Raw genomic sequence first — 65,655 nt, forward strand, 5'->3', positions numbered from 1 at the left:
AAATCACCAAATCTTCCACAAAATAACATTTTTAGCTACCACAAGTCATTAATAAGTCATTATTAGGAACAAACAATGAATTCCTACACAACATACCTTGACACCTTAAGAAAGGTAGTAGCTTAGGTTTCTTTCTTCCAAAACAACTCCACCAACTTCTATAATCCTACCTCGTAAAGGATAGTTATGGAGTGATTTCAAAGTTTGATGGTTGAATCACAAGATTTGTGCAAGAAATGGAAGAAGTAGTTAAAGCTTTCTCTTCTTTTCTTTCCTTAAGAGTTTCGGCCAAGATGCTAAGAATGAAGATGATTTTGGGTCAATTTTGGTTATTTATTAAAGTTGAGGTAAGATGGTCAAAGTCCAAGGTTGAATAAGAAAGTGACACTTGTCACCTTTTAGACTTAAAGCTATCCTTTTGTCTCTCCAATGTTAATCCATCTAGGTAACCTCTAATTACCTCTTAACACCTAGTAATTTAATCCATTTATGCAAAACTTAACCTAATTGGCCGAATAATTTGCACTTAACGCACTAACGGGTCCCACGTCCAATGTATACTTCTAAAATTTCATGAACTAACTTATACTAGAAAAATGATTTAAAAACAGTATTCACTCATAAAAATTATCTAGAAAATTTTCCTAATAAAGAAAATAGAGAATAGGCGTGCAAATAAAATAAAATAAATCCTAGAAAATAAGAAAATTTTGGGTTCTCACACCCATTTTGGTTCATTTGTGAAACCAAGGTCCAAGAAACCATTCATAAACAATTCGTAGTTGGTTGACATCAAAATTTCAAAATGAAACATCTCTCAAACAACCAAACCAGTCGGCCAGCCCAAAAGAAGGGTTTTCCACTTTTGTCACAGTTTGGAAATTGAACCATATCTCACTCCATACAACTTGGAATCGAGAATGGTTTGTGGCGTTGGAAACTAGAATCATAAGGTTACATTTCATCAGAACAAATCATTTTCAAAATCAATTCATGAGTGAGAGAAAATAGAGCCACCAAATGCAGCTTCTACCTTTCTCTCGGATAGGCCAACAGAACAGGACAGCAACTTTGCTGACTCACTACGGCTCACTCATTTCGAACTAGAAAGTGAATTTTATACCATTGGAAAGCTACAAATGTCTAGTTTTAAATGCAGCAAAAGGCACTCGATTTTGACATCTGTACAAAGAGATATGTTTGTTCAAAGAGACACTGTTCAAGCTGCCAAAACACATTTCCAGATTTCTTTACATTTCGAAATTTCAAGTTTTACTCAACCAATTCAAATGATTTTTGGTAGAAAATTTCTACACACCATATGCAACATATATATATCAGTTTCACAGTCATTTGATCATAAAAAATTTGAAGTAAAGGCACAGCAATAACAGGACAGATTTCGGCCAGCATTCCTATGCAATTTCCTTCGATCTTTCCTTCAATTTCTAACCTTAACACTCATCACTAACACACATTAAAACATCATGGCAGTCCTAAATAACCAAGGTGGGAGTTCATAGATCCCACTTCAACCAATCCAATCCAAATACCAACAACAACAAGGAAGCTACGAGCTTCATAGCCAAGAATGAAACTCTTTAGAACCAAAGAAATGAAAGATTGGATGAGTTGAGGTGTATACCTCTTGAACTTTTGAAGAACCAGAAATTTTGATCACAAAAGCTCCAAGATTAAGCCTTTTACCAAACTAGAGTTTCTCTCCAAGTGATATATGAGTTGTTTGGAAAATTTAAGGTGAAATGGAAGCAAAAATGGTAGTGAAATGGAAAGAGCTCTTCTTCTTCTTCCTTGGAGTGTTTGGCTGGCTATGGAAGGTAAAGAGAGAGAGTGTGGCTAATGGATGAAGCTTCCTTTGGAAACTTTGTGGTAACAATTTGTACAAAAGTCAACCATGAGTAGTGTTTGCGCACGTGCGTTTCGTATCCGTTTTCTCTCGGGTTTGTTTCACTTGTGCACTAAACCTCTAATGTAATTCTTTTAACATTATAATTATTCACCCTTAGTAGTCTAGAATAAATTTCTTAAATCTCCATTGGGTCTATTTGATGCGAAAAAATGCGAACTTCCGATTCGCGCGCGATAAAGTGGAACTTAAAAGAAATTTGTGACAGCCCCACCTCCCTTAAGGCGAACCAAAGGGTTCGGAGGACCGCCTGCCCAGCTCTCGCCGGGACTCAGTCGTTCACTTCAACCCTCAAACAAAACCAGAATAAACCCACAAGAATAAATATAACGACGATCCAAAACTTAAAGCAAAACTTGTGTACATTACTATCTCAAAAAGGAGTACAAACATCGAATATACAAAGGTTCTCAATTCACCACACATCTAGCCCGTGCCAAGCACTAGGGCGAGAACCATTACAAAATCAAAGAACTAGACTAGGCTAGTCTATACAGAGCTCTCGTCCCGCTCGCCGTCCCCTGTTAAGGAAAACAAAACTAAAGGAATGAGCTAAAAGCTCAGTGAGGTTCCGAACACATAATCAAACAATCAATCCAATACGTTAATCACAGAGTATCAATAGTTCGAGAAACATTTACAATGGAAAGCGATAATAACACATTCATTAAAAGGATACGGGCTCACAGGGAGCTATTCGTTCGTTCGTTCGTTGATTCTCCTGTCATTCCCTTTATTCCTCCAATCAGATAAGTAAAACCCTCGTTCGTTCATTTATTTCATCCACCCCCTCCTGGATGTTGGCCAGGCTTCACCCGACAACAAGGTAATACTCGAGTATACCAAATATTCACCCAGGGTCACCATATCACCTGATCGAGTCTGCTTCTGGCTCGAGTCGATCGGTAACGAAAGGCAGGGCCCAATTCAGCCAAAAGGCTTACATCCATGCACATGTAACGTTTCAATCATTAAATCATTAAAAATTTCACATTTCATTTAGGTCGAGCGCGATAGAGTACACACTCGCCTAGAAAACTCGTTTTGGAAATCCTTGAAAGCACTTAACACATTGTCAAACAATAACACAAGCCATGAAGTCAAGGAAAATATAACAAACAAGGAACACTCACCTATTTACGCAAAATAACGTCCAAAATATCCTTCCGGATAACACCCTCAATCATCAAGAAATCCTAATATAATCAAAAGAACACATTATGCTTCAACCATCAAAGATGTAAGTGATTCAAAGAAAATTTGAATACGTACTAGTACAAAGTATAAATATGGTTTTGGTAGTGAAAAGAGTACATTTAAACCAAAGGACATAAGTAAAATATTTGTAATACTTATACTCACGTGTAAAACTTTAAAATCGCTATTTGAGTCGAAGTGGCAAAGAAAACGTAAATAGCCTAGATGGCTCACGTGGTATTCGCTCTCGAGCCTTACTCAAGTCGCAAGTATATCGATCTAGTTCTCGAGCGTAAATTTGGGCAGCACGCCCTTTGTATATACCTATTTTCCAGCCATTTACGACTTCATTCTTTTCCTCAATCAAACCCAAAGTCATATACAAAATCATTTCATTTCAATAGCCATTCCATAGGCTCCAAGTCATACAAGTACAAAATCAAGCTAGGAGCATGTGCGGAAATGAAGTTTAGCAAAAGATAGATTTGACGTTGTTTTGCGTAACGGACACAACCGAAGCTACGCTTATCGGACTGGGGTGAAATTTATACCGTTTCGAAGCTAAGATAAATTCCTACCACTTTAATGAAGATGACTCAGTCTAGTTTGTAGTGTATCTAAGCCAAAATGTCAAATTACAGAACCAAAATCTCATACTCGGGCTAGTTAACCGCACTATGCGTAAACAACCATAACTCAGGCTACCGAAGTCCCCAGGGGCGTTGGAAAGCTAAGACATAGCACTACAATTTTCATGTTTTGGCTAAATACTAGTTCAGTATGTATCAAGGTGAAAAGACACGATCAGATTGATGAAATGTCAAAACTGTCCACTGGACTAAACCTATGGTAGTTAGGGGTATTTCAGTCGTTTCACAGGCTACGTTGCTGTGATTGAGCTGAAATTTTGTAGGCAACTATAAAACATCATTCTATACAACTTTTATGTTTTATGATAAGCCTAATTCGTCCTCTAGCATAGGGAACTAGAACCAGGCAGGACTGAAGCTTCAATTTCCAGAAATCTGGGATTTTGCTACATCAAGCTATAATTCACATTTTTACCTTAAAACCACCACTACTTTCTCCTTTACAAGATTATATACCATATATATACACCATATAACACCTAACCAACAAGAATTATAAGTGAATAAATAAAAACTCTATCTCAAAATTCATCCCTCCAATCATCAAAACCATTTCAAACAAGCATCACAAGCACAATTCTAACATTAATACCCAACTCAATCATGATTAATGGAAAAGAATGGGTGATCAGCAATTATACCTCAAGACAAGGCCTTGCAAGAGTGATCCTCCACTACTCCTTGAAATTTTTGGTTCCTTAATCTTCCCAAGCTCTCAAACTATTGATTAATCGGTTTAGATTTCTTGTTTTCTCACTTAAGTGGATCAAACTCAAGATGGATTATGGTTTCTTTCTCTTGGCTTTTCCCTCTCTTTCTCATGGTTCATATGGCAGAAATGGAGGCTGAAATAAAGTGCAATTGAAACTTCAAGAAGGTTAAAAGGATAGGAATTGATTTGGGTCAAAGTTGACAAGTGTCACCTTGTGATTGGAAGTCAATTTTTTTTCTTTTCTCTTGTTTTCTTGGTCAAATATTGTGGCTGATGTATGAGATATTTTGAGAGTTAATTAGCTGAAATAAAATGAGAAGATTAAGGTAATAAAGTGTGGGTCAAGTGCTGTGTTTACCCGGTAACAAACGGTACCCGTCGGTTCAACCCGTTTTTTCTTAAATCACGTATACTAGGGTTTTATCTTATAATTCCCTAACTTATTATTATCACTTCTAATCACACACTTAATATCATCTAAAACTCACTCTTAATCACCACATTTATCGCACTAGCGGGGCCCACATCGATAATGCATTCCAAATTTAACGTACACTAACTCATACTAGGAAAATGAATTTAAAACTGTACTTGCTTGTAAAAATACATAGAAATTTTAATATTTCCAAGGAAAATATAAAATGTAGGCAAAGAAATAAAATAATCCTAGTTCAATTGTCGCACTCAACCGTACTTCCAACACATACACGTATATACATATCGTTCACCCAAATACACGTAATATCAAAACCTTCCTTTGTTGAAAACAAATGATTGACACATTTTCACTTAACAAGGGAAAGTGAGAATAAACAAAAGAATAAGAAAATGTGACAAATTGAGGGTTATCACACTCTCTCCCCCTTAAAGAAATTTCGTCCTCGAAATTTTCCTATCACAATCTAAAATAACCAATGGCTTTTACCTTCTACGTCTCGGAAGAAACGAGGATCTTCATTCCAGTCCCTTCTCTATTTGACGGACCAGGGTCGGTCTCGGTTGGTTGCTGGGTTCCTTTCTTTTCACGCAATTGAACCGGGCAATTAACAATCCGATGCTTGGCGCTCCCACAGCGCAGACATCTTCCCCCCTTTTTCCAACAACCTACCTCCAGATGGTTGGCTTTTCTGCAATAGCCACAAAATGGGAAAGGGATTGAGGTTTGATCTCCTTGTGAGACACCTCTCAGTGATCCTTCTCCACTTGGGTTTCCTCCCGGAGTATCCTCCCTAAGCGTCTCCAAAATTTTCACACCACCCACTCCACGACCCATCTTAGCGAATGGCCTACCCCGTTCACCCTGTTCTGGCCTTTGACGTTTACGAGGTACACCCCTTTTCGTTGCAGGAAAGAGCATCACTTGTGGCTTGGCAATTTCTGTCTTTTGAGCTTCCTCTGGAACCTCCATAGGAGTAATACTTTGTGCCCTTGCTAAGGCCTCCTCAGAAATCCCTTCGTATTTCCGTTTTAGCTCTAAGTTCTTGTGTAAGAGCTCAATTTTCTTCAAATACTCGTGCTTCCACCGCCCTTCCCAGTACTCGGCTAATCTCCTTTGGACCTCTATTTCGTCTCGAAGAACCGCGATTTCCTTATACATATCAACCCAATGTGCCATCTCACGGAGTCGCTGGAACTCAGATAATAGCCTGCCGGGTAAAACAATGAGTCATAATAAATTCCTAAGTACAACTGGCACTCTCGGTCCTTGTCTTCGTTCAGCTGTTGTTTCCCTTTCTTCTCTTGGCTCTTGGGCTCGCTTACTCCCCCGGCCACGACTACGTCTTCCCTCCATATTATTTTCCCCCCTCTCTCTTTTCTCTTTTTTTTTCAAAAGGTACTTTAATAAGCAAACGAAGTAAATTGACTAAAATAGCAAGATCTAACGTACCAAATACACAGAGAAACATATACACAAAGAGACATATCACTTTAGACAGGTAGTCAAAGCAGGCAGATAGTCAAAAGCAGTCAACATTACACGTGTGCATATTAACATACCACAAACAAAGTCATGGAATGACAATACAAGGGCAAATCAAAAGAAAAGGTGATATCGTCCCGGTCTCAATTAAAAAATCCCGTCCGGTCTTTCCCGTCGCTTACCATCCAAACTAAATGTCCATTGATCTCTTGTACTAATTCTGGCCAAACAAAGCCTATTCATGTTCCCAAAATGCAAATCTCACATACTTAGCATCGCCTCAACTCTAGAGTACTCGGGCACGAGAATCCGAAATAAAACAATTCACATCTCGAGCTGGCCAGTCCCAAGAGTAAACCATCTACAATCGAAATTCCTACCTGACGTACCTATCTACGGTCCTCAAATATCGGGAGAAAGATTTAAAGCCTATAACATTCACAATTCATAGCTTATGCTCGAACGAGCACTGAGTCCTTCATACATATTCACCACTTAGTTCAGGCTCACTCCGCGCAGAGACCACGCGAAGCAGGCTCTGATACCAACTGTGACAACCCCATCTCCCCCTAAGGCGAACCAAAGTGTTCGGCAGACCGCCTGCCCAACTCTCGCCGCGACTCAGTCGTTCACTTCAACCCTCAAACAAAACCAGAATAAACCCACAAGAATAAATATAACGACGATCCAAAACTTAAAGCAAAACTTATGTACATTACTATCTCAAAAGGGAGTACAAACATCGAACATACAAAGGTTCTCAATTCACCACACATCCAACCCGTGCCAAGCACTAGGGCGAGAACCATTACAAAATCAAAGAACTAGACTAGGCTAGTATATACAGAGCTCTCGTCCCGCTCGCCGTCCCCTGTTAAGGAAAACAAAACTAAAGGAATGAGCTAAAAGCTCAGTGAGGTTCCGAACACATAATCAAACAATCAATCCAATACGTTAATCACAGAGTATCAATAGTTCGAGAAACATTTACAATGGAAAGCGATAATAACACATTCATTAAAAGGATACGGGCTCACAGGGAGCTATTCGTTCGTTCGTTCGTTGATTCTCCTGTCATTCCCTTTATTCATCCAATCATTTTTCAAATGCATTTCAATAAGTAAAACCCTCGTTCGTTCATTTATTTTATCCACCCCCTCCTGGATGTTGGCCAGGCTTCACCCGACAACAAGGTAATACTCGAGTATACCAAATATTCACCCAGGGTCACCATATCGCCTGATCGAGTCCGCTTCTGGTTCGAGTCGATCGGTAACGAAGGGCAGGGCCCAATTCAGCCAAAAGGCTTACATCCATGCACATGTAACGTTTCAATCATTAAATCATTAAAAATTTCACATTTCATTTAGGTCGAGTGCGATAAAATACACACTCGCCTAGAAAACTCGTTTTGGAAATCCTTGAAAGCACTTAACACATTGTCAAACAATAACACAAGCCATGAAGTCAAGGAAAATATAACAAACAAGGAACACTCACCTATTTACGCAAAATAACGTCCAAAATATCCTTCCGGATAACATCCTCAATCATCAAGAAATCCTAATATAATCAAAAGAACACATTATGCTTCAACCATCAAAGATGTAAGTGATTCAAAGAAAATTCGAATACGTACTAGTACAAAGTATAAATATGGTTTTGGTAGTGAAAAGAGTACATTTAAATCAAAGGACATAAGTAAAATATTTGTAATACTTATACTCACATGTAAAACTTTAAAATCGCTATTTGAGTCGAAGTGGTAAAGAAAACGTAAATACCCTTGATGGTTCACGTGGTATTCGCTCTCGAGCCTTACTCAAGTCGCAAATATATCGACCTAGTTCTCGAGCGTAAATTTGGTCAGCACGCCCTTTGTATTTACCTATTTTCCAGCCATTTATGGCTTCATTCTTTTCCTCGATCAAACCCAAAGTCATATACAAAATCATCTCATTTCAATAGCCATTCCATAGGCTCCAAGTCATACAAGTACAAAATCAAGCTAGGAGCATGTGCGGAAATGAAGTTTAGCAAAAGACAGATTTGACGTTATTTTGCGTAACGGACACAACCGAAGCTATGCTTATCGGATTGGGGTGAAATTTATACCTTTTCGAAGCTAAGATAAATTCCTACAACTTTGATGAAGATGATTCAGTCCAGTTTGTAGTGTATCTAAGTCAAAATATCAAATTACAGAACCAGAATCTCACACTCGGGCTAGTTAACCGCACTATGCGTAAACAACCATAACTCAGGCTACCGAAGTCCCCTGGGGCGTTGGAAAGCTAAGACATAGCACTACAACTTTCGTGTTTTGGCTAAACGCTAGTTCAGTATGTATCAAGGTGAAAAGACACGATCAGATTGATGAAATGTCAAAACTGTCCATTGGACTAAACCTATGGTAGTCAGGGGTATTTCGGTCGTTTCATAGGCTACATTGCTCCGATTGAACTGAAATTTTGGAGGAAACTATAAAAATCATTCTCTACAACTTTCATGTTTTATACTAAGTCTAATTCGGCCTCTAGCATAGGGAACTAGAACCGGGCAGAACTGAAGCTTCAATTTCCAGAAATCTGGGATTTTGCTACATCAAGCTATAATTCACATTTTTACCTTAAAACCACCACTACTTTCTCCTTTACAAGATTATACCATATATATACACCATATAACACCTAACCAACAAGAATTATAAGTGAATAAATCAAACCCTATCTAAAAATTCATCCCTCCAATCATCAAAATCATTTCAAACAAGCATCACAAGCACAATTCTAACATTAATACCCAACTCAATCATGATTAATGGAAAAGAATGGGTGATCAGCCACTATACCTCAAGACAAGGCCTTGCAAGAGTGATCCTCCACTACTCCTTGAAATTTTTGGTTCCTTAAGCTTCCCAAGCTCTCAAACTATTGATTAATTGGTTTAGATTTCTTGTTTTCTCACTTAAGTGGATCAAACTCAAGATGGATTATGGTTTCTTTCTCTTGGCTTTTCCCTCCCTTACTCACGGTTCATATGGCAGAAATGGAGGCTGAAATAAAGTGCAATTGAAGCTTCAAGAAGGTTAAAAGGATAGGAATTGATTTGGGTCAAAGGTGACAAGTGTCACCTTGTGATTGGAAGTTAATTTTTTTTTCTTTTCTCTTGTTTTCTTGGTCAAATATTGTAGCTGATGTATGAGATATTTTGAGAGTTAATTAGCTGAAATAAAATGAGAAGATTAAGGTAATAAAGTATGGGTCAAGTGGTGTGTTTACCCGATAACAAACGGTACCCGTCAGTTCAACCTGTTTTTTCTTAAATCGCGTATACTAGGGTTTTATCTTACAATTCCCTAACTTATTATCATCACTTCTAATCACACACTTAATATCATCTAAAACTCACTCTTAATCACCACATTTATCGCACTAGCGGGCCCCACATCGATAATGCATTCCAAATTTAACGTACACTAACTCATACTAGGAAAATGAATTTAAAACTGTACTTGCTTGTAAAAATGCATAGAAATTTTAATATTTCCAAGGAAAGTATAAAATATCGGCAAAGAAATAAAATAATCCTAATTCAATTGCCGCGCTCAACCGTACTTCCAACACATACACGTATATACATATCGTTCAACCAAATACACGTAATATCAAAACCTTCCTTTGTTGAAAACAAATGGTTAACACATTTTCACTTAACAAGGGAAAGTGAGAATAAACAAAAGGCTAAGAAAATGTGACAATTTTAGGGTTCTCACAAAATTCTTGTAACGATAATATAAATAACTAATACTAGGGTAATTAATCATAAAAATAACTATTTTAGAAATAAAAATATGAGTCCTCACACGAGTCTAGTATTAATTCCTCAAATCTCTAATTAATTTGTATCGGCGCGTCTTTCGGAAAACTATCGACGCACGAGCGGTATAAGCTTAATTTTAACTCACTCACATCTAATCTCTCAATTAACTTTTCTTAGTCTACTATTGATCATTCTTAATTCTCTAAGATTATTGCACTCTCGAATCGAATTTTGCCTCGAAAAATATATACTCGTTATTCCTTACTAAACGAGCCTCCGGAAAAAAAAATTGCTAACGAAACGTCTTAAAAATATGTGTAGGGCATTGTTCCATTTAAATAGATGTAAAATGGCTGAATTAAATTATTCGGAGAAAAATGGGTGAATAAATAATTAAATAAACCAGTAAAATAAAAAAAAATTTGGGTCCTTACATCCTTCCCTTCTTAAAAAGAATTTCATCCTCGAAATTCACACTCAGGACAACGTCATTCCCTTAATGGTTAAGCCTATCAGATCAATCACTAACTTACGTTTTCCAACCGATACATTGTAATTTCTATTCATCCAACTAGCAATTAAATCTTAATTTGTCCCCCAGTAGGTGTTTTAACTTCCAAGTTATAGAGCAACTTAATCAGCCTCATGTCTACCCCCATATAGGTAATGTCTCTACTTCTTTAATGCAAATATCGCAGCCGCTAAGTCCAAATCATGAGTTGAATAATTTCTCTCGTGATATTTTAACTTTCTAGAAGCATATACAATCACCTTATCATGTAGTATTAATATACATTCTAAACCATCCTCTGAAGCATCTGTATGAATCATAAAACTACCTTCTCCGCTCGGTAAGGCTAACACAAGTGCATCGGTTAAGCACTTTTCACTTTTAAAATTTTTCCTCACATTTGGAGTTCCAAATAACTTACCAAGTCTTGCAATCTTAGAAAAGTCCTTGATAAACCTAAGGTAATATTCGGCTAACTCTAAGAACTCCGAATTTCAGTAGGATTTTCTGGTCGTTTCCTCTTAAACAACTTCGACTTTAGTTGAGTCTATAACAATTCCTTCCTTAGATATTGTATAACCTAGAAAGGCTACTTCCTCCAACCGAACTCACATTTATTTAACTTAACGAAAGTTGGCTCTCTCTCGGGGTTTGTAAAACTATCATCAGGTGTCTTCATGATCTTCTCAAACCTTAGAGTATACCAATATACCATTAATAGATGTCACCACAGATAAATCCAAGTACGGTTCAAAACTCCGATGCATTAGATCCATAATTGCTGCTAGTGCATTACTCAACCTAAAGGACGTCACTAAAAATTCAAAGTACCCATATCTTGAATTGAAAGTGGTCTTAGGCACATCAGTTTCTAGGATCTTCAACTAGTAATGGCTCTCTTTAAATTCAACTTGGATAGTACCACGGCTCCTTACAGTTGATCGAATTCTTGTCCATGTAAGGCAAAAATGGTAGTTGTTCTTAATGGTCACATTGTTCAGTCTCGATAGTCTATATATAGTCCCCAACTTCCATTCCAAATATTATATCCGGTCCCTTAATCGTTAGGCTCATTAAATCTATCAAATATTTCATTTCACCAACTCAAATCTCACAATTTTAATATATCAAGTTGGCAATCAAGCATTGGGTCCCAGCTTTAACCCTAAGTTCTCGATTTTTGGTCCACCGTCGATTCCTGGTTGTCTCCAAGACCTCAAGTTTCCCTACGCTCTCAAGTACAATCTCGACTACATCTACTATTGTTCATGTCTTATCACCAAACTAAAAGTGTGGGACAAAGTTTAAATATACCTATAAGCCATGAAATCAATTAAAAGCAAGTAAATTGTCATATGTTGTAAAAGATCATAATAGCTACATCAAGTTGAAATAAGTTTATCAAATCATTTCAAAAGGAGAAGGGAAATGACAAGGTCATAACGGAACGTGCTGAGTTGTCAAGATACAAAACAACAAAAGGACTTTTTCTTTTTTACAAAAGATTACAACCACAAAAGGCCAGTCTAGACTAGGTAAAACTATAACCCCTATTTCTCGAGTGGAGTCAAATCCATCCCCACTCGTATTACTTCCATTACTTGGATCTCTTCTCATAGCCATTAGCATTAATCACCCCTTCTGGCCCCCGACTGCTTTGCAGTGGATCTAGCAGACTGCCGAGTATTTCCTCTTTTTTTAGAAGCTTTAAGACAATTCGAAAACTTATGCTCAATATTGCCACACCTCAGACATTTTCCTTCTTTTCTCCAGCACTCAGCCTCAGCGTGGTTAATCTTGCCACAATATCCACAAGTTACGTGAGAAGTCACGGCTTGATCAGTTTGAGAATTTCCTTTGTATTTCTTCTCCAGTTCCACATTCTTGTGTAGTAACTCAATTTTCTCTGTATATTCTTGTTTCCACCGTACTTCCCAGTAGTCAGCCAATTTCTTTTGAAATTCTATCTTATTTCAAAGAATGTCCATTTCCTTATGCATTTCTTCCAAATTTGTCATCTTACCAATTGGCTTAAGTCAACTGCTAGCCTGCCAGGCAAATCAAAGGATCAAAATGAGTAACTATTCATAATGGAAGCTTTGGCCATATTACTCTTTCATTCTTCTACTTATAGGTTACCCCAGAATATAAATCTTAACTATTCTCTGCTTAATATGGACGAGCTCTTGAGTCTCCACAAGATTACTATCATTACTTACAAACATAACAAGATACGCAGACCTTATTCCCTAATATAAAGATTCCATGTCCTACTTCACTCTTCAATACTTATCTATAAAGTTGCTTGAGAAGAAACCCTAACCTCTTATTTTCACCAGTGCCTTATTTCATCTCCTCAAACCAATCTACTATTTTGAGGTTAGACCCTCCGTGAAACTTAGATGGGCGAACTTCAAGAATCACTCAATTCTCACGCCTCTCTTGATTCCTAGGTTGGTTGATTGGTTGAGGGTTTTGATGCTCAGCTAACCGTGCTAAGATATCAATCATATGGTTAATAGTAGGAGCTACTCGGTTATCCCCTTCATTCCTAAAGTTTTGGTTTGGTCCAATAGTCGTTCCCTAATCATCCCCTTGAGCTCGGTGTTGCCTAACTTCTCGCTCTCGGCTCCTTTCACTTCTTTGGCAGTCCATAAATCTAACATTTATAAAGGTATGACATAAAATAAGTGCACATAAATGAAGTTTAGAAATGACACTTTGATCATGAAAAACAAAAATAATAAAGGGAACACCGAAATTGAGACGACCCCACCTCCCCCTAAGGCGAACCAAAGGGTTTGGCGGACCGCCTGCCCAACTCTCGCCGGGACTCAGTCGTTCACTTCAGTTCTCACTTAAAATCGGAATAAAACCACAGGAATAAATATATCAACAATCCAAAACTTAAAGCGAAACTTATATACATTTCTACCTCAAAAGGGAGTACAAACACCGAATATATAAAGGTTTTCAATCCTTTATACATCTAGCCCGTGCCGAAAGGTAGGGCGAGAACCATTACAAAAATCTGAAACTAGTCTAGGCTAGTCTATACCAAGCTCTCGTCCTTGCTCGCCTTCCCCTATTATGGAAAACAAAACTAAAGGGATGAGCTAAAAGCTCAGTGAGGTTCCGAACACATAATCAAACAATAAGTTCAATGCATTAACCATAAATAACCAATAATTCAAGAAACATTGACAATGGAAAGAGATAATAACATATTCATTAAAAGGATACGTGCTCACAGATAGCCATTCATTCATTCGTTCATTCATTCTCCTTTCATTCCCTTATTCCTCCAATCATTTGAAAATGTATTTTTGCAAATAAAACCCCTCATTTGCATTGACATTCGTTCATTCATTTCATTCACCCCCTCCTGGACGTTGGCCAAATGTTCACCTAGGATCACTAAATTGCCCGACCGAGTCCGCTTCTGGCTCGAGTCGATCAGTAACGAAGGGCAGGGTCCAGTTCAGCCAAGAGGCTTACATTCATGCATATATAATCATTCAATCATTGAAAATTTCACATTCATTTAGGCCGAGTGCGAAAAAGTACACACTCGCCTAGAAAGCCCATTTTAAGCAATCAGTGAAAACATTTAACATGTTATCATCATTCATAACAAGTCCTATAATCAAGAACATGCCACATAGTCAATGAAAATATAGCCAACAAGGAATACTCACCTATTTACGTAAAATAACGTCCAAAGTGTTCTTCCGGTTATTACCCTTAATCACCAAGGAATCCTAATATAATCAAAAGAACACATTATGCTTCAACCATCAAAGATGTAAGTGATTCAAAGAAAATTCGAATACGTACTAGTACAAAGTATAAATAAGGTTTTGGTAGTGAAAAGAGTACATTTAAACCAAAGGACATAAGTAAAATATTTGTAAAACTTATGTTCACTTGTAAAACTTTAAAATCGCTATTTGAGTCGAAGGAGCAAAGAAAACATAAATACCCTAGATGGTTCACGTGGTAGTCGCTCTCAAACCTTACTCAAGTCGTAAGTATATCGATCTAGTTCTCGAGCGTAAATTTGGGCAGCACGCCCTTTGTATTTACCTATTTTCCAGCCATTTATGGCTTCATTCTTTTTCCTCAATCAATCCCAAAGTCATACACCAAATCATCTCATTTCAATAGCCATTCCATAGGCTCTAAGTCATACAAGTACAAAATCAAGCTAGGAGCATGTGCGGAAATGAAGGTCGAGTCAAGAAACAAAAGACAGATTTGACGTTGTTTTGCGTAACAGACACAACCGAGGCTATGCTTATCGGATTGAGGTGTAATTTATACCGTTTTGAAGCTAAGACAAAGGGTCACAATTTTTATGAAGACCACTCAGTCCAGTTTGCAATGTATCCAGGTCAAAATTTCAAATGACAGAACCAGAATCTCAAATTCGGGCTAGTTAACCGCACAATGTTTAAACGACAATAACTCAGGCTACCAAAGTCCAATCGAGGTGATTCCAAGGGCATTGGAAATATAAGACATAGAAATACAACTTCTATGTTTTGGTCAAAGGCCAATTCAGTACATATCATGGTGGAAATGACACAACCAAATTGGTGAAATATTCAAAACTGATCACTGGATTCACCTAGGGCAGTCAGGGTATTTCGGTCTTTTCACAGGCTACATTGCTCCGATTGGGCTGAAATTTTACAGACAACTATAAAACATCATTCTATACAACTTTCATGTTTTATGCTAAGCATAATTCAGCCTCTAACATGGTGAACTGAAACCGGGCAGAACAGGGTACATACTAACTTCAATTCTGGAAATTTGCTACAATCAAGATATAAATCTCATTTTTAGCTTGAAACCATCACTACCACATCTTATACCAACATATATACATCATACACCATCCATACAAGAAGTATGAGAAAGGTATCATTCAAACCCTAACTCAATTGCATCATTCCAATCATCCAAAATCACTTGATATAAGCATTATTATAACAACAAATACAAGCTACTAAGCAACTCCAACATGATTAAAGGACAAAGAAAAGTGTGGGCAGCCATATTACCTCAAAACAAAGCTTGCTAGAGTTATCCTCCACTTCCCCTTGAAATTTTTGGTTCCTTAAGCTTCCCAAGCTCCCAAACTAGTGATTAATCGGTTTAGTTTTTCTTGTTTTCACTCAAAATGGTTCAACTCAAGATGGATTGAAGTTGTTTCTCTTGCTCTCTCTCTCTCCCTTAAGCTCGGCCAAACCAGGGAAAAATGGTGAAGAAATGGAGCCAATGTGACGATAAGAAGCAAAGAAAATTGGCTTGGTCAATGGTCTTGGATTGGTGCCACTTGTCACCACCAATTTCCATCTCAAATTATTTTCTTTTCTCTTGTTTTTGAGTCAATAATTTCGACTGCCATAAGGGATATTTTGGGGCTAATATTAATCACTTAATAGCAAGGAGATTAAGGTAATAAAGTAGTGCTCAAGTGGTGCACTCACTCGGTAACAAACGGTACCCGTTGGTTCAACCCGTTTTTTCTTAAATCGCGTATACTAGGGTTTTATCTTATAATTCCCTAACTTATTATTATCACTTCTAGTCACACACTTAATATCATCTAAAACTCACCCTTAATCACCACATTTATCGCACTAACAGGTCCCACATCGATAATGCGCTCCAAATTTAACGTACACTAACTCATACTAGGAAAATGAATTTAAAACTGTACTTGCTTTTAAAAATGCATAGAAATTTTAATATTTCCAAGGAAAGTATAAAATGTAGGCAAAGAAATAAAATAATGCTGAGAAAATGTGAAAATTTTTGGGTTCTCACACTCTCTCCCCCTTAAGAAATTTCGTCCTCGAAATTTTTACCTTCTATTGCCTCAAATGACCCCGAAACTTGTTGCTGGTCTACGGCATAAACCTGTGCTGATACTTTTGTTCGATTTCCTCTTTCATTAGTTTGTTTCAGTTTGGTTGTTGAGTACTACCCTCTCGTGGCTGTTTCTTTGGGCATTTGCTAAGTTGATGATTGCTACTCCCACAAATCGAAAATTTTCCCCCTTTCCGCCAGCAATTATTCTCAATGTGATTTGCCTTTCCACAGTATCCACAGGCCAATCGAGGAGCTACTGTTTGACCTTCTAAAGAAATTTCCTTTGATTCGATTTGACTTTCTTTCGTAGACCTTTCATCTAATGCTCTTAATGTCCAAGGTGGGCGAGGTGAATGGTTCACTTTTTGTACTTTGGAGAGCATTATCTTTTCTCCGGATTCCTCAGGTATGCTGCTGGATGTACCTCTTTTCCACGTTTCAAAGACTTTTACTTGGGCTTTCGCATCCTCAATTCTTTGAGCCTTCTCAAGAGCCTCTGTAAACGTATTAACTTGAACCGCCGCTAATGCCTCATGGATTTCCAAATTTAGTCCTTGTATAAATCGTCTTATTCTCCTTCGCTCCGTAACCACCAATTCGGAAGCGAATTTAGACAGTCTAGTAAATTTGGTCTCATATTCGGCCACACTCAGGGTTCCCTGACGCAACCCAATAAATTCGTCCTTTCTCCTTTCTTGGACCAAAGGTGGGAGATACTTTTCGTTAAATTCCCTTACAAAGTTCACCCATGTCGATACCGTCTGTTCTCTTTCCCACTTCGCCTTAATTACATTCCACCACGCTCGGGTTGGTCCTTCGAATTGAAATACAGTAAAATTTACTTGTCTTTGCTCCGTGTAAATCAAAGCCGCGAAGATATTAATCATTGCCTCCAACCACTGTTCAGCGATATCCGGATCAGGCCCTCCTTGAAATTTCGGAGGTAGAAACTTTTGGAACCTCTCAAGAGCCCTATCCTCTCCTATCTCAGGATTTTGGGGTTGATTCACTGGCATTTGACCTTGTTGATCTACCAGTCGTGCTAGGATATTTGTCATTTGTTGCATTGCTGTCGCCATTTGATCTCCGGCCTCAACCCTCGGTCCATATTCTTGCTCAGCCACTATTTCTCTTTCTTTTCTCGGTTCTTGAGCTTGCCTAGCCCCACGGCCACGACTAGCTCCACGTCCACGACTACGTCACCCCTCCATTCCCTTTTTCTCTCTTTTGTTTTTCAAAAGGTGATTTAGTATGTAACAAAGTAAATTAACTAGAACGGCAAAATTTAACACACCAAGTTCACAAAGAAACATATCAAGTAGACAAGATCAAATGCAACAAGTACTATACATGTGGATATTAACATGCCACAAGCCAAATACACACGGTAGCAATACAAAGACAAAGCAAGAAGATAACGCAACAAGCCGTTTCACACTTGGTTAAAATAATCCCGTCCAATCTCTCACTTCCCTTTCTATTTGAACCAAACGTCCGTTGACCTCTTGTACTCATTCTTGTCAAACAAAGCCTGTTAATGTTCCCAAACTGCAAGTCTTAAGCACTTAGTACCGCTTCAACTCTGGAGTACTCGGGCACGAGAATCCGAAATAAGATAATTCACATATCGAGTTAGCCAGTCCCAAGAGTAAGCTACCTACAATCGAGATTCCTACCTGATGTACCTATCAATTGTCCTCAAATACCGGGAGAAAGATTTAAGGCCTATAACAATTCATGACTCCATAGCTTAAGCTCAACGAGCACTTAATCCTTCATACTTATTCACCACTTAGCCCAAACTCACTCCGCGTAGAGACCACGAGAAGCAGGTTCTGATACCAACTGTGACGACCCCACCTCCCCCTAAGGCGAACCAAAGGGTTTGGCGGACCCCCAGCCCAGCTCTCGCCGGGACTCAGTCATTCATTTCAGTCCTCACTTAAAATCGGAATAAAACCACAGGAATAAATATATCAACAATCTAAAACTTAAAGCGAAACTTATATACATTTCTATCTCAAAAGGGAGTACAAACACCGAATATATAAAGGTTTTCAATCCTTCATACATCCAGCCCGTGCCGAAAGGTAGGGCGAGAACCATTACAAAAATCTGAAACTAGTCTAGGCTAGTCTATACCGAGCTGTCGTCCTTGCTCGTCTTTCCCTGTTAAGGAAAACAAAACTAAAGGGATGAGCTAAAAGCTCAGTGAGGTTCCGAACACATAATCAAACAATAAGTTCAATGCATTAACCATAAATAACCAATAATTCAAGAAACATTGACAATGGAAAGCGATAATAACACATTCATTAAAAGGATACGTGTTCACAGGGAACCATTCATTCATTCGTTCATTCATTCTCCTTTCATTCCCTTATTCCTCCAATTATTTGAAAATGCATTTTTGTAAGTAAAACCCCTCATTTGCATTGACATTCGTTCATTCATTTCATTCACCCCCTCCCGGACGTTGGACAGGCTCCACCATATGACAGCCCCACCTCACCCTAAGGCGAACCAAAGGGTTCAGCGGACCGCCTGCCCAGCTCTCGCCAGGACTACGGAGTCGAATCACACAAATCCTATATAGTACGCGCGAGAACTCAACGAAAACGTACAATTGGAGACCACCAAGGGTTACACAGAGCTTACCAAACCATACGGAAGTACGGGACGTCAATTAAACACTTATACATATATTTACATCGGAGTCTTGAACCAATGAACCAAAATACAAGCCAGAGTATTCACGCTACACAAAATACAATTAGGGTTTCAGTTACAGAGGAGCATAAACAAAAGAAGTCCTACAACTGGCTCAACTCTTTTCTTCCAAAAATCTTGGTTTCAAAACATGGAACCCTGTAAGGTAAACAAAGGTAACAGAAAGGGGTGAGTTTGAGCTCAATGAGGTACCAAACATATAGCAGTAAAATCATGGCATTTCACATTTAACAAATCAGGTACACATGCCAGATGTAAAGTAAAGTAGTTAGACACAATGATTCAAATAGGAAGGATACAGGTGGCTCTCAGGAGCCAAATTCCCATTTGCTTCACCGAAGCTTGATCGAAATAATAGTTGACACTCCGTCAACGCTAAAGGAGTAACCAATACCGTAGACTCCACTTTCTCCGATTCCTTCCACCTCACATACCCTACCGGGCCCGAAATCCAATCAGTTCAGAAATGGTAATACTCGAGTGTACCGGAATCAAGGGTCTCAATACCCAAAGATCCCAAAACAGACTACCGTGGTTCGTTATCTAATCGACCAGGCCCTTGCCGGCCCGACTTGAGTAACTAGCCACAGGTGTTGAGTTCAGATGTCACAGAAAGGTCGTTGGATACCAGCCTCCAAACGACGTCCGAACGGATTCAGATACAGTTAACAGATTATTCACAGTAAATAAGCATATGGACAGACAAGAGAGCGAGTGTGATAAAGTACACCCTCGTCTCAAACAGAATAAACAGATAGTACAGTCATTCAGATCACAGATTGCAAGTACAGAAATCAAGTTAAGTAACAAATAAGGGGAGTGGTACACTCACCGGTTTCAGTACAGATACTTCAAAAGTTTTGCCCAAAATAGAGCTTTAATCACCAAGAAACCCTAAAATAACCAAGGTGAAACAATTATGGTTCCCACTTTCACGAATCCAGTACACGAAATGCATAAATAAGACTCAACTATAAGTCGTGTGCCTGATCAAATTAGTTACCAGTGCAAAGAAATAACAATGTGATTTTGGAGTAAAAGGTAGCGGTTGGTATCAAAGACACGAACAACCCTAAAACCCTTCGCTCAAGTCACAAGTAAATCCAACTAGTCTTCAAGTAAAATTTCGGGCAGCATATCCCTTGTGTTTACCTATTTTCCAGCCACTTATGGCTTCATTATTTTCCTCAACCAATCCCAAAGTCTTACACAATATAAATTCATCACCACAGCTGTTCAATAGGCTCAAAGTCATTCAAGTACAAAATTTAACTAGGAAAAGGACTGGAAATGCAAGTTAAGCTCTAAAATATTCAAATAAGCACAATAAGACTCGATTACAAGTCATAAACCAATTCCACATACTACCAAAATAGGGTTCCATAAGAATGTATAAGCACTAGAGTAAACCAGGGAAATCCGGAAATGGAATTAAGCTCTAATCCAAAAAAAATAGTTTTTGACATCATTTTGCGGTTTTGGCACCATTGGCACTACGATTATCGGATGGAGGTGCAAGATAGACCGTTTCGAAGCTAAGATATAGGGCTACAATGTTGAAGAAGGATACTCTGTCCAGTTCCGAGTGTAACCAGGTCACAATTTCAATATACTACACCAGAACCGCAAAAACAGGTTCACAAACCGCATTCTGGATCAAACATCATAAGTCAGGCTACCTAAGTCCAAATCAAGTGATTCGAAAGCCATCGAAAGCTAAGATACAAAGATACAATTCATCAGAAGACAACAACAACCAAATCAGAAGCATTCCCTATCAAATTAACCAATTACCAGAACTGATTACCAAGTTCGGGTAGAAACAGGGCAGCAGGGGTATTTCAGTCTTTTCACAAGCTACGTTGCTCCGATTGACCTGAAATTTTGCAGGCATCTCTAAAATATCATTCCCTAAAACTTTCATGTTTTAACCCAAGGCAAATTCGGCCTCTAACTATGAGTTACAGTGCCGGGCAGAATGTAAGAAAATGAAACCCTATCTTCCAAAATTTCTTTCCAAAACAGAAATTTCCTGCAATTAACCACCACATACACCTTCTAGCTTCATTCTAGCTCAATTCCCATCATCATACAAAGCCATAACATATGAATCATATTAAATCAGAAAAATCATGATTAAATGGAAAATATCATCAATCTCAACCAAAATCATGAAGTAACACTTAATTTCATCCCTTAGGCTACCACAAGTCATGAATTAACCATCATTAGATAGAGGAGAGGGGTTCCTTCACTACTCACCTTAGTAACCAAAGGAAAGAAACCACTTAGCACCTTAAGCTTCCAAATAACTCCACTAATCACCTCACAACCACTCACTTAAGGATTTTTATGGAGTAAATGCAAGATTAAATGGTGGGTTTGTTGGATTTGAGCAAGATTGACTCAAGAATTTGGAGAGCTTTTCTTTCTTTCTTCCTTGGAGAGAGCCGGCTTCAAGAGCTTGGAAATAAGGGTGAATTTTGGTAATTTTTTTTTTGTTGGTTTATTTGGTCAAATGGTAAAAGAATGAATAGTAGTCATAACTTAAGACTTAATCTTATGGTGACACTTGTCACCCTATTTAATGCATCTCTATCTCTTTGTTCCTCTCACACCAATCCACTTGGTAATCTCTAATTATCTCTTAACACCCGGTAAATTAAATCCAGTATCCAAAACTTAACCTAACTGGCCGAATTTTTTCGAACTTTTCGCACTAGCGGGTCCCACGTCCGATATACGCTCTTAATTTCTCAAAAACTAACCGATACTAGAAAAATCATTTAAAAACTATATTTACTGTCGCGCCCCACTTTTTGATGTGTGGTGTGTGGTGTGAAAGTAGTGTGTATGTGAACATGTGTGAAAAATGAAGAATAAAAGGCCGTGGGACTTGAAAATGCGACGATTTGGCCAAATAGAGTTCAAAAAGGGTTATTTTTGCATGAAAAATGGAGTCGCCACTTGGTATGGAGTTAGGGTGTACCAAGTCACCCAAAAATGATTTTGTTTTTGAAAAAGCAAAGTAAACAAACCCCTTTTTAAGAACTCTTAGGTCTACGTAACCAGAAAAAGGGATCGGGGGTCACATTTGATAAGGGAGAAGGCAAAGGCAAAGCCTAAGGCACTCCCTCACCCTAGCCAAAGCTAGTTGCGTGACTTAGCCCCACTTTTCCTAATTTTTCTACCCAAGGTATGTATCGCGTGTTGGATATGACTATATGAATGCAGAAACCTAGGCCTAGGGGGACATGGGGGAAATTTCTCTTCAAAGGTTGAGTGGTGCCAATCACATTGATTGTGAAGCCCAATAATGATCCTTTGGAGAGGTCACACATAATCCTAAATGACGTAAAAATGAGTGGAATGCATGCCATGTGAAAATGTGAGTTTGTGTAAAGTGAGAAAAGTGATAAAAATGATAGGATGTAAGTGGAGATGTGCAAATGTATTTACAAGGTAAGGTGAGTAAAGAATGATAATGTGAAAATAACGTAAAGTGCATGTGTGCGAGTGATATGGTATAAAGTGTGAGTAGTTAAGTGAAAACGTCCAAAAGTAGTGTGAAGTGAGAATGTGGAAAAAGAGATAGAATATAAAGTAGGCGTATGTGGCAGTGAATGAATAAAATGCATGAATCCTATAGGAATGCATCAAGACGGGAACGGGGAGTCCTAACTTTGTGACTTTGATCTTCCCTTTGATTAGAAGGGGGAACTAGCGTGCTAAGGCTATTTGTGGAGCTACACTCGCTCGTTTCCCTTGTCGAAAGGGGACTCTTCAGGCAAATGTACCCTATAACTAGCATGAGGTGCAAAAATCTTAAAATGAGGGGAAAAGGGGTTCGAGGAGCATGCCAAATGATAAAAACTAAGAAAAATGCATGAAATGTAGTGAACATGCAAATATGCACTAACGAAAGGGGGACGGCCTATTGGGTCTAGCGTTGGACTAGCCCTTTCTAAGAATTTCCTACTAGCGTTGGACTAGTGGAAAACTGGACAATGAACCACAACTAGTGTTGGACTAGTGTGGTGACCAGAAAGGGGGCCACAACTAGCATTGGACTAGTGTGGTGACGTCCATTCATCCATCACATTCATTTATGACTATAAAAAGCGAGTAGACATGCGAATCACTTATAAACACGTAGCACATAACACTTAGCATGCTCGACTAGATGCAGGGCCTAATAAAGCAAATCAACACGTAGCAACAAAAGCAAGCAATGAACCTATTACACTTGCTAACTAAAATAAAAGGGGAAAGGGAAAATGGACCAAAACGCTCGCCAAGCCCTATCTATTACAAGCCAAGAGGTGTACACATACCCCATTAAGAATAACTTAACAAAAAGCAAGAGTAAATGAAATAAATGAAAGGAATTAAGGAAAGGCAAGGAAAGCGAAGTAAACATGCAATTTTCACTTAGCACGTTGGATCACGTAGGAGAGCCAAAAAAAGGGAAAAGAAATTATACCTCCCTTGCGTTGATGCCTTAAATGGAGTGAAATCACTTATTTATCCTCCAAAATAAAAGAAATGGTCAAGGTACCAATTTATTTGGAAAAATTAAAGAACATAGGCAAACACAAGCTCACTTGGTCATAAAGCCCCTAAAGTCATGACTTAAGTGCAATTGAAACAAAGCATAGTAATTATTTGAAACAAACAAGCAATGAAGTTGTAAAAAATCAAAGCTGCGAGGGATCAAATTGATGAAAATATTCAATTAATTGGGTCGTAGTAGAGCAAGGGGAGACTTGGGGGCCAAAGTGTAAATTTTCAGAATTATTTCATGCAAGCTACGAAAACTGAAGCAGCCTTTCTTACTTCTGCAAAACTCTCGGCAGTTGCTAAGAAATTTCTGCAACAAACTAGCTACCGGCTTCCATTTTTCAAGCAAGGATTTTAGCCTCAAAACACAACTTCGAACAGAAATAAATTCAACCCAACATCACAACTTTGATCTAAGCAAAGAACCTACTAGAGTTTAGCACCTAAACATGCAAGCAAGAGCTCAGCATTGCGGGTTGCCTTGAGGAAGACAAAGGCGAAGAGAATCATCAAAGGACAAAACATGATCAAACTGTGGAACAAGCTCAGCAAACCAGCGGTGAAAAGGTTCATGAGTTCATGCCAAGTAATATGAAACAAACTTCTGCAACTATTTTCTATTAAGCTTCAATCAACCAATAATGAAATTGCTGCACTTTGCTTGCAAACTGACCCAGATTTTCTCGTTCAAATACACAACTTCGACTAGGATTAAGCAACTAACAACTTTAGATTAAGCAACCATGATCCAAGCGAACAAGCAACTCAGAAAAATATCATACTCAGTTCTGAAAAAACATGCATGCAATCCACACAAGGGATAAGAAAACGGTTATTGCAGCTACGGTAGCGATTACCTGGGATCCAGACAATGAAACACGAGTCATACCCTCAGAATCTGAAGCTTATTCGAGAAGGCGATGGCAACCCAATCAGGCTGGGAAGAGGACCACTGTGGCTGCTCAATTTCGGCACCGGCAGTTTAAGCGATAATGGGGTCCAATCCGCCCTCAATGGGCTGGCCCATGGAAGAGAGATCCCAAATGAGGGCCTGGGAGTCATCGCCAGCAGTGCAGATGTGGCACGAGCTGTGGGAAGACCAGGCGATGGCGTTGACACTGGCCTGGTGCCGCTGCAGCTCCACGACTGGAAGCATGGGGAAGCGGATGTCCAGGACGACTACCTTGGCGCTGTCCATAATGATAGTGGCCGTGTATTGGGGGTCCTGTTCGTTCCAACCAAGGCGGACGAGCGGCGTATCGGGCTCGGAGCTCTCGTAGATAATGGCGGAGTGCTCCTTGTCGCGGAGGTCGAAAACCCTAACGGAGCCGTCAGCGGAAACGGAGGCAAAGGCGCCGACGCCGCCCCAAGCGATGTCATAGACCTCCTTGTCGTGGGCGATGAGCTGGGTGTCGACGGTCTCGCGGTCGATGTCCCAGACGGTGCAGGTGGTGTCGTTGCTGGAGGCGCCGATGTGCTTGGGCTCGGCCTCGTTCCAGTCGAAGGAGGTGAGGGGGTCGGAGAACTCACTGTTGCGGTTGTTGTTGAGGAGGCTCTTCATGTCGACGCGGGTTCCATCGTCGGCTACCCTCCAGACCCGGAGGTAGTCACTGGAGGTGGCGAGGAGGTCGGGCTTCTGGCACTCCTTGTCAGGGATGAAGATAACCTTGGTAGGGGGATAGGGGTGCTCAAAGCAGAGGTTGGGGTCGGAGCGAATCTCGCCGTTAGTATCGTCGAGCTGGACGATTTCCAGGCGGTTGGGATACTGCTCCATGAGACTGGCGATGGCTAACCGGTATTTTTTTGTCCCTGCGGACGCTCCAGTTCATGGCGTATATGTGCCACGACGCCTCGTAGGTGTAGATCTCCGACCTTCGCTGCTGTTCGTCAGACCCATCTTGGAGGGATCGCTGCTAGCCCCCCAAACTCTCCCTGCTCTCTCCAGTTTTTTTTGCCGTTCTCTCCTCTCAGTTTTCCTTTCTTTTTGCCGTCCCAGAAACTCTCCCCCCAAAACTCCTCCTTGCGGCCGTTTCTTCTCAGCTTCTTATATCAACTTATCAACCCTAAAACCCTGCTCTCAATGGCCAGCGATCAAGCTCCTCTCAAAGCCTTTTTCTTGGCCATCCGATGGGCGTGCATCCGTTGCTTGCATGTTTTTTTTTTTTTTTTGGAATAATAATTAAACAAAATTAATAATAAAGCTAAGTAAACAAAACAATCATTTGAGTAATATCACATCAAAATATACAAACTAAAAACAACAAAGTTGCCATTTTTCAATCTTTTTTCATTTTTCACTTTCCATTGTTTTTTATTTTTTTTTTCATTTCCAAATGAACTAAACGATTAACAAAATAAATTAAGTAAAGATTGACTAAAATAGAAAAATAAAACAAAAATGCTAATTAGTAATAATTCCCTTTTTTCCTTTTTTTTTCAATCGAATTAGTAGATCAAATAAATGCTTGTAAACTAATTAAAATACAATAAGAGACACGAAACAAGAATCAACCAAAATAAATCTAAAATTGAAACAAATAAATCCAAAAATTAATTAAAAAATAAAATCAAATTCGAAACCAAAAATTTGGTGTCTACATTTACTAATAAAAATTATGTTTTAAACTTTATTCGATAAAGAAAATGTGGAAAAAAAACGTGCAAGTCAAAGAAAATAAAACCTAGAAATTAAGAAAATTACGGGTCCTCACACACCAGACTACAAGGTAATACTCGAGTATACCAAATGTTCACTCAAGGTCACTAAATCGCCTGATCGAGTCCGCTTCTGGCTCGAGTCGATCAGTAACGAAGGGCAGGGCCCAGTTCAGCCAAGAGGCTTACATTCATGCATATATAATCATTCAATCATTGAAAATTTCACATTCATTTAGGTCGAGTGCTATAAAGTACACACTCGCCTAGAAAGCCCATTTTAAGCAATCAGTGAAAACATTTAACATGTTATCATCATTCATAACAAGTCCTATAATCAAGAACAAGCCACATAGTCAATGAAAATATAGCCAACAAGGAACACTCACCTATTTACGTAAAATAACGTCCAAAGTGTTCTTCCGGTTATTACCCTTAATCACCAAAGAATCCTAATATAATCAAAAGAACACATTATGCCTCAACTATCAAAGATGTAAGTGATTCAAAGAAAATTTGAATACGTACTAGTACAAAGTATAAATATGGTTTTGGTAGTGAAAAGAGTACATTTAAACCAAAGGACATAAGTAAAATATTTGTAAAACTTATGCTTACTTGTAAAACTTTAAAATCGCTATTTGAGTCGAAGTGGCAAAGAAAACATAAATACCCTAGATGGTTCACGTGGTAGTCGTTCTCCAGCCTTACTCAAATCCCAAGGTCATCGATCTAGTTCTCGAGCGTAAATTTGGGCAGTACGCCCTTTGTATTTACCTATTTTCCAGTCATTTATGGCTTCATTCTTTTTCCTGAATCAATCCCAAAGTCATACACCAAATCATCTCATTTCAATAGCCATTCCATAGGCTCCAAGTCATACAAGTACAAAATCAAGCTAGGAGCATGTGCGGAAATGAAGGTTGAGTCAAGAAACAAAAGACAGATTTGACGTTGTTTTCCGTAACGGACACAACCGAGACTACGCTTATCGGATTGAGGTACAATTTATACCATTTTGAATCTAAGACAGAGGGCTACAATTTTGATGAAGGCCACTCAGTCCAGTTTGCAATATTTCCAGGTCAAAATTTCAAATGACAGAACCATAATCTGAAATTCGGGCTAGTTAACCGCACTATGCTTAAACGACAATAACTCAGGCTACCAAAGTCCAATCGAGGTGATTCTAGGGGCGTTGGAAATCTAAGACATAGCACTAAAACTTCTATGTTTTGGTCAAATGTTAATTTAGTACATATCATGGTGGAAAAGACACAACCAAATTGGTGAAATATTCAAAACTGATCACTGGATTCACCTAGGGCAGTCAGGGTATTTCGGTCTTTTCACAGGCTACATTGCTCCGATTGGGCTGTAATTTTACAGACAACTATTAAACATCATTCTATACAACTTTCATGTTTTATGCTAAGCATAATTCAGCCTCTAACATGGTGAACTGAAACCGGGCAGAACAGGGTACATACTAACTTCAATTCTGGAAATTTGCTACAATCAAGATATAAATCTCATTTTTAGCTTGAAACCATCACTACCACATCTTATACCAACATATATACATCATACACCATCCATACAAGAAGTATGAGGAAGGTATCATTCAAACCCTAACTCAATTGCATCATTCCAATCATCCAAAATCACTTGATATAAGCATTATTATAACAACAAATACAAGCTACTAAGCAACTCCAACATGATTAAAGGACAAAGAAAAGTGTGGGCAGCCATATTACCTCAAAACAAAGCTTGCTAGAGTTATCCTCCACTTCCCCTTGAAATTTTTGGTTCCTTAAGCTTCCCAATCTCCCAAACTAGTGATTAATCGGTTTAGTTTTTCTTGTTTTCACTCAAAATGGTTCAACTCGAGATGGATTGAAGTTGTTTCTCTTGCCCTCTCTCTCTCCCTTAAGCTCGGCCAAACCAGGGAAAAATGGTGAAGAAATGGAGCCAATGTGAAGATAAGAAGCAAAGAAAATTGGCTTGGTCAAAGGTCTTGGATTGGTGCCACTTGTCACCACCAATTTCCATCTCAAATTTCTTTTCTCTTGTTTTTGAGTCAATAATTTCGGCTGCCATAAGGGATATTTTGGGGCTGATATTAATCACTTAATAGCAAGGAAATTAAGGTAATAAAGTAGTGCTCAAGTGGTGCACTCACTCGGTAACAAACGGTACTCGTCGGTTCAACCCATTTTTTCTTAAATCGCGTATACTAGGGTTTTATCTTATAATTCACTAACTTATTATTATCATTTCTAATCACACCCTTAATCACCACATTTATCGCACTAGCGGGTCCCACATCGATAATGCACTCCAAATTTAACGTACACTAACTCATACTAGGAAAATGAATTTAAAACTGTACTTGCTTGTAAAAATGTATAGAAATTTTAATATTTTCAAGGAAAGTATAAAATGTAGGCAAAGAAATAAAATAATGCTGAGAAAATGTGAAAATTTTTGGGTTCTCACAGAAATAATTGCAAATGTGTACAACCCATAGCATAGATTTGAAATCATAAAACGATAAAGTCAAGCACTTCATAAGCAACATTCAATTGCTTCAAAAGGTAGGAAGCATAGTGAAACAAAATACAAAATGCATTGACCTTTGAACAAGCACCACCCCGACTATCCTTGACGAAAACTATTAATGTAAACTAATTCACTAGCTTAGTGATTAGCAGAGCCAGAAGTCTCTGCTACTTCAGTAAGATCATTTTCATTTTCAGCACTAGGAGTTTCAACCTCACGTCCCTCATTGAGTATCCTGTCATTTACTACTTGTTCGACCAAGGTAACACACCCAACCATCGACTTATCCGTCCGGTCTCTTATTTCGTGTACTACCCTAGCAAGTCGGTTCTTAGCTTTTGAAGTTGCTCACAAGGAGCCTTTGTCTTATCCTTACTCCTCAATTACCTCCGTCTCCACTTCAGGAATTCTAGTAGTCTGGGCATCCACAATTGCCCTCAGTCCTCGATTATCCTCTCGAGCTACCCTAGTTTCCTCGGATAACCGCCTCCGGTCATCGATTACCGCTAACTCCACGTTATTTGGGTACAAGTAAGTCTTTTGGGAACCACAGGGAGTCCTAGTTCAGTGAATTGGGTATATTTCCAATGAGTTTCCTCTAAGCCTTTCTCGATAACGGATCACCGGAATGTGTCCCCGAGACAGCTCAATAATTGTTACCTTCCATAACTTACAATTAAAGTTAAAAGCTTAGATGGATCCAAGTATACTGAATAAACTAGATTTGATCATTTCGTACTATCGCACATATATCTCACAAGACCAAAACTCCTAATTATCCACTAATTCAAACCTAGGCTCTAATTTTCATCCCTACAAGCGGTCACTTAACTTTCAAACCAATCCCACAGTCCAGCATCCTAAACTTCAAGTCTAGGATACACTACAAAGATCTGAAGCCTAAGCTCTGATACCAACTGTGACGCCCCCATTTCTCCCTAAGGCGAGCCAAAGGGTATCGGCGGGACGCCTGCCGAGCTCTCGACAGGACTCAGTACAATTGCAGTTCAAACTTAAAGTACAATACTAATGATAAAATCGGAATAAAGGCACGAAGTCATTTCCATACACAAATATTCAATCTTATATCACAAGTTCAAGATACACCCCCTTTCCAAAATATACAACTTCCCAAAAGGATGTCTAGACAAAATACATTCCAAAATTCAAGTCCAAAGAGCTATCAAGTAGGCTTTTCCATAACTCCTTCCATTTCGGTTCCTGTTAAGAAAAACAAATCTAACGAGTTGAGCGGATGCTCGTGAGGCCAAGAAAACATGCAAAACACGTAGTTCAGGTAGCAATGGAATTTAAGCAAGAATAAAAGTTGTAACATTCAACCAGTTCACAATTTTCAATTAAACACATTCAATGAGGATACAAGAGCTCTCAGGACCTCAGTTCCACTTGCTTTGCCAACCCTCGATCGAATACCTTCTGGCGATGACACTCCGTCAACCAGGTCGGCATTTAAGTTCGTAGAACTCCACTTACTTCACAGTTCCGTCCACCATACATCGCACCGGACCCGCACTTCAATAAAAGGCACTACTACTTGAGTAGGCCAAGCGAGATCTCTCAATAGATCAAGCTTACCGTTATCTCATGGTTCACCAAGCTCCTCGACCAAGCCCTTGCTGGCTCGAGTCGCAAGGTTGGCCAATTGAGATTTGGGCGTCCCCACAGTTCAGTTCAGTTCAGTTATGGGTCAAGAAGATTCACTCCAACGACATTCAGTCAATCAATTACAGTTCAGTCATGAACAATTCAGTATTTCATTCAGTTAAAAGAGTATGAGTGCGATAAAGTACACACTCGACTCAACAATTATCAATCATTCAATCCATAAGATGCAATTCACATTATTGCAACAAGTCATGCACTTGACACTCACCAATCAAAAAAGTAAGGGAGTAGTGCTCAATCAAGTGTTTAGGCGTCCGCTGTGAGATCCTCTTGAAGGTCCCCTTGAGTGACTGAGCAAATAATAATCGGCTATCACACACTATCACTTATAAATCCGTTGTTAACAAGGAAGCTTGTACACTTGTACAATCCAAGAAAATATCATGAAAGGGAGCCTTAATTACTCGTAAATCGAGACTCAAGAGTGGAGTTTTTAATAACATAAGGAAAACTGATTTCCTTCATGAAATCAAGTTTAAAACATTCAATCAATATCAAAGGATAGGGAAGAGTTTCCAAAAACTCATTTCCCTTTGAGTGGAAAAATTTCAGTTTTGTACGTCAAACTTAGAAAAACCAGAACTTGCACTCAGAAGGTCCAAAATTGGAAAAGTTTATACCGTTGGAATCTAGTTCAAAGTACTAAAAGTTTCAAGAAGACACTTTTCCAAGATTCTAAACGAAGACATTCAAATTTCAGCTCAAAGTGGCTGATTTGAGCATATAAGATAGTTTTGGTCATATTTTTCGGTAAACTTTGGAAATTCAGCAAAATTCACAAAAAGTGAACTAGCCTCTGAAATTTGTATCACAATGAGAATTTCAATCAAGGTTTCAAACACTATAAATGGAACTAAATTCGAAGTTTTGAGCGTCAAGATATAGCAACTCAAAGTTGGCCAAAAAATCGAAGACAGTTCAGTAAATTTTCCAGGTTTGAAGAACAACTTTGGCACATCATTTGTATATCGAAATGGTTTTAAAATGACACCAAATTTGGTAAAATTAAGCTCCCATATGAGGGCTATTCCTCTATCAAATTTCATGTAAAAACTCGTACGGGAAGGTAGTTAACAAAACTAACAAAGTTCAAGAAATTTTCAAGACAAATCTGTCTTCTGGTTTTCTTTCCCTTTTTCAAACACTTTGCACCATGAAATTAGTCCCATTTTGGTTCATTTGTGAAACCAAGGTCCAAGAAACCATTCATAAACAATTCGTAGTTGGTTGACATCAAAATTTCAAAATAAAACATCTCTCAAACAACCAAACCAGTCGGCCAGCCCAAAAGAAGGGTTTTCCAGTTTTGTCGCAGTTTGGAAATGGAACCATATCTCACTCCATACAACTTGGAATCGAGAATGGTTTGTGGCGTTGGAAACTAGAATCATAAGGCTACATTTCATCAGAACAAATTGTTTTCAAAATCAATTCATGAGTGAGAGAACATAGAGCCACAAAATTCAGCTTCTACCTTTCTCTCGGATAAGCCAACAGAACAGGGCAGCAACTTTGCCGACTCACTACGGCTCACTCATTTCGAACTAGAAAGTGAATTTTATACCATTGGAAAGCTACAAATGTCTAGCTTCAAATGCAGCAAAAGGCACTCAATTTTGATATCTGTACAAAGAGATATGTTCGTTCAAAGAGATTACTGTTCAAGCTGCCAGAGTACATTTCCTGATTTCTTTACATTTTTAAATTTCAAGTTTTACTCAACCAATTCAAATGATTTTTGGTAGAAACTTTCTACACACCATATGCAACATATATATATATATCAGTTTCACAGTCATTTGATCATCAAAAATTTGAAGTAAAGGCACGGCAATAACAGGACAGATTTCGGCCAGCATTCCTACGCAATTTCCTTCGATCTTTCCTTCAATTTCTAACCTTAACACTCGTCACCAACACACATTAAAACATCATGGCAGTCCTATATAACCAAGGTGGGAGTTCATAGAGCCCACTTCAACCAATCCAATCCAAATAACAACAACAACAAGGAAGCTACGAGCTTCATAGCCAAGAATGAAACTCTTTAGAACAAAAGAAATGAAAGATTGGATGAGTTGAGGTGTATACCTCTTGAACTCTTGAAGAATCAGAAATTTTGATCACAAAAGCTCCAAGAAAACCACCAAGATTAAGCCTTTCACCAAGCTAGAGTTGCTCTCCAAGTGATATGTGAGTTGTGTGGAAAATTTAAGGTGAAATGGAAGCAAAAATGGTAGTGAAATGGAAAGAGCTCTTCTTCTTCTTCCTTGGAGTGATTGGCCGGCTATGGAAGGTAAAGAGAGATAGTGTGGCTAATGGATGAAGCTTCCTTTGGAAGCTTAAGGGTTTTGTGGTTACAATTTGTACAAAAGTCAACCATGAGTAGTGTTCGCACGCGCGCGTTTCGTATCCGTTTTCTCTCGGGTTTATTTCATTTGTGCACTAAATCTCAAATGTAATTCCTTTAGCACTATAATTATTCACCCTTAGTAGTCTAGAATAAATTTCTTAAATCTCCATTGGGCCTATTTGACGCGAAAAAACGTGAACTTCCGATTCGCGTGAGATAAAGCGGAACTTAAAAGAAATTCTTGTAACGATAATATAAGTAACTAATACTAGGGTAAATAATCATAAAAATAACTATTTTAGAAATAAAAACCTGAGTCCTCACACGAGTCTAGTATTAATTCCTCAAATCTCCAATTAATTTGTATCGGCGCGTGTTTTGGAAAACTATCGACGCGCGAGCGGTATAAGCTTAATTTTAACTCACTCACATCTAATCTCTCAATTAACTTTTCTTAGTCTACTATTGATCATTCTTAATTTTTCAAGATTATTGCACTCTCGAATCGAATTTTGCCTCGAATAATGTGTACTTGTTATTCCTTACTAAACGAGCCTCCGAAAAATAAATTTTGCTAACGATACATTTTAAAAATATGAGTAGGGCATTGTTCCATGTAAATGGATGTAAAATGGCTGAATTAAATTATTCGGAGAAAATGGGTGAATAAATAATTAAATAATCCAGTAAACTAAGATAAAATAAGAAAATTTTCGGGTCCTTACAAAATGAATTTTTAAAGAAAAAGTAGAAAAAAACCCTTTTTAAACGACTTTAAGTCTTCGAAAATCAGAGAAAAGTGCTCGGGAGTCACGTTTGAATAAAGGGAATGCAAGGATAAAATCCAAGGCACCCTTTCAACCTAGCCTAGAGCTAGTTGCGTGATTTAGTAAAAAATTTTCTTATTTTAACCTAAAAATTTATCACATTTGGATGTCACTATATGAATGCAAACCTAAAGCTAATGGTTATCAGATGGGTCAATATGTCTCTTCAAATTTTAATTGGTGCAAATCGCATTAATTGCGACGCCCAAACGCGATTTTTTGAAGGGCGTCGCAAATAATGCGAGGTCACGAATGTGCAAAATATGAGACTCGAAGGAAAGTAAAAGAAAAGAGAAGAAAATAATGATGACCTAAAGGAATGCATCATAACGGGTACGGGAAGCTAATACTCGTGATTTCAATTTTCCCTTTAATAGAAGGAATACGAGCGTGCTAAGGCTAGAAAGCCATACTCGTCCATGTCCCATATTCGAGGGGCATTTCTCCTATCTAATCAAGCAAATGATCTAACTTTAGTTCTAATTTTCTTAAATGGAATGCAAGTCTACATGTCATCTTTCACACATAGGGGTAAGGAATATACATATATAGGGAAAATATGGGATAAGAGATATACATATAAGGGAAATGTTGTGCAAAATGAAGAAACCCTAAAAAGTAGAAAATATGCATAAAAATGTAGTGATTATTATACAAACATGATCTGACGCTTGGATGGTCCCAAAGGGTCTAGCGTTGGACTAGCCATGTCTATCAGTTTTTACTAGCATTTGACTAGTGAGAAATTGGAAAGGAGAGGCACAACTAGCGTTGGACTAGTGTGGAATCGGAAAAATGGGCCATAACTAGCGTTGGACTAGTGTGGTGATGACATGCATTTATTACAATCAAATAAATCATGTAAAACATAATAAAGTAAATAAACACATAAATCACATATAGCACATAGCACATAAGCATGATATCTAGATGCAAGATTCTAAGAAAGCGAGTAACACGTAAATACACAAGCATGCAAAACACACAAAGTAAAGAAAGCAAACAAAGTCCTAACTATTACATTTGGGGCCCTAACTACAATCTAAAGGGGTAATGAATAAAATAAATACCTAACTATTACATCTTGGCATTTAAATGCCTCCCAAATAACCAAAAATTAAATTAAATAAATATACAAAATTAAAATAAATAAAGTTAATAAAGAAATAAATGAAATAATAAAACATTCAGAAAAGCATGCAATTTCACACATAAAGTCATATAGTAGCACATAAGATCAAGTAAGATCAAAATAAAGGAGTAGAGTATACCTCCCTTAAATTAGTGACCTAATGAAATGAAACTTTTCCTTATTTATCCTCCAAAACAAAGAAAAAGGTCAAGACATCACTTTAATTAATAAATAATCATAAAAGATGGAAATAAACATGAAATTGAATTCATCAAATCCTTCAAATAAAAATAAACAACCCATATTTAATAAATTAAAATAAACAAGGACCCAATTGAAACAATTAAAGAAGTTTTGAAGGGTCAAATTATTATTATTACAAATATTAGGGGTCTAAATTAAAATAAATTAAAATTAATGGCTTAAGATGAAACCCACCAAAACTAAACTAAAATTCACAAAAAAAATATATAAATGAAAAACCATTTGTTACAATTAAACAACAAAATACCCAAAATCTCACTAAAAAATCCAAATCAAAATGATAAATCTCTCAAAAACTATTAAACCTCAAAATTCATCCTAAAATTTACAAATAATCTACTCAAAAATCATATTAAATCATATCAAAGAAGATTAACATTTCAAAGGGACAAAATTGATTAGATTTTCTAATTTTCTGGGCCATATCAGAATTGTTCAAAAGTGTAATTTTGGCAAGTTCCCATGCAAGTAATCACAGCTTTCTTCCTCATTGTTCTGCAATTATGGAGGTTCATTTTCCAGCAAGCATTCAAGCCTGATTTATGTGTCTTTGGATAAAAAATACGCAAACTCAACACCAATCATCCCATTTCCCCTTTCCAACACAAGATGAAACCTACTTGGTGGGCTATTGCGGGAAGAAAAAAAAACAGCAAAACATAAGAACGAAGGTAGCTTTCTTCCATTTCCTGGGTTTCTGCAAAAATTTTTTACTACCGAAATATTTAGACATGAAACTCAACCAGTACTTTTCCAGTGATTTACCAAGACAAAAAAATAGATATTGAATACAAACCACCACAACTTCTAACGTCTGCACACGGAGATTTAAAACAAAGATTATGCAGTCTATTCGAAGACTTCATCTTCTTTGTTGGTTGTTCCTTAAGCAACGACAGGTCATCAAAACAAGGTTTCTGTACGAATCGCCGTTACCATACCATAGAACAGAGTGGACCAAAACATTGTTTGAAACAAACCCATGTAACCTCGTTCTTATTCTCACAGCAAAAACCTCAAAACATTAGATTGGTTCCTCACTCTTAGGGAGAAAAAACAAAACAAACAGATTCTAGGAACAAAACTCGCAACCCACGGATCACATCCATTCAGTTTCATAGAGGAAAGAAAGCACGAAAGCTGATGGCTTTTTAGTTTATAAGTTTCCAATCACGCAAATTCAAAACACAGCTACTGGAGTTATAATCCATCCACCAAATCATGACCAACACACAGCCACATGACTTGGCTTTCTAACTCACAAACGAAGGAGCAGATTCTTGGTGAACATAACACAGGAGGGAGGGAAAAATAAACAACAAAAAAATAGTAACCTTGCGCGGCTAAAGGAAATCAAAACAAATACAACTTTAACCATCCTAAAAACGCAGATTTGGTTTTAGCAAAAACCCCGCAAACAGGCAAAGCACCAGATTTCAGTTTAGCAGATTTGGTTCCATTTGGGATTGAGACGAACAAGCAAAAAGGATTGAAGATTACCTATTTCACTGCCTTTGGGATTGAACCCTCAGCCGGAACCCGCAAGAAAGTGATCGAAAGACACCCGCAGCAGACTTTGATGACAAAACGTGAGTCTAGGAATTCCTAAACTCTTGGTTTCCTCACTATCTCTCTCTGTATTCCCCCCTCTACCTTTCTTGCCTTTTCTTGCTCTCCTTCTCTCCTTCAATCTGTAGCTACTTCTCTCAACCCTAGCCGCCAAGCTCTATTCTTTTCTTTTCTTTGTTGTGGTACAGAACCAGAAATGTTGCAGGAATGGAAGTATTGGATTGACAGAAAAGAATAATCTATACTAAAGCTGAATCGAATTCTATAAACACCTCCATTTTTATTGATAAGCTTCAAATTTGTTACAGAAAAGGAATTGGCGGGAAAAGGAAGAAGGGGAAAGAAGAAGGCAGGAAGAACTTGGGGAAAAAGTTAACAGAAGGGATATTCTCCTTTCTGATTACAATAACAAAGATTTTAACTGAATGAATCCTAAAGAATTACATCATCATATCATTTATAGAAAGCTATTCTAACTAACTCTTCCCACTTGCTAATGAAGCGATTGTCACGTGAGAGGAAATCTTCTGGATCGACTGGTCCCAACTATCAGCAAGAATAGCATGAACCTAGAAAAGGCGTGCTTCCCTGCTCGCGCCTTTTGCTCCCCTGGTGCCTTCTCCTTTCTTGCTTTCACGCCTTTGTCTTTCTTGTGCACTGCTTGATGATTGACTTCTTCAGACCACATCTTCTCTTTACAACCTCCTACCTGGCCACGCCTCCCTTTAGTTTTACTTCACGCCTTCTCTCCTTCTGCACTTCTTAGCTTCTTACTTCATTACAATTCGTCCCCCTTAACAGCAAATCTTGTCCTCAAGATTGAAATGTAGGGAACTATTTTTTAATCTCCTCAGCATCTTTCCATGTGGCTTCTGCAGGGTCCGTACCCCACCAGTGGATTAGCCACTGAGTTGCAGCAGCATTCTTCTTTTTTTCCATCCTTCTGTTTCGTACTGCTACTGGCTCCACCCTCCAATGACCCTTCTCATTTGTTTCTGGCAATTGGAGGGTAGGAGTGACCTCGTTCCCCACCTTTCTCTTGACCAAAGACACATGAAAGACAGGGTGGACTTTTGAAGACTTTGGCAGACTCAGCCTATAAGCTACACTCTCAATCCTTTCCTCTATCTTGTATGGGCCAAAGTACTTTGCTAATAATTTGGTGTTTACCCTCAGGGCTACTAAGCTCTGTCTATATGGTTGTAGCCGTAGGTATACCCAATCTCCTTCACTGAAGTCCCTTTCACTCCTCTTTTCATCAGCAGATTTCTTCATCCTTTCCTAAGCCTGCTTTAAGTTCTGTTTCAGCATGTTATCCAACTGTTGCCTTTCCCTGATGTATTCTCCTACTGCATCTACCCTGGACTGCAGGTAAGGTCCTAGAGCTAGTTGGGGAGGGGGAAAACCATATAATGCTTCAAAAGGGGTCATCTGAATAGCTGTATGGTGGGAGGTGTTGTACCACCACTCTGCCAAAGATAACCACTAGTTCCATCACTTAGGTTCCATATGTGTCAGACACCTGAGGTACATCTCCAGCACTTGGTTGACTCTCTCAGTCTGGCCATCAGTCTGAGGTGATAAGTTGTGCTATAGTTTAATTTGGCCCCCAACATACTGAATAACTCCCCCCAGAATTGGCTAACAAATATCCTGTCCCTGTCTGAAAGCATGCTTTGAGGAATCCCATGTAATTTACTGACATAGTCAATGAAAAGTCTGGCCCCCTTTGGAGCATCAAAAGGGTGTGCCAGGCTGATGAAGTGGGAATACTTGGTGAATCTATCCACCACGACCATTATGGTATTCGTCCCCTCTGACTGTGGCAACCCTTCAATGAAATCCATGGTAACATGGCTCTATGAGTGTTGAGGGATAGGGAGTGGTTGCAGCAATCCTGGGTAGGCCACATGTTCATCCTTGCACTTTCTACAGGTATCACACTCCAGAACTGTCTTCTTGATCTCCTTGTATATTCCTGGCCAGTAGAATAGCTGATTGGCCCTCAAATAGCTGGCTTGAATGCCTGAATGCCCTCCAAGTTGGAAGTCATGTAATGCAATAATAAGTTTCTTCCTGGTGTCACCTTTGCCTTCCTATGACTAGCCTCTTCTTGTATCTGAGAATGCCATCCTGGTAGGAGGTGTGAGAACCTTGAATTTTGCAGAAATACCAATGCATACTTCAATTTCACTTTCATTTAGCAATCGTATTCTTTAAATCTTTTCTAGTATTACTTTCACTCGCTTTTATATATACTAGTGCAAATTTCATTCGTAGTTCTTACTCTAATCTACCACATTATTTTATTTGTTTTAAACAAGTAAATAAAAATAATTTTCGTGTGCAAAATAATGTAACGGTGCTAACTACTAAAGCACTTAGCTTTGCTACACTAAGTTAATAATTCTTGAGTTATATTAAGTTTACTCCTTGGAAATAATTCCTTAATTTTTGGTTATATAGCTAACTCTAATTTCGAATAAAGGTTAAGTGTAGCTAGATATCTCAATATTTTTAGGCAACCGATAAATTCTAGATAAAAACAATACAAGTACTCTAACCATATTTAGGACATAAAATTTCGATAACCAAAGCCTTGCAAGATTAGCGAATCATTAGGCGTTCAAATCACATTTGGGGACAATTTTCGGAGCTAAGTTAGAACCAAGGACTTAAGTGGATAATAGGAGGAGAAGTGAAAAGACTAAACTACCCTCACAATGTCACACAATTACCCCACGGCCACAACCATTCCAGGCAGCCAAACAACTCCCCGGACACCATGATCACAAGCCGCTCCATTCGGCCAACCGCATCTTCACCACCCCTACACTCAATCACTTCCGACACTCAACCATCCTCAAAACCGCAGCACCACCTCACAATCCCAGTCCATAACCTCTGCACACTCCCTACCTCAGATAACAGTCCACCCTCACATTGTTATTATCGACCGAGAGTGAGGGAGAGGTTGAACTGCTACTTACAGCCGAGAGTGAGGGAGGAAGTGAAGAGCTGCGATTCCATTTCTGGTTCTGTCCGCAAGCATCGAGGAGAGAGGAGAGGCAGAGAAACCGTGAGTAGACTGTCCACTGCATTCTCCAAGCTCAGCCAATTGTTTTCCAACCTCCACCATCACCAGCTGCACCCACTGCAACCCAACCAGAACCAGCTTGCCGTGCGTGAGGAGAAGAGCCAAGAGAGAGGGATAGACCTCAGCATTCTGCCGAGTGAGTGAGCTTCTGTGAGGTAAGATTTTGGATCATCTTAGGACTAATCAGAGGTAGTATGAGCTATCCTGAAGCATGCATGTATTGTGGAACAATCGATGATGAATCCAAGCTATTAGAGAATTTTCTGTTTTGGTTATATGTCCCTGCCGAGTAGCTAAGTTGGAAGTGTAGCTCTAATGTGTCTTCCGGAAATGATTTGAGCATGCATTGGTGACTAATTAATCGAACCTTGGATGATTATTATGACTAGGATCATGCATGAATTTAATTAGCCTGGATTACTCTGGAATTAAAAACGAAACAGAATTTTTCACATGCAAGCTCACCGAGTGTAGTCTCACCAAGTGCTGGATTTATGATTGTATTTTGCTGCTGCCGAGCTGATTTCTGGTCTGTTAGGTTAGCTAATTAACTCAGCAATTGGGCATGTGAGAAATTAAGGGCAAAATAAAAGGCTTCAACTGAAGATATTATCGGATGATGAACTAAGGAGATTAGAAAATCCTGTTTTGTTGAGAATGATTCTGCCGAGAGAATGGTTTGGAAAATGCAACTGAAATTCTGTCTTTCCTGCGATAACCTGAGCACTCAAGTGTAATTAGCCGAGTGGAACTTAATGTGTATGATGTCTAGGACCCTGCATGTTAATTCTATGAAGTTGATTGATGAATTAAGGAACCTAAGAAATTCTGGTTTGATGAAAATCTTCTGCCGAGACTAATTAAGAAATGATTTGCTTAAATTACTTAATTATGTCAAGCTGTGGTTATAATCCTAACTATCCAAGTGAAGATAAAATGCTTAAGGGCCTGCATGTTGAGTTACACGATTGGACAATGAACTAGGAACTTGGAAAAATTCTGGTTTTGTGAATTAGAATGAACTAAAAATTTCCGAGACCTTGAATTTGATATTGATTGCGCAATCTGTCTTATAGTGATGTTATGAGTTGATATACGCGATTAACTAGTTAACAACATGTTAATTGAAGTTTGCATGAGGTCTTGTAGCTTGGCTAACTAAGAGAAAAAAATGAAAACAGAAAAACTGATTCATCAATGATCATCCGAGACTAGTTGTTATAATTTCTGGATTTGTGTTAGATGAGTATAATTGTAGCTTGAACCTGGATTTGATTTGGAAACCTTTACTAGCTAGCTACGTGTTTACATGTACTAATAGAGTACCAAAAATTCTGTTTTAACCAAAGAAAACCCTGTTTTGGAACCATTGTTATTGCTTTGAAGTTCCTTGTGAACTACCGTGAACATGAATCTGAAAATTTTGAAGATTTTTAACAGGGGTTTAACTTCAACTCCTGAACGGAAATTGTGCATTGTTTAGCTAAGTAATTGCATGAGGAAGTGAGAGTTTAATAGCCTGTTTCAACTGAGGAAATAAAGTGAAAACAGAAAACTCCTTCATGCAAGATTCATCCGTGGCTTGCTAGACAGATTCTTGAATTTTTTTGGGATGATTAATCTTGTTGTTCGAATTTGATTATGAACCAGAATCTTCAGCTTGACTTTAGAATTTTTCCTTGGGGAGCTAGAAACCCGAAATGCATGACAAAATGCACACGTAGTCTGTGAAAACTGTTTGGCAATGAATCATTTGATATCTTGGGAATTCGATTTGGAAATAGTGAAGCGTAGCTATAGATATAAGCTGGAAATTTTCCAGCCTTAGTCATGTTTGATAAAGAAGTACGTATGGATTTCCTCATATATTTTGGAGCTGTGGAAAAATTGTATTACTACTGAATTCGCTTTATAATACCTTGAGATGGTCATGCATTTGAATTTTGGGGTGACAATGTGATATTATGGATGGAATTTCTTGGCTTTGGATCAAATACTTGAGTAGGAGGCTGCGGCAAATGTGGTCTTTGGTTTTAAATAACTGTTAGTGTAGACACCAAATTTTTGACTTTATTTTTTATTGATATTTATTTTAGTTTGGTTTTACTAATCTCATTTTTAGACATTTTGGCATTAAAAAAAAAGAGAAAAAAAGAAAAAAATGATGAAAAAAAATGAAAAATAATGAAAAAATGAAAGGAAAAATGAAAAATTGCCATTTTGCTGTTTATTATTTCTAGTTTATTCATTTTTATCCAATGTTAATTAAATTGTGGGTTTTCATTTAATTTTATTACCATTTTGTTAAATTACTTTTTTTTTTTAAAAAAAGAAAAAAGAAAAAAAGAGATTACGCGACATGCAAGCTGCATTTTTCACAGCTTGCAAAGAAGGGCTCGGGCAGCCCTTGGGCTGCAATATTAGCAGAGTTTGCTAAGGTTTTAGGGTTGAGTGCTTCATATAAATAGAACAAGAAACAGCCGCAGAGAGAGAGGTTTTTGGAGAGCAAGCTGACGGCTGCAAACAAAAAGAAAAAACCAGAGGAGAGGAGGCGGGGCAGGTTGAGAGAAAAGAAGGAAGGGTTGGATTGAAAAAAGAAACGGGGAGAGAAAGAGAGAAAGGGGGCATCGAGTGACAACCAAAAAAAGCTAGGAAAACTCAGGTTTGAGAAGGTTGAGACCGAGAGTGGGCAAGCGATTAGCGGCGAGAAAGGAAAAACAGAGCAAGAGTGAAAGGGAAAAACTTACCGAAAACAGAGAGAAAAATTTGGAAAGAGAAGAAACACAAGGCAAGGAAGAAGGGAAATCGTGGTTTTGGCTGCGTTCTGGGTCTGCTCAAACGAAGTTCTTCTGTTCCATTCATCTGTTAGAAGGTACCGTACATCAAGGTAAAAATCGCAGCTTTCCTTGCATTTTTGCTGGTAAAGATGCTTCCTTTCTCTGTTTTCTTTTGCTTATCTTGGATGTTGATGGTGGAGTTGGAACTTTCTTTTGGGTTTTGATGATACCATTACTGGTTTCTGATGATACCATTGCCTTTTTTCTGTTCCAGTGTGTTTTTCATGACTTTCCTTGGTTCTAATTGTCACTGGTTCGTACGTTTATGAGTTGTGGCTGACTTTTGATGATTTTCTTGAAGAGTATGGCCTCTGGCCTTTGTCCCTAGATCCTTCATGATAGTTGAGTCTATTAGGGCCTTTAGAGTTAGACCGAGAGTCGCTGCAACATGCTTGAATTCTCGCGACTTCTTGCAGCAAGTTTGACGGACCTGGTGTTTTTAAATTTCTGTGTAGTATTTGTCATCCGTCACATGTTTAGTTGATTCTTGTCCTGCATGTGTATAGCCTTTCACATTTTCTTTACTTTGGATTTTAGTGTTTAGTAATGGGTGAGTGTTGAAATGGAAGAAATAATAATATGCCAGAAATCTGGAGTTTTGTTATGACCAACCCAATTTATTGGGGTTTAATTCAATTCAAGTTGAAGCTACATGTCTTTGGTTTGTGGCCTAGAGTCATTCATCTACCTCATTAGAATAGGTTGAGTTTTGTGAATAAATTGCTGTGCTAACAACAAAAATGAATATCGTTGATCTTATTTGCTTGTTCCAGATTTGCATGCTCCTTGGTGAATAAGTTTCCCAGCACTTTCATGATCTCTTGCTAGTTTTTAGCATGTTTAAATGTTGAATATTTGTTTGTTTAGTTTAGAGTTCGGATGTTAGGTTAGGAAAGTTTGAGTTTGCTTGTTTGGAGTTTAAAACACTTGAATCCTATTCGGTCATTTGCTGGAAAGTAAACAATCAAGTTACTGCATGTTTGCTGTCTTGTTTTTTTTTTTTCTCTCCAAGCATTTAAGTGATTTTCTTTCTATGTTTGGCATTGTTGGATGTTGAAATTGTGTTGCATGTTGCTAAGATAAGGTTTCTAGATGTTTTGATTGAATGGTTTTTGATCAAATTTGGCGTTAAAGTTGATATCGGCTTGTGAAAATGCAAGTTACGTCGATATTCTTGATTGCAGAAATGTTTTCTTGTTGCAGACCATCTCACGTTAATTTGCATGAGTTTGCATGGAAAGCTTTCAAAAAATTGCATCTTGACTTCCCAAGTCTCCCATTGTTTCACTAGGACCCAATCAATTAAAGAATTTCATCAAATTGGTCCTTGATAATTTTAATTTGTGCAACTTCATTGCTTGTTTGCTTCAATTAACTACCATGCTTTGTTTCAACTGCGCTTAAGTCATGACTTTAGGGACTTTACGATCAAGTGAGTTTTGTTTTGCACATTTCTTTTAATCTTTCTTAAATAAATTGGTACCTTGACCTTTTTTATTGTTTTGAAGCTAATATCTCATTTACTCGATTTCCATTGCAAGGGAGGTAACTTCTATATTCTTGAGTTATTGTTCCTACGTGCTCCTACGTGTTATGTGAATATGCATGTCTATTTCGCTTTCCTTGCCTTTCCTTAATTCCTTGCCTTTATTTCATTTACATTTACTTTTATTTAAGTTATTTATTATGGGGTATGTGTACACCTCTTGGCTTGTAATAGATAGGGCTTGGCGAGCAATTTGGTCCATTTTCCCCTTCCCCTTTTGTTTTAGTTAGCAAATGTAATAGATTCATTAGCTTGGTTGCATGCCTATGTGTTATGTGTTAAGTGCTTTATTAGGCTCTTGCATCTAGTCGAGCATGCTAAGTGCTATGTGTTACGTGTTTATAAGTGATTCGCATGTCTACTCGCTTTTTATAGTCATGAATGAATGTGATGGATGAATGGACGTCACCACACTAGTCCAATGCTAGTTGTGGCCCCCTTTCCCGTCACCACACTAGTCCAACGCTAGTTGTGGTTCATTGTTCCGTTTTCCACTAGTCCAATGCTAGTAGGAAATTCTTAGAAAGGGCTAGTCCAACGCTAGACCCAATAGGTCGTCCCCCTTTCGTTAGTGCATATTTGCATGTTCACTACATTTCATGCATTTTTCTTAGTTTTTATCATTTGGCATGCTCCTCGAACCCCTTTTTCCCTCATTTTAAGATTTTACACCTCATGCTAGTTATAGGGTACATTTGCTTGAAGAGTCCCCTTTCGACAAGGGAAACGAGCGAGTGTGGCTCCACAAATAGCCTTAGCACGCTAGTTCCCCCTTCTAATCAAAGGGAAGATTAAAGTCACAAAGTTAGGACTCCCCGTTCCCGTCTTGATGGATTCCTATAGGATTCATGCATACACTTACTTTATATTCTATCTCTTTTTCTATATTCTCACTTCACACTACTTTTGGACGTTTTCACTTAACTACTCACACCATATCACTCGCACACATGCACTTTATGTTATTTTCGCATTATCATTCTTTACTCACCTTACCTTGTAAAGACATTTGCACACCTCCACTTACATCCTATTATTTTTATCATTTTTCTCACTCCACACAAACTCACATTTTCACATGGCATGCATTCCACTCATTTTTACGTCATTTAGGATTATGTGTGACCTCTCCAAAGGATCATTATTGGGCTTCACAATTAATGTGATTGGCACCACTCAACCTTTGAAGAGAAATTTCCCCCATGTCCCCCTAGGTCTAGGTTTTTGCATTCATATAGACATATCCAACACGCGATACATACCTTGGGTAGAAAAATTAGGAAAAGTTGGGTTAAGTCACGCAACTAGCCTTGGCTAGGGTGAGGGAGTGCCTTAGGCCTTGCCTTTGCCTTCTCCCTCATCAAATGTGACCCCCGATCCCTCTTTTTGGTTACGTAGACCCAAAAGTTCTCTAAAAGGGTTTATTTACTTTTTTCATTCAAAAACAAAAATCATTTTTGGGTGACTTGGTACACCCTAACTCTATACCAAGTGGCGACTCCATTTTCATTAAAAAACCCTTTTTTGAACTTTGTTTGGCCAAATCGTCGCATTCTTAAGTCCCATGGCCTTTTACTTTTCATTTCGCACACGTTCATATGCATATCATACACACAACTCACTCTCACACACACTCACACCACACACATCAAAAAGTGGGGCGCGACAGTTGGCGACTCCACTGGGGACTTCCTAAGTGGGTCCAAGCATTTGACTTAGCCATTCGTTTCCTTTTTCTACCCTTTTTATGCATGACATGTGGATATTAGGGTTACATCTTCCATTTTTAGGGCCTTTTGCCTCGCGCGCGTATCCAATTAGTCCCTCACTCACGTATGTGTGATTGGTTGATTGGATGTATGTTTACTTGTTTATCTCGCGCTTGCATTGCATTTGGGAGGGGGTGTGTCACCTTTAGAGCCTCGCGTTGGTTCTCAACCCCTTCCCTCAAAATAGGGGAACACTTCATACGTGCACGTTTACTTGCTTTTATCCCATTTTATTTTGTTTTTCGTGGGCGTTATCCCACACCGCCTTGTAGGATTAGGATCGATTGCCTTGGGTAGGCGGATGGTGTGCTCTGCGCCCATAGCGCTACCTAAGGGATCACTCGAGCCACCGATCGAAGGCCTTGGGAGTGATGACCCTTTGCCTTTAGGTCTGAAGGCTTGGGAGCCGAAACCTTATCGAGTCTAGTTGCATTAGTGAACCCCACCTCATGCATCCATGTTAGCATTTTCCTAGGTTAGAGTCAGCCTCACCCCTTTTAAGCACATTAGGCACGAGGGAAGGGGTTCCACCCCTTTTACTTGTTTTATTGTATTTCTTTTCTTAATTGCTCCCAATGTGTTATGTGTACTATCAATTGCACTAACCATTTCTTTGTTTTCTTGGCCTGCATTCATGTGCCATAGCAATAAGAGGCCTCTTTGGCACTCTTTTAGTGACTCACCCACTAGATAACTCACATGTTTAAATTTCAGTCATTATACTTAATAAATACATTTCATTTTAGACCTTTTCCCCCTCGATGCATTATTTATGTCCTTTAGGTCATATTTGTCACATATTTACATAGTTTTAATAAACTGGCATCATGCATTAACCCTAGAAAGGGAATGCCATTTAGGCGATCCTGTGTTAGGAATAAGCCACCTTGTGTCTCGGATACTTAATCCAGTGAGACTTGCACGTTTACATTTTGTACCATCCAAAGGGGTAGTGCACAAGGTAAGGTAGGATCCGATCATTTTCATAGAGATCTTTGGAATATGAGCATCTAATAATCACTTTTTGGCCATTTTATCAAAAATTGGTAAAAATCCCTTGCGTGAAGGACATTAATTTGAAGAAATTCACAAATGATTCCTCCTATTGAAACGATAAATAAATTGAGGCCAAAATTTGATTTTTAGAAGGTCATAGACTAATGCACCTCAATAATTTTGAAATAACCAATGGCCGGACAAATCAACCAATCCATTTTGCCAATTCATTCAATAAATCGTCAATTCATTTGACCAATTTACCCTTTTTAGGGTCACCTGGTCGATTTTTGGATAAATCATCAATTCATTTGATCAATTTACCCTTTTTAGGGTCATCTGGTCGATTTTGAATAAATCGTCAATTCATTTGACCGATTTACCCTTTTTAGGGTCATTCGGCCGATTTTTGAATAAATCCCTAATTCAATTTCATTCATTTGGCCAATTTACCCATTTTTAGGGCAACCGAGCCGATTTTGAATAAATCAAGTTTCATTCAATCTATTTGATCAATTTACCCTTTTAGGGTGATCTGATTAATTTTGGATAAATTAAATTTCATTCAATTCATTTGACCTGTTTCCCTTTTTAGGGTAATCCGGTCGATTTTTAATAAATTGTCAATTTCATTTGACCAATTAGGGTTTCAATGTCGAATTTCAAAATGGAAAACCTAGTCGATTTTGAGAAAAACATCCATTGCATCCAGCCATTTGATCAGTTGGAGTTTTGACCCGTGCTTCACTGAGAAAAGTTGTCAAAACGAATTCCAATCTCTTCGATAGGAAGTTCGTCAAGGTCAAACCCGTGCGTTTTTGCAAGTTCTTGTATCGATCAAAAGTGATCAATCCCTTCGGACGAGGTCCTCATTTTGACAAACGTCTCTTCTCATTCCAATGGGCCAAAGTTTTCAAATTATTTTTCACTCCATAAGCTGATTGGATCCATCAGGTATTGTATAGTGCCTGCTCTGGAGGATTGCATTTTCATGCTAGGCCTATCCTTGGCACAAAAAGGGTTCCCCTATAGGACATGCATACCGATTCTTTTATTCTTGCTTACTAACTCTGGGTATTTTTCTTTTTCCTCCCTTCCCTGTATTCATAAAAAAACTTCAATAAAGGGAAAATATTTTTCTATACCTGATGGCACTTCCGATTTAATAAAGTGTCAAAATTTCAAGTATTGTTTGATTCTTGGGCAGATCCTACAATGAAAACATAAATGATCTATCTGGAAGCTCTACGCTAAAGCCTCTGAGAGATTTTGTAATTATTTCCAAAGGGAAATTCTGTTTATTTGATTTGTTAATACATTTTGTTCCAAAAGAAAAGGAGACAAAAAGTGTATATGTAGAGCTCTTTACAAGTTTCTCTCTTCTCATTTGTATCATAATTGAATGAGAAACTTTGTTTCAAACCTTTTCAGCAATAAAATTTTGAACAATTATTGTTTTGTGTATATTTATGTACATTTCATTCTTTCTTCTTACTCATTGGAGATTTCATGATGAATTTTGAGAAAATAAGACCAAATTAAGATTTTTCAACCTCTAGCTTGAATTTTACAAGTGTATACTTTCTAAAATCCTCATATACACAAGATTGGTGATCCGAGCCACACAATAAGAGTGCTCAAAATTAAAAGAGGTCACTCAGAAGGCCCATGAGATACCTTTCTCCTTCACTTAACCCCAAATTAAAATCAGTCACACTGATTGATAAATTGCAAATTGGAGCGAACTTGGCTTAGAAAAATGCCCATTGGTTTAATCCGATTCAATCACATCTAAGTGAAAGCAAAAATGTGCATTATTCTTGTTTGTTTTGAAAATTTGGAATGATACTTCAAGCATTCTTTTCCCCACCTATACATAGTTTATCATTTCCTCTCCCATTTGAGCCTTTGAAAGAATAATTTCGTTTCAAACAAGAGCCCTAATGATCACTACCCTATATTAAAAAATTTTCAAATAATCAAAAAAAAAGGGGAAGGGATTTGCGATGGCCATTTTGTTATTTTGGTTGTCATGAGGTGTAAGAATGATACTTTGGCTGTCGTTTCTACAACCTAAACACTGATCATCCCTTGCATCTTCATTTGAGCTAAAAATTTGGTGGTTCTTTTCAAGTGCACATATGATCGCACCCCACATTGGGAAGGAGATTGGCGAATTTTGAAAAAGAAAAAAGGAAAAAGGAAAGGGAACCGCGAATTGGGGAAATTTGATTCTACCAGGGTTTCAATTTTTGAAAAGAAAAGAAAAGAGGAAAAAAAACAAGTTCTGTCCGATGGATCGCCTATGTTGCACAAATATGGATGAACAAGGGTCTTCCTCAGTCAGTTAAGTCAGATACATGCCAAAAATTTCGCATTAATGAAAGTTTCCTTTCAGAGTTATTGTAAGGAACGGAATACAAGTCAGGCCATCTTCTTTTCCAATCAAACATTCTATCCCTAGTTATCCCTTTTGAGCCTTCAGAATAAATTATTTCGTTTGGCAACCCCTGAGGATCGCAAACCCCACACTGGGGCAAGTTTGAGTTGAAAAGGAAAATTTCGAGAAGTAAAAAAGCAAAAAGCAACAAATCAAAAAAAAAAACAAAAAAAAAAACAAAAGAAAAGAGAGAACCCCAGTTCAAAAATAAACTGGGGCAAATTTTGTGAAATTTCAAAGAATGGCAGAAGGCCGAAAAATCAAAAGAAGAAAGAAAATGAAAGAGAAAAAGCCTCAAGTGAGCATAAACTGGGGCAAATTTTGATTTAACCCTAAAATAGGGTTGGCCCAACAATGCGATCTCAAGATTACTTAAACCACTCTTGAAATCTGCCTTCAAGCCTTAACTTTTCTAAGCACCCAACCTGACCCCATTACAAAGCCGAAAGTCCTGATTTCTGTTCTTTGCAATGGCTTTGACAAGGAAATTTCTGATGCCGGAAGTTTTAGCTGTATTTCTGAATTGCCTGGGTATGGGGTTGACGCTACTCACCATGTGAAAACCCGCCAAGTTGAAAGAAAAGGAAAAAGAGAGCGAATGCAAAAGAAAAATGCAAAAAGATTTGATGCTGAAAGTCCCTGGTGAATGATGAGAAAAATGCAAACAAAGTCTGAGATTCTTTGAGTTCAAAATAGGGGCAATTTTGGAAAAATGCGATCTTCGGTGCAATGTCCTTGAAAGACTTATCTTTTAACTTTCTGTCGCGCCCCACTTTTTGATTGATGTGTGTTGTGTGTGTGGTATGTAGGTGATCGTGTGTGAAAGTGAAAATAAAAGGCCATGGGACTTAGGTATGCGACGATTTGGCCAAACAAAGTTCAAAAAAGGGTTTTTAAAGAAAACGGAGTCGCCACTTGGTATAGAGTTAGGGTGTACCAAGTCACCCAAAAATGATTTTTGATTTTGAATGAAAAAAACAAATAAACCCTTTTAGAGAACTTTTGGGTCTACGTAACCAAAAAAACAGGGATCGGGAGTCACATTTGACGAAGGGGAAGGCAAGGATAAAGATCCAAGGCACCCCTTCGACCTAGCCAAGGCTAGTTGCGTGATTTAGCCCAACTTTTCCTAATTTTTCTACCCAAGGTATGTATCGCGTGTTGGATATGTCTATATGAATGCAAAAAGAAAGAAAAAATACAAACCTAAATTCTAAAATGTCTCTTGTAAGGTTTTTGGTCCCAACCACATGAGTTGTGGCGGCCAATAAAGGAAAACCTTATAGAGGTCGATTAATGCAAATGATGGCTAAAGTGCAAGTGTGCAAGTGTATAAAAGGGTGCACGTGTGAAATTGTATGAAAAATCCAAGTGTTTGTGTGCAAGTGTATGAAAAGGTGCATGTGTGAAATTGTATGAAAAATCCAAGTGTTTGTGTACAAGTGTATGAAATATAGTGATAAGTGCATATAGGTGTAATTAAGTGCAATTTTGTGAAGTAGAAATCAAAATGAACAATAAGGAAAGGAAAAGTGATGAGGAAATGTGAATTGAAAAAAAATGAGTAAGTGATAAATGAGAATGAATGAACCTAAAGGAATGCATCAGGTCGGGTATGGGAATGACTCCTAACTTTTTCGACTTCGATTTTCCCTTTGATTAGAAAGCAAAACTAGCGTGCTAAGGCTATCGAGTAGCCACACTCGCTCGTTTCCCTTATCAGAAGGGGACTCTTCAGGCAAATGTACCCTAACTAGCATGAGATGCAAGACCTAAAGTGAGGGGAAAGGGGAATCGAGGAGCATGCCAGATGATAAAACTAAGGAAAAATGCATGATATGTAGTGAACAGGCAAATAATGCATTAATGAAAAACAAAGGAAAAATCCTATTGGGTCTAGCGTTGGACCAGCCCTTTCTATGGATTCCTACTAGCGTTGGACTAGTGGAAACGTACATTCATCCATCACATTCATTCATAGCTATGGAAAGCGAGTAGACATGTCCAACACTTATAAACACGTAGCACATAACACTTAGCATGCTCGACTAGATGCAAGAGCCTAATAAAGCAAATTAACACATAGTAACTAAGCATGCAAGACACATAAAGCAATTAAAGCCCTAACTATTACATTTGCTAGCTAGGCACATGTCTTCAACAGGTCTTCATTGAATGCTCCTCCAAGCCCTATCTATTACAAGCCAAGAGGTGTACACATACCCCATAATGAATAACTTAAATAAAATTAAAAAAATAAATGCAAGGAATTAAGGAAAGGCAAAGAAAGCAACGTAGACATGCAATTCACACTTAGCACATTGGATCACATAGGAGAAATGAAAATCAAGGAGATAGAGGTTACCTCCCTTGCAATTGGGCCCCAATGAAGTGAACTCACTTATTTATCCTCCAAAATAAAAGAAATGGTCAAGGTACCAATTTATTTGGGAAAAATTACAAGAAATGTGCAAACACGGGCTCACATAGTCATAAAGCTCTTAAAGTCACGAATTAAGTGCAATTGGCAAAGCATGGTAATTAATTGAAACAAATAAGCAATGAAGTTGTAAAAACTAAAGCTGCCAAGTACCAAATTGAGGACATTATTCAATTGGTTGGGTCATAATGGCATAAAGGAAAACTTGAGGGGTTAAAGTGCAAATTTCAGAAATTATTTCATGCAATTCTCCATGCAAGAACGTGAAAAAACATGCTGCAGTAATATTTTCAGTAGGTTATGAAGTTTTTAGGCAGCCAAGAAAGAATCAGATATTTATCAATCAAACATCACAACTTTGAATTAAGATAAAGCCACAATATTGCCAGAACTCAATCAAACAACAAGCATAAAAAGAAACCATGCAAACTCTTAAAATTTTGTGCAAGCCTACGGATGAAACTGCTGCAACAACTTGCTGCATTTTTAATCAGCTTTGACACAATCATGCAATGGAGAAGGGATTATGAGGTTAGCAACTCAACTCAAAAAAAAAAAACTGAGAGGATTTGGGATAATGAGAAGGAAAAGATGTGAGGCCCCAGTTCGTTCTACGTTGAGATATTCATTAATTGGGGGGTAACGTTTGGTTTTGGGAGTATTTCGAAAACCCTAAGTAGGGATTAAGATTTAAACCCTAAGTTCCGGTTAAGATTGAAAACCCGTTTTTCTACATTTTCTTTATTAGAAAATTCCCCAGATAATTTTTTTTTGAGTAAATAGAGGTTTTTGATGATTTTTCTAGTATTAGTTAGTTTTTGAGAATTAAGAACGTATATCGGATGTGGGACCCACTAGTGCGAAAAGTTCCGGAAAAATTCGGCCAATAAGCTTAAGTTATCGGATTACTGTGTAAATTTATCGGTGTGTTAAGAGATTAAATAGAGTGTGTGCAAGTGGATTGATGTGAGAGAGAAAGAAAGATAAGAAGGCATTAAGTGGAGGTGACAAGTGTCCACTTTTCCTATTGGTTGCGACTTTAAGAATTACTATTTACTTTCTTGACTTATTGACCAAAGGATTAAATATCAAAAATGCCCAAAATTCACCATTTTTCTCTTCCTTGTGGCCGCTCTCTCCTTGCAACAGAAGAAGGAAAATTCCACCAACTTCAAGCTTCCATAACGCTTTCCAATTTTCTTTCTATTAAACAAAAAGCTTAGACTAGATTTCACTCCATAAAATCCTTCATCTTCTGTGCCTTAGTAAGCGTTGTTAATGAAGTTGTTTGAAGAGCTAAGGTTCCAACCACCTCTCTACATCTCTTGTTCTTAGGTAAGTGATGTTTTACTACTCCTTAATACTTAATGATGGGTTATTTTGTGCTTAATGGTGGCATTAAGTGTTAGAATATTATGATTATTTCTTGATTTGAAGCGTTTTGGTGAAGTTTTCCATTTTATGATGAATTTGCTGGTTTAATATGAATGGGATGTTGTGGTCTTGTATGATGAATGGTAATGGTTTAAAATGACTCTTGTAGGTGTGAATTGTTGATAAATGCAATCAATTTTGAATTTGGAAGAATTTCTGGAAAATTAGGGTTCTTGGTTGAACATTCTGTCCGAAATTTTAGGTCATAGCTAGAGGCCGAATTGGACTTTGCTCAAAACATGAAAGTTGTAGGTATTGATGAGGTTGAAGTGCCTGCAAAATTTCAGGGCATTTGGAGTAGTATAGAGTGATTTATGACGTTTTTACTGTTGCTGTTTTGGTGAACAGAATGTCCGAACTGCGATAGTAATTGTCTGTTTTGACTGGAATTGGTTTGGATTTTGAAGTTGGTGTCTTCTGATGAAATGTAACTGGATGTCTTAGCTAACATATGCCTTTGGAATTTCGGCATTTGGACTTGTATGGACTGAGTTATATCGATTACAGTTTTCTGCGTTTTGCAAACCTGTTTTGGTGAATCTGGTTTAGTATTTGGCACATTTGACCTAGTTGTGCTAGGAACTGGATTGAGTGGCCTTCTTCAATATTGTAACCCTGTTTCTTAGCTTCGAAACGGTGGGTCTTACACCCCCATCCGATAACCGTAGTGATTTTGGTGCCATTACCGCATATTAAGGTCAAATACGGTTTGTGATCCTGTTTTGCAATTCTGGTATAGTGTCTTGCATTTTTGACCTTGTTACATTCAAAATTGGACAAAGTTTCCTTCTTCAACATTGTAGCCCCTTAAGTCCCGGATATCCCTGTAAATTTTCAGGTTAAACGGATTAGTATATCCTGAGCTATAAACGAAATACTCAGCCCTGTTTTGACCGTCAAATTCTGTTACGTTTTTGGACAGTTTATGACTGGAACTTTGGCTTCACATTTGACTAGGTTACAAGCTGTTTGGGCTTGCGACCAAAACACCAAACTTATAGCCCTATATCAGAGCTTTCTAACGCCCTTGGAATTTCATGAATCGGATTTATAAAACCTGAGATATAGCCGAGTATAGGGCCTGCCCGTGAAAATGACCATTTTCTGGTCAGATCTGTTTTGGTCCTGACGACCAACTTCCGTTCCGAATTTGGATTACCAACCTTCATGAAAGTTGTTCCATTTGGAATGAACTAGCTAACTGCCAACTTTCAGCTCTTCTGCCCATGTGTAGCATAGAAAACAGTTTGCACTCAAAACTGACCATTTGTGCATTGGCCAGATTTCGTAAGTGATTGTGTTTGGTCATTTGGGACTGAAGCCTCCAGTTTCAGTTCTGGATGTCTTCATAACAGTTGTTGTTCATCCTTTAAGCTTCGATTTGGCATCTCATACGCCTTAATCCGATATTCGTAGCTCAACTTATGGGTAAACTAGAAATGAGTATCAAATCTGCCGTTTCCGTTTCCGTCCGTCATATTTACGTGCGCGCGTGTCGTTTTGCCGTTTTGCTTGTTTTGGGCATGTTAGTGGCCGTTTGTGATAAAATCTTCTATTTCAGACAGCGGTGAGCTAGGCGGAGCCGGTGGGGCCCACTACTAGCGAACGCGCGAAGCGATTTTGCTTTCGTACTACTTTTGGTATTTGAGTAAGTATTCAGGCCAGTTTGATGTGTTTTCTTTGCTATGTGTTTGAGATATGTGAAAAGGGTACTTAGGCGAGGGTGTACTTTATCGCACTCGACCTAAACCCTAATTTGAATGTTATAATTGTACTTGGCATATGTATATGACCCTTTTGGAACCAAAAACCCTTGAGCTTGTGGCTCGGGGCGACTTTCGAGTAAAGTTTGTGAAGTTTGCAAAGTTTGTGAGTTCGTGGGCCCGATCTAAGACCTGTTTCGACTATTCGAGCCGGTTAGGGCTTGGTCGAAGTCAGTCCAAACTTAGTCTGAGGTCACCAAGTTTGTAGGTTCATGTTATGAACAATTTTGTGAATCCGGTTCACGAGAAGGTGACCAAGTTTGTGACCCGAGCTTGTGACTCAAGCTCAAGTTTGTGATTTCGTTCGCCCGGGCAAGTTTGTGAGGTGACTGGCCAGTGAGGGTGATAAGGTGTCGGTGGGTGTACAAGTGAAGTTCTACGGACCATTAAGTGTGGTCGACGGAGTGTCGGCAGGAGATCATGCATGGCATATGAATTGGCTTTGGAGCCACCTGTATCCTTATTATGTGATGTTACTTTTCTGCTTTTGCTTTACTCTTACTGTGTAACTGCTGCTACGTGAATTTATGCTTTCGCCCCTGTTTACTTACTAAGCATATAGCTTACCCCCTTCCATTTGTTTTCCTTAGCAGGGGCCGACGCGGGGACTTTTGGTTCGTATACTAGTATAGTTAGATTGGCTTGTAATAGTTGAACAGTTAGGATGTTTGTTTTTGTTTTGGTGGTTTGTATAAGGACCCTTCTTAGGGTCTACCTTTTGCTGGTTATTGTTATAGTATATTAGAGCTGTTTGGCTTGATGCTTTTGAAGATGTAAATAGACTTTTGGTGGTTGTATATATTATGAATCGTGTTCTTGTGGCTTAGAAGAGTTTTATTAGCTTTAAATTTTGAGTCCTGGCGCGAGCTAGGCAGGCGGCCCGCCGATATCCTTGGGTTCGCCCTTGGGAGAAGTGGGGTCGTCACAGTTGGTATCAGAGCGCCTAGGTTAGAGGACTTGGGCAAGTGGGACATACGCGATAGACACTAGGCATATTTGACCATCTTAAGTTGAATGATATCTTTTAAGCTGAAATGCCGGTTGACTGACGATTTAATGTTTTGTAGGTATGTATCCGGGCGGTTCGAGTGATGCGGGACCTAGTGGTGTGGGACCGAGACCTCCGAGTAGGAGGGGCCCAGAGGATCGAGCGCTGCGTAAGCGGGCGATCCGTTATAGGCAGAGGCTGGGAGAGCCTTACACTTTGTACTCCCCCTTCAGCCAGGTGTCGTGCCGACCCTGCGCGTGTTGGTATACGTATGGCTATCCCGACGAGGTAGTCATAGCATTGGACGACGAGCGTTATTACCTCGACAGGACAGTCGACTCTTTGAGAGCGCAGCTAGAGGAGGCCAGAGAGGTTGGCCAGGGGCGGGCGTCACGCATTAGGCACTTGGAGCGGAGTCTCCGAGAGGAGAGGGAGAGGACGGATGCTTTGCACCGTCAGCTCCAGGACACACACCAGCACCTCTTCGCTATGAAGAGGCAGCTGAGGGACAGGGCTCGGAGTATGTCTGTTGACTGCGAGCTCTTACTAGATTTAGCCGCAGAGGCTCCGCCACGAGCCACCGGTCTGGAGATGATGGATGAGGTGGATACGTTAGGTTCCGTTGGGAACCTGGGTCCTAGGGGAGACGCATAGGGCCGCTTTTGTACTTTTGACTGTTAGGCGGGTTACTTTTGTTAGAACTAATTCGGCTAATTCCTTTTGTTATTTGGCCGACTAACTAGATTTTTGGAGCCGGAGTGCTCGTGTATATTGGGTTTTGTACCGACTGGAGGTCGGTAATGTGTAAATCTTTTGGTGTGACTTTGTAAATACGTGTATATATGTGAATGGAATTTTGAACTTATCTTTTGTGTGCCTTTTGTGCGTAAGTTTTGTGTCTCTTCTTTTGCTCATAGTCTGGATGATAAGTATACGGATTGTTTCGAATTATAGACTTGTACACTAGATGGCCTCCGGTACTCGAGGTGGAGGTAGAGGGCGAGGACGAGGCCCTGAAATGGAACATGAACAAGAGCCAGACCAAGTAGCTACAGCCATCCAACGAATGGCTGACTTGATGGAGCGTATGATTGACCAACAGGCTCAGGGCCACGGGAATGCTGCTGGAAACCCTGGACATAATCCGGGACATAATCATGAGGGCGAGGACCGTGCCTTAGAACGGTTCCAAAAGTTTGCACCTCCTAAGTTCATAGGAGGACCTAATCCTGATTTAGCAGAAACCTGGATGGACCGAATGCTCGATATATTTGCCGCGCTTAGGTATTCGGAAGAGCGGCAGATATCTTTTACTGTTTTCCAGTTTGAGGGGGCCGCTCGAGCCTGGTGGAATGTGATCAGAGCTAAGTGGGAGCGGGAACAAACCCCTTGGACCTGGATCAATTTTACCCGAGAATTTAATGAGAAGTATTTGCCGCCCATCGTGCAAGAGAAACGGGAAGATGATTTCATCCGCCTGCGTCAAGGTGCATCTAGCGTGGCGGAGTACGAAACTCAGTTCACTAAACTTTCTCGCTTTGCCCCAGAGCTGGTGTTAACGGAGCAGAAACGAATCCGTCGATTCGTTCAAGGTTTAAATGTGGAAATCCAAGAATCGCTAGCAGCTGCTCAGTTGAACACGTTTAGCCAAGCGCTAGAAAAAGCACAGCGGATTGAGACTGCCAGATGACAGGTTAAAGCCTTCCACGATCGGAAAAGGAGGCAACCTAGCTCAAATGATTCCATGGTCGGACAAAGCTCGCGAAACGAGCCACCTGCCAAGATAACGAAAGGTACGGATGGTCCACGACCTGCAGGGACCCCGAATAACTTTGTGCGGGGTCGGGTAGTGCAAGAGGGGCCGAGGAGTGTCCAGCGTGGAGGGGCAAGTACAGCCGCCAAGTCAACCTGTGGTTTCTGTGGGGGCAATCACACCGATGAAAATTGCTGGAAGAATAGTTCGGTACGCAAATGCTTCAAATGTGGTAGCACCGAACACCTGATTGCCCGGTGTCCTAAGATGAAAAAGGAAGAATTTAAGTCACCGACTGAAGGGACCACAACTAAGCCGTCCAATGCAGGGGACAATCGACCTAAAGGGCCAGCAAGAGTGTATGCAATGGGTCAACAGGAGGCGATTGACCCTTCGGCGGGTTTTGAAGGTACGCTTTGACCAACGAATTAATTTCGAGGACGAAATTGTCCTAAGTGGGGGAGATTGTGAGGCCCCAGTTCGTTCTACGTCGAGATATTCATTAATTGGGCGGTAACGTTTGGTTTTGGGAGTATTTCGAAAACCCTAAGTAGGGATTAAGATTTAAACCCTAAGTTCCGGTTAAGATTGAAAACCCGTTTTTCTACATTTTCTTTATTAGAAAATTCCCCAGATAATTTTTTTTGAGTAAATAGAGTTTTTTGATGATTTTTCTAGTATTAGTTAGTTTTTGAGAATTAAGAACGTATATCGGATGTGGGACCCACTAGTGCGAAAAGTTCGAAAAAATTCGGCCAATAAGGTTAAGTTTCGGATACTGTGTAAAATTTATCGGGTGTTAAGAGATAAGTAGAGTGTGTGAAGTGATTGATGTGAGAGAGAAAAGAAAGATAAGAAGGCATTAATGGAGGTGACAAGTGTCACTTTCCTATTGGTTGGACTTTAAGAATTACTATTTACTTTCTTGACTTTTTTGACCAAAGGATTAAATATCAAAAAAATGCCCAAAATTCACCATTTTTCTCTTCCTTGTGGCCGGCTCTCTCCTTGCAAAGAAGAAGGAAATTCCACCAACTTTCAAGCTTCCATAAGCTTCAATCTTCTATAAACAAAAGCTTAGACTAGATTTCACTCCATAAAATCCTATCTTCTAGTGCTAGTAAGGGTTGTAATGAAGTTTGTTTGAAGAGCTAAGTGTCCAACACCTCTCTACATCTCTTGTTCTTAGGTAAGTGATGTTTTACTACTTCCTTATACTTAATGATGGTTATTTTGTGCTTAATGGTGGCATAAGTGTTAGAATATATGATTTATTTCTTGATTTGAAGAGTTTTGGTGAAGTTTTCCATTTTATGATGAATTTGCTGGTTTAATATGAATGGGATGTTGTGGTCTTGTATGATGAATGGTAATGGTTTCAAATGACTCTTGTAGGTGTGAATTGTTGATAAATGCAATCAATTTTGAATTTGGAAGAATTTCTGGAAAATTAGGGTTCTTGGTTGAACATTCTGTCCGAAATTTTAGGTCATAGCTAGAGGCCGAATTGGACTTTGCTCAAAACATGAAAGTTGTAGGTATTGATGAGGTTGAAGTGCCTGCAAAATTTCAGGGCATTTGGAGTAGTATAGAGTGATTTATGACGTTTTTACTGTTGCTGTTTTGGTGAACAGAATGTCCGAACTGCGATAGTAATTGTCTGTTTTGACTGGAATTGGTTTGGATTTTGAAGTTGGTGTCTTCTGATGAAATGTAACTGGATGTCTTAGCTAACATATGCCTTTGGAATTTCGGCATTTGGACTTGTATGGACTGAGTTATATCGATTACAGTTTTCTGCGTTTTGCAAACCTGTTTTGGTGAATCTGGTTTAGTATTTGGCACATTTGACCTAGTTGTGCTAGGAACTGGATTGAGTGGCCTTCTTCAATATTGTAACCCTGTTTCTTAGCTTCGAAACGGTGGGTCTTACACCCCCATCCGATAACCGTAGTGATTTTGGTGCCATTACCGCATATTAAGGTCAAATACGGTTTGTGATCCTGTTTTGCAATTCTGGTATAGTGTCTTGCATTTTTGACCTTGTTACATTCAAAATTGGACAAAGTTTCCTTCTTCAACATTGTAGCCCCTTAAGTCCCGGATATCCCTGTAAATTTTCAGGTTAAACGGATTAGTATATCCTGAGCTATAAACGAAATACTCAGCCCTGTTTTGACCGTCAAATTCTGTTACGTTTTTGGACAGTTTATGACTGGAACTTTGGCTTCACATTTGACTAGGTTACAAGCTGTTTGGGCTTGCGACCAAAACACCAAACTTATAGCCCTATATCAGAGCTTTCTAACGCCCTTGGAATTTCATGAATCGGATTTATAAAACCTGAGATATAGCCGAGTATAGGGCCTGCCCGTGAAAATGACCATTTTCTGGTCAGATCTGTTTTGGTCCTGACGACCAACTTCCGTTCCGAATTTGGATTACCAACCTTCATGAAAGTTGTTCCATTTGGAATGAACTAGCTAACTGCCAACTTTCAGCTCTTCTGCCCATGTGTAGCATAGAAAACAGTTTGCACTCAAAACTGACCATTTGTGCATTGGCCAGATTTCGTAAGTGATTGTGTTTGGTCATTTGGGACTGAAGCCTCCAGTTTCAGTTCTGGATGTCTTCATAACAGTTGTTGTTCATCCTTTAAGCTTCGATTTGGCATCTCATACGCCTTAATCCGATATTCGTAGCTCAACTTATGGGTAAACTAGAAATGAGTATCAAATCTGCCGTTTCCGTTTCCGTCCGTCATATTTACGTGCGCGCGTGTCGTTTTGCCGTTTTGCTTGTTTTGGGCATGTTAGTGGCCGTTTGTGATAAAATCTTCTATTTCAGACAGCGGTGAGCTAGGCGGAGCCGGTGGGGCCCACTACTAGCGAACGCGCGAAGCGATTTTGCTTTCGTACTACTTTTGGTATTTTGAGTAAGTATTCAGGCCAGTTTGATGTGTTTTCTTTGCTATGTGTTTGAGATATGTGAAAAGGGTACTTAGGCGAGGGTGTACTTTATCGCACTCGACCTAAACCCTAATTTGAATGTATAATTGTACTTGGCATATGTATATGACCCTTTTGGAACCAAAACCCTTGAGCTTGTGGCTCGGGGCGACTTTCGAGTAAAGTTTGTGAAGTTTGCAAAGTTTGTGAGTTCGTGGGCCCGATCTAAGACCTGTTTGGACTATTCGAGCCGGTTAGGGCTTGGTCGAAGTCAGTCCAACTTAGTCTGAGGTCACCAAGTTTGTAGGTTCATGTTATGAACCAATTTTGTGAATCCGGTTCACCGAGAAGGTGACCAAGTTTGTGACCCGAGCTTGTGACTCAAGCTCAAGTTTGTGATTTCGTTCGCCCGGGCAAGTTTGTGAGGTGACTGGCCAGTGAGGGTGATAAGGCGTCGGTGGGTGTACAAGTGAAGTTCTACGGACCATTAAGTGTGGTCGACGGAGTGTCGGCAGGAGATCATGCATGGCATATGAATTGGCTTTGGAGCCACCTGTATCCTTATTATGTGATGTTATTTTCCTGCTTTTGCTTTACTCTTACTGTGTAACTGTTGCTACGTGAATTTATGCTTTCGCCCCTGTTTACTTACTAAGCATATAGCTTACCCCGTTCCATTTGTTTTCCTTAGCAGGGGCCGACGCGGGGACTTTTGGTTCGTATACTAGTATAGGTAGATTGGCTTGTAATAGTTGAACAGTTAGGATGTTTGTTTTTGTTTTGGTGGTTTGTATAAGGACCCTTCTTAGGGTCTACCTTTTGCTGGTTATTGTTATAGTATATTAGAGCGGTTTGGCTTGATGCTTTTGAAGATGTAAATAGACTTTTGGTGGTTGTATATATTACGAATCGTGTTCTTGTGGCTTAGAAGAGTTTTATTAGCTTTAAGTTTTGAGTCCTGGCGCGAGCTAGGCAGGCGGCCCGCCGATACCCTTGGGTTGGCCCTTGGGAGAAGTGGGGTCGTCACAAAAGAAAACACAGCTTCATGATGCAAGTTCAACATCTCAACAAACCAAAGCAATGGAAAAAATTCCAGCCAGCATTCGGTAACCAGATTTGTCCATTCTTCCAACAAAGTGATTGACCATAGCTCAAAGGTTTTAAGGACTTCAACATACAAACCCAAACCAATCTTCACCCATCCAATTCCTCTCTCCATATAAGATCATGCATCAAGTTAGATGGCCGAAATTTGGTGAGCAGATGTAGGAAAGAAAACTGCCAAGAGAAAGCCAAAGTTTTTTGTACTGCTGCAACAAATGCAGCTTTGACTCACGCAAAAGGAAAAACCAGACGCACAAACCTTCAAACATCACCTTTGACATTGAACAAATATGGTTGCCTATCCCTTACTACCCCAAACAAGATGATCTGGGCCCAAAAGAAACAAGAAACGTAAAACAAATGCAGCAGGGTAGAAGCTTTACTATCCTATTTTTCTGATTTCTGATTTCTACAACTTGGCAGCCTGTTAGCCACCACGGATGGTTTTGCAAAGATTTTGAGCACTGCTTTGAAACCCAACATTCATAAGACTATCATTACACATAAGAATCAAGCATGCGGACATAAGAAAACAAGACAAAAAAGGGCCAGGAGATTCAAAATTCTGCTGCAAACTTTACAGCTCATCCCATGGCAAATATTTCATACAAGATTCTAATAAAACTCTTTGACTTATCATCCCAATTCACCTATATAACCAAATTTCCATTTCAACACACAAATCTAAGCCGTAACTACTGAAGAAAGACTCGACCAAGCCATCAAATTCAATAGAGAAAGGAACAGCTTTTTAGCTCAAAAATGAACGGAAAGAAAGGCGCGGGGAAACAACAGGGAACGAACAATCATGAACATTCAGTCTCGACCCAAATCTGGAAACAATCAAGAAGGAAAAACAAACAAAGATTACCTCTTTACTGCTCTTTGGGCTCGAGATTGCAGCTGACACTCGCAAGAAATTCCACTCGCTCCACCAGACGTCAAAGGAGATGAAGTTGCAGATTTCGGTGGAGCATACACGAGCCAACGATTCTAGCCTTTCCTTGTCGTTGCTTCTCAATCTCACCCAGCCTCCCCTTTTTGTTTTTCACTCTTTCTTCACAGAACTCTCGGTTCTCTCCCTGCCGTCCTCCTCTCTGCTTAGCTCTCAAGCCCCCAGATTTCCTTCCTCTAAACTTCAGGCCCTCTTTCTCCCCTTTCTTTTGTTGATTTCTCTCCCTCTACGTAGCTTTCTCTCTCTTGTTTTTTTTTCCCCCCGTCAGTCTCTCTCTGTTTTTCTTTTGCCGTCAATCTTCCCCGTCGGACCTTGGTTCAGATTTTTCTCCCTTCAAACTTTCGGCCGTCTCCCCCTTTGTATTTTTTCGTCCTCTCTTAATCTCTCCCTCAAAACCTCTCTAGCTGTCCGTCCGCCTTTCTTTTCCCTTTGCTGTTTTTCTATCCCCGTTGGTTCTCCCCAAAACCCTACTCTCTCTCTCTGTTCTTCTCTCAAGCTCCCTGCCGTCTCCTCTCTCTTTTCTCTCCGTGGGTTTTTTCTTTAGGTTTCGGCCATTACCCTCGGATCCTCTCTTTTGCGGCTGCTTTGCTGCTTTTCTTTTTATATCAAATGATCCCCCTTCAACCCTAAAACCTCAGTCCTTTCTCTTCAAATATTGCAGCCCAAGGGACTGCCCAGGTCCTCTCTTGCAAGCTGCGAAAATACGCAGCTTGCTGTCGCGTGTTCCTTTTTTTTTTTTTTTGTAAAAGTATAATATAAATAGCTAATTTCCTAATGATAAATAATAACAAATAAATGCAGAAAAGCTAATTAAGATAAAATGACATGCTAATTTTCTTTCTTTCTTTTCTTCTTTTTCCTTTTTCATTTTTCAATTTTTCATCATTTCTCTTTTCTTTTCTTTTCCCCAAGCAATTCTATGCTAAAAACTTAAAAATAAAAATAAAAATAAAACTAGAAACTAAAAACTAAAAATCGAATAAAACTAACACAACAAATAAATAAACTAAAAATAAACAGTAAACGAAATTACACCAAAAATTTGGTGTCTACACTCTCGTTTCAAGCCAAATTACAAGCTAATAAAGTCCATCGTTGACTTATTCCTTCATGACAACCCAAAGTGAGGATTATGCTCATAAGAAATCCATCGATCACTCATGATCATAAGGGTACAACCAGTTTTTGCATGTTTAGCTATCGTTTCCATCCATATTGTTGCAAGCCTATAAAGCTCATATGTGGACTACGTTTTCTTAAGAAATAAGGATGATAAACTCTTTGCTTTCACCAAGATGTGGTATAGAAAGGGTTACACACAATTTGGGCACAAAATAAGACAAATCTTGACCTTCCATTTCCTTTAGCCCTTTCCAAATCAGAAATAACACCCCACTCGATTGGTCCTGAAAGATGAGCCAACAAGAAGTGGTGACCCGTTACTCTAAGCACCGATGCTAAAAGTGAGGAAGAAATCTTTTGTGATTTGGCGTTATTTTGAGAAATTCATCATGAAATTTTCTGTGTGTTTTAAGCAAGACGTTCAGATTTCTTCACATATAGGAAACACAGTTTCTCACTTCGTTCAAATAAATGGAGAGGCATCCAAACCAATTTTTTGCAATCAAATGGGCCCATACTGGGGCAAAATTTTTATTTGCAAGATTTCACAAAATAAGCCCACACTGGGGCAAATTTTTTATAGTCCATTTGAGGATTTCGTCAAAGACTCAAGCAAGACTTTCAAATCAATCACGCTGCCTTTTTCATGAAAATTTGAGTGCATGTAAGCCCCCTGTGCAGGTATTCATAGTTGAAATCGACGAAGGAGCATTCGGTGATGTGGAAGGCCGATGCCGAAGAAAGAGAAGAAAGAGGGGAAAAAGGGCCCTACACTGGGGGCAAATTATTTTTGAAAAAGATTCTCTCGAAAAATCAGAAAAATTCAAAAGTCAGAAATCAAAAATCGAGTTCAAATTCTTGTTTCTTGGAAAATCAAATTTAATTTCTTGTTTCTTGACAAATCAAATTCAATTTCCCGCCAACCTCGGCAGAACTGGGTTTTATCCCACTGACCATTCACAAACTTCACAAAAATCACGTTGGAGCCGGGTTTTATCCCGCCAACCTCGGCAGGCTCGGGTTTGATCCCACTGTCCGATTGTCAAGACATTTTCACAGCCACTGGAGCAGAGGTTAGTCCCGCCAGTGTGCATTTCATTCACAGCCACTGGAGCAGAGGTTAGTCCCGCCAGTGTGCATTTCATTTTCAGCCACTGGAGCAGAGGTTAGTCCCGCCAGTGTGCATTTCATTTCACAGCCACTGGAGCAGAGGTTAGTCCCGCCAGTGTGCATTTCATTTTCAGCCACTGGAGCAGAGGTTAGTCCCGCCAGTGTGCATTTCATTTTCAGCCACTGGAGCAGAGGTTAGTCCCGCCAGTGTGCATTTCATTTACATCGCCACTGGAGCAGAGGTTAGTCCCGCCAGTGTGCATTTCATTTCCACAGCCACTGGAGCGTGAGGTTAGTCCCGCTAGTGCGCATTTCATTTTCACAGCCACTGGAGCGTGAGGTTAGTCCCGCCAGTGAGCATTTCATTTACACCGCCACTGGCCGTGGGT

General features: G+C 39.0%; 1 pseudogene; it reads right to left on the reverse strand.

Moving 5' to 3' along the window:
- Positions 1-24,733: 24,733 nt before the first annotated feature.
- On the reverse strand, positions 24,734-37,652 carry LOC113758479 (annotated as a pseudogene).
- Positions 37,653-65,655: the final 28,003 nt, after the last annotated feature.

Source organism: Coffea eugenioides, unplaced genomic scaffold (assembly GCF_003713205.1).
Source record: "Coffea eugenioides isolate CCC68of unplaced genomic scaffold, Ceug_1.0 ScVebR1_531;HRSCAF=1224, whole genome shotgun sequence".
Classification (NCBI taxonomy): domain Eukaryota; kingdom Viridiplantae; phylum Streptophyta; class Magnoliopsida; order Gentianales; family Rubiaceae; genus Coffea; species Coffea eugenioides.